We start from the raw sequence: 63,032 nt of genomic DNA on the forward strand, positions 1-63,032 counted from the left end.
GGGTGTGCGATGGGTGAACGACTGACATAGCTGTAACCCACATGTGGGCAGGTCCCACCCTTAGCACACACTAACCCACAGCCGTGAAGAGCACTCCAACAGTGCCCTCCCACGGCCCCATCTCCCGTCCCGGGCCGGTGCTCCTGGAGCGGGGGCGGGCCGGCGCAGGGGCTGCGCTGCGAGGAGGGCGGGAAGGAGGGGAGGAGGGCGGAGGCCGTCCCGGGACAGCGGGCGGGGAGCACGGGCCGGGGCGGTGGCACTCCCCGCCGTTGTCCAGGGCTGCGCCGCGGCCCCACCGCCGCCCACGCTGGGGGAGCCCGGCCGGGCCGCGGCTCCGGCATGGCCGGCGTGCCTGCCGCGCTGCTGCGGCCGGCGCTGCTGGTGCTGCTGCTGGCCTCCGGCCGGCCCGCTCTCGCAGGTAGGGCCGCGGCGGGGGCCGGAAGGCACCTGCGCCCGCGGGGGAAGGGGCGGCCCGACCGCAGCCCCGGCGCCAGAGTTACTTGGAGCGCTAGAGCGACTTGTCGCCGGTGTTCCTGGGAAAGCAGCAGCCCGACGGGGAATTCCCTAACCCAGCGGGGGCGGCGTGGGCCCCGTGCTCGGAACGGCAGCCGCAGCAGCCCCTTGGTCGGGAGCGGGGGCGGGCGGGCGGCGCAGGCGGTCGCACAGGTGGCGAGACAGCGGGCATTTTGTGAAGGCGTGGTGTCCTCTGCCTCTTATCGTAACTGTAGTATGTCATGAGGAAAAGTGTTGAGGCATAAGCAAGAATATTCCCTGCAATTCCTTCCCCTTCTCTGGCATGTGTGTGAACGAGTAGTCCCGATGATAAGTATCAGCCAGCAGCTGTAGGTATCTGGGTTTCAGCTCTCTTGTGCCTGGCTTTGCAAGACATGCCAGTCACCTCACCAGTGGGGATGCTCGTTAAGGTGCAGCTCTTGGGTAGTCATCAAAACCATTGAAACAGCCAAAAACTTGAGCTGCAAATTCTGTTTCTTCTTGAGATGTAACTTGAAGTACATTGCAATTTGAGTTTAAAAGACTGGTAATAAAGTTTATTACTTTAATATATTTTAAAAACTATTAGATCAGCATGCAGTTGAAGAAGTGTAGTTTTTCAACCACCTTCACCCACCTTCTATCCCACACTGCAATCCCATGTGAGACAAACCAATCGCTATAACATTCTTTACAAACATTGGGTAGTCAGTCTCTCTGGTTGTGTGGCATCTGTTTCACTAGCTGAGAAGACTGGTTAGAAATGAACTCATATCTAATTGTAACCTTAAAAAAGTAGTTTTTACTTTGGAAGCTAATGAAGACATTAATAAAAGGATTAAATTAAGATACTGTAAATTAAGTACACCAATCATTCTATGAGAATTTTGGTGTGTGGAGCTCTAAGTGATACTTTCATCAGCTTTGTGAGTGAAGACCCTGAAGCCAGAGTGGATGGAGGAATTTTTTTATTCCTCATAGAGATGTCTCAGACATGTCAGAGATGTAAGAAGATCTGAGTGCCACTGAAATGAGCAATCTCTAGTGATAGCAACATTGTTTTAAATGACATGACAAAGGGTTTTATGGATATTACTGTTAATGGTGTTAGACCAAACAGTGCTTTAAGGCTGTCAGAGTAGTGTCCTCTGTCCTTGGCACTGCAGGCAGTGCAAGGCAAAGCCAACGATGCATTTCCAGACTACCTGGTAGGGACACACCTGCTGCTTTTAGGTGCACCAACCTGTGATGCTCTGCTTGAGCTGCCACCAAGCTGAGATTTGCTAGGCCATGTGGACTGATGTCACCACCAGGAGAACTTGTTAAAATTCAGCTGTCTTCATTTACTCTGGGTGCTGTTACAGCTATAGTCTCACCCAGAGGAATCTAGCAAAAGGGAAGAAAACAGTTGAAGTTTGGGAAGGAAGGTCTTGTAGGCAGTGCACTGAAATTAGGTTTTAAGTGGCTCTCTCAATTCTTCAGTTTTCAGTGAGTATCTGTGAAAGAACCAAAAAACCCAATAATTATAAATTATTGTATATAATATTGTATATTATAGGTATGTTATTATTAAGTAATAGCAGCATTGTTCATTTCATGCTCAGTGCTTTAACTACAGAACTGTCTTTTATCTGGAAGTCAGAGAATGCTTTGGTTTGGAAGGACCTTTAAACATTTTTCCTGGTGTGTAAAGCATTTGTATATGCAACACAGGGATATTCTTCACTGTGTACATTTTAGGTGAGTGTAAGAGGCTTACACACTCTGGTAGTGTTTGATTTACTCTCAAAATCTCACTAAATTTTACACTGAGAAAGTGTGAATCAACCCTGAGAACTCCCTTTAGAATAATTGTTATCCTTAAAGGGCATTCCCAATGAATCTGGCTGCTTCCTTTTCCAGTTCCATTTCTCCTGTGTCTCTTATGTGCTGTTGATACCGTCTGCTAGCAGCTTAAATAAGCTGAAAGAAGTGGAGGAATATTTTTTCATTATGAAGTGTCCTATTTTGCTTATTTGGAGTTTTTTTTCACCTCTCATTCTGCTGCATTACTTCTGCTATTTGTCCTTGTAGCAAAGCTTCACTAACCCAGCTCCTGTTTTTGAAAATATCAGCACCATATTTTGGAGAGCATAAGATTTGTAAGCAAGCCATATTATATATTCTGGTAGTGGTGATGTTTTTCAATCTCAACAGCCGAATTTGATATTATCTGTGATACAGCAAGTAATGTGTCAAAAAAAAGAGTATTAAATATATTGTTCTGTCTAGCTGTAAAAGAAATCAGGTTAAGGCACTGTAGGTGTTCCAAAATCTTGTTTACTGATCAGTGCTTACCTGCCCCACCTTCAGTGATGGATTCTGACTGAATAGTTTTATAGAAGGCAGAAGGTGTAACTTAGGTTTCTTTTTTTCTTTCTTTTCAGAAAATTCATATATAGTAAAAATATCAAAGTGTTGCCCAGTGGTACTCCGCAAAAGATTGACTTTACAATTTCATTCTAGTTATTCTAGAATGCACTGAGTAATCTGTAATCTCTCTGCTTAATTTATTCCCCCAAAATCCAATGTATGAATTTAGCATACTAGAAAAAATTGTAATTATTTAATCTATTTCCTGTCTTATTAGTTAGTCCTTGCTTATACTGGGGATTCACCTCTAGTTATGTTATTTCAATACTTGCTTTAAAGAGGATGTCTTTCTTTATTTATCCCACAGAATAACATTTTTATGTGCAACAAAGGGCATAGGTCCTCTCAGTGTATAATTTTAATGTAAAGCCTGCAAGGTGTATTTGAGCTATTTGATGAAAGCTCCTTTTGAACTGGAAGCAAACTGCTGGGGAAGAATTACTTTTTGTTCCACTTGGGATCAATTTTTCTAGGCACAGTGGTGACTCTTTTTGGAAGAAATATGTGTGTTTCAGTAATGTAAAGATCTTTCCTGGGTTTCTCTGGGTAGTTGATTAACTTGCTATTACATAGTTATTGGCTATGGGGTTTGCTGAAATCTTGTTCTTGTGAAAGCTGTCTAGAACTCTTTTATGTCCTATAGCAAATATTTAGATACTGTTACTGATTGCTCTTTCATGAATGAGCTGCTAAATGAGGTCTTTGATTTGCTACTCTGCACAGAATCCAGATCAGAGTCAGACTTAAAGCCACACTTTATAAGAGTTGTCGGAGTGTATTAGATTAAGCAAGGGGACAGCTAATGTAGGAACTGGAACATTTAAACCTCAAAAGTCCTCTGCAGTAATGCTTGATTTTAAAATGAGAAAATTTTTTCAAAATGAAGCTAAAAACTGCAAAATAAATGTTTAACTGGTGTTGTTCTTACAAGCTGTATCCAAACACAGCTGAAAGCATCATAAACTTTGCCAGATGGAATTTGAAAATAGACATGTCTGGAAAAAAAAAAAGGTCAAGGATCAGCTTGAAGGAATCAAAGCTTTTACTAAATCCTCTTTAAGTACATCAAGAACAAAAGCCCTGCAGAGGGTCTGTGCAGCCAGTTGATTAAGTGACTGGCATAAAAGAAGCACTCAGAAAGGGCATGGCTACTGCAGAGAAGCTAAACTAAATGTCGTTTACTGCTAATTGGGAAGATTCCCAAACTGAAATTCATTTTTTGAGGTGGTGGCAGGGGAGGAGAGGGGTTGACCTTAAAAAAACTTGGTGGTGAAATAACTTGCTTGCTAAGGGTAATATCTGATCTTATGTTTAAACTCCCTGGTACCTGGATGGTGGCGGATTTTATGCCAATATTTAAAACAAGAATTACCAGAGGATGTAAGCCTGACATCCATAACTGAAATTTACAATGGATAAAAGATGCGTGGGAAGGATCAATTTTGGAGGAGTCTATATGATTTCTTTAAAGAGTTCTTTACAAACCTCATTGAGTTTTCTTGGTGGGGGGTGGGCAAGGTCTCTAAGATTTAGACATTCAAAAGAATTTTTATAAAGTTTGCTGCCAAAGGCTTTCTAGCATTCATTAGAGTGCAGGGCTTTGTATATTAAGTAATTGATTAAATAGGAGGAGTGGTAGATGATTGCGTTTTTTTGTTTTTTTTTTTTTTAATGTGTCAGAGGGAAGTTACCAACAGAATTTTAGAGGATTTGGTCTTAGGATCTGTGCTGTTCAGAATATAATAATGAGGATGGTAAAAGCAGTGAGCAGTTAAATGAGAGCTCTTACTGGTGTTACTATTCCTCAGAGCAGAAAGAGGGGAGGAGACAATGAAGGAGGCTTGTACAGATCTGAGTGACTGGCCAACAGGATGGCAGGGCTGCTTGGAGGTTGTATACAGGAAACAAGAGGGCTGTTGTTCCTGAAATAGAAGGATGAAAACATCTGAAAATGACACAGGCAGGAGATTTGTGGGTCTTCTCTGCAGAGATGGCATAGATTGTGTCTGATGAAGATGTAACAGCATGTTGTAGATCAAAATGTTTCCGAAGAGAAACTAGAATACTTCAGAGAAAAATTCTGTGGCAGCTACAAAATAGACTGTGTGTTACAAGCTCAGGAAAACATCTGAAACAAACAAACAAACGAAAATGAAGGAGTATTTGGAAGAAATTATTTAGTGTGACTGTCTGATTCTTACCATTCTCAGTCATCACTGTTGGAGATAAGAAAACTGGACTGTATCATTTGTCCATTCTGGTATGGCCATTGGGTTCTTATTAAATTGCTTGGACTAGTGAATTTGATAGTTGAGATTTATTTTCATTTGTACACGAATAAGTATATAGAAAATAATATAAATTGTTTACATATATTTAGGTATGAATAAGAAAAAAATATTTGTGTGTGTGATTCAATTTCCTATTTATTTTCCTTTATTTCTTTCAGTATCATTTTATGGTGATAGCTTTGTGGAGCTGAACATGGCAGAAGCATCCCCTCAGACATCCTTACAGCTGCAGTTTCGAACAAGCAGGCCACAGGGACTGCTTCTTCTTGCAGCTGGAAAGACAGATTATTGTTTAATGGAGCTGCGCTCAGGATATGTACAAGTATGCTTTATAACTGTAGTTAAAAAATATGTGTAACCTGTATTGCTCAGAGTTTTTCTTAAGACTGTTATCTATATAAGATATCTAAACCAGTTTCTGTTTAAAGAAATGGAAAAGTCACTTAATGTAATCGATAATTTCAAGTTATGGCTTTTATTTACAATTATATCTCTATAGCCTTTGAGATCTCTAGATCTTAAAATCAACATCATTGTGTTCAAAGCGTGAGATTCAGTAAAGGCAAAATTTCAGACTTGATGATGTTAGCATTGCAGAAAGTGCTTCAATCTGAGTAATTGTTTTTCTGCAAGGTAACTTCTTGAAAGATCACTTTCAGTTGGGCTCTCAGGAGTTGTTGTTCATAGCAGAACTGCAGAGGAGTCCATTTCTGCTTCTGCAGTTATTTAAATGTTTGTGATGGCAAGTAAACCCACACAGAATTTTAGTAGGATTTTATTTTTTGAATATATTCTGTAAATTATATGTTTAGTATGAAAATATATGGAAATTAATGTATTAACTATATATTAATGTATGATTGTGAAAATATCACTTTAGTTTTGATAGTTAAAATTCTATCTCTTGCAGTTGAGAATTAACTTTGGTGTGGGAGAACGAGTACTGCATTCTCAGCAAAGATCTCAGCTGAATGATTTGGCTTGGCACCTGGTTGAACTACATCATGAACAAGATAATGTCACATTGGTAATTGATAAACATGATAAAATGAGTGCAAAAATGCCTGGAGTTCTTTATGAATTAAACATTGATTATGGATTCTACATAGGTGGTACTGGTAAACTTGATGTTCCCTACCTTTTTGGAGCACTACCCAGTTTCCGAGGATGTATTGATGGTGTGTCATTCAATCAGTTAGACATTCTGATGCCTCTGAGACCTTCTCCTGGCTTCAAAAACATCCATGAAGTTTCAGTGGGGTGCAGTGATGAATTCTTTGCTGGTGAAGAAGAACCCATTAGTTTCTTCAGTTCCAGGTCCTATATTTCTTTCCCATCATGGAATGTGGGCGACGTGGGAATCTTTGAGTATTCTTTACAAACCTCAGCTGCACGTGGCTTGCTGCTTTACCATCCTGGGCAAGCAGGAGATTTCATTGCAATGGAAATGGAAGATGGTTTAATTAAAGCTTATGTTGGAAAACATAAAAGTAGAACCCATATTTCTTCTCGTAGGTCAGTCAGTGATAGTCGTTGGCATTACATCAAATTGAAATTTACTGCAGAATATTTGCAGCTAACATTGGATGAAGAAACTGTGAAAAAGTCATTACCTCCCCAGAGTAAGCTGCCCCTTCTGAAGGGATCCTTCTTTGTAGGTGGTGTAGATGACAGCATACGATCAGAAGTGATTAAATTAATCTCAGTACCTGGGAAGTATGCCAGAGGTGGATCCTTTAAAGGCTGCTTAAGTAACCTGAAAACCAATTCAGAAAAGAAATCACTGAGGAATGTTCTAGTAACTAAGGACATTTCAGCTGGATGTGAAATGCAGAATTCTTTTAAAACAAGTCTTTCTTTAGAGAGTGTTGTAAAGAAACCTCCTGTGAAAGCAGCTCCTGCATTTGCCATTTCCCATGAAAGCTCAATTTCTCTGGGCAAGGAAGACAAAAACCACTTTTTAGTTCTGAGTGACTTGTTTGTGTTGGAGGGTGAGCAAGCTTCACTTGAATCTAAGCATATTAAAGTTATCTTAGACTTTCAGAAATTAGGAATTAATCAGTCACAAGTTATTTTTGATATAAAGGAACCACCCTCTCATGGACACTTGAAACTGAATGTTGAACCATTGCAGGAGGTAAATATATTTACTCTGCAGGATGTGTGGCAAGGGAAGGTTCTATATGTCCATGATGGCTCTGAGGACACTTATGATTATTTTAATTTTTCCATTTCTACCAGCAGTGAGAAGATTGTGTCTCCGTATTTGCAAGGAAATGAGCAGCATATGTTTGCCATTACTGTTACTCCAATAAATGATGCACCTGAGATCATACTTCCGGAGGGAAACTTGCTTCTTCTCCTAGAGAACTCAAAGAAACGTTTGACTAATGACCTGATAAAAGTTCTAGATAACGATACGGATTCTGTGGGTCTCATACTTTCAGTGCTTGGAAGTCTGAATGCAGATGCAGGATTTTTAGAAAACTCAAGGCACCCTGGAAAAGCTATCACTACTTTTTCTAATGAGGATTTAAACAAAGGCACTGTTTTCTTTGTTCACACAGGTGTCAAGAACTCAAGGATTGTTCTCAGGGCAAGTGATGGTGAGAAGGTGAGCAACACTGTTGTGCTACGTGTCATGGCAGTTCCTTTGGATTACAGAGTTGTCAATAACTCAGGAATAAATCTCCTCCAAGGTGTTACAGCTCTTATAAGACCTAGGCATCTGGCAGTTGAAACAAATGCTGTCCTCCAGGAGCTGGAGATATGGTATGAGATCACAGAGCCACCGCACTTTGGTCAGATCCAAAGGCAGCATTCAAGGGGGGTATGGAAGCAAGTCAACTCTTTTTCTCAACGCTCTCTGCAGCGCAGCCGGGTGAGATACCGTAGCACTTTTAAAGATACTCAGCTTGAAAACGTTGAGGACCAGTTTAAGTTCAAAGTTAGCATAGGAAACAGAATCAGTGAAGAGCACACATTTCCAATCAAAGTGAAATGGTTAAGGTACAGTCTAGTGAAATATGCTCCTCTAGAAATTGAAAACTCAAAAAAGAAGTACTTGAATTCTGATAATCTTTTTGCTATGATTGCAGACCTAGAAATACCTCAAGATGAGCTTAATTTCAAACTTCTGTCCCTACCAAAGAATGGACAGATACTGCTTAATGACCAGCCTTTGAAAAAATATTCATTCTTTAGCCAAAAAGATATTACTGATCGAAAAGTGGCATATGAATTAATCAACCAGTACCATGAAGACAATGATTCATTTAGATTTCTCATTTCTACAAAGTATCTGGATTCAAATTTCTATGACTTTGAAGTCTACATCAAATCAAATTTCAGAAACATTATTTTGACTAACAATGGCCTTAATGTTACTGAAGGGGAAGGAGAATTAATAACAAGCATGAAATTGTTTCTGCAAACGCCAGATAATAAAACTTTCCGATATGAAGTTATACAGTTTCCTAAGCATGGGAAATTAAAACTTAGCAATTTTTCTGGTTCATTCGAGAATAATGGCAATCTTACAACTTTCACAAATAAAGATATAACTGATAAGTACCTTATGTATGTGCATGACGATTCTGAGACTATGTTTGATGAATTTCTTGTCAGAGCTTCCAGCAAGGAGTTGGGAAAGGGAGCAAACTTTAATCCAGAAGTAGAACCTTTGTCAGTAGAAATCAGATTCTGTATTTCTATCCAGCTGAAGAATGATGAGAAACCAGTTCGCATAATAGACAAGATTTTTGACATAGTGAGGAATGGGCAGCGATTATTAACTTTGGCAGATCTTTGCTATCATGATCCTGATTCTGATTTTGATGATGGACAGTTGCTGTATACTAGACGTGGTATTTCCAATGGGGACTTGGTGCTAACAAATGATACTTTGCATAGACTCTACCAATTCAAACAAGTGGACCTGGAGCAGAAGCAAGTCCTGTTTATACACCATGGTGCAGATTTTGGGCGTTTTGTGCTGTTTGTGACAGATGGAAAGCACTATACTTCCTTGCTTCTGGAAGTTAATGCCACCGATCCTTACGTTAGGTTAGCAAATAATACAGGATTGTTGATTCAAAAAGGAAGAGAAGAAACTGTTTCAACAGCTAACCTAAGTGCTATTACAAACCAAGACATAAGAAATGATCATGAGCTTACATATGAGATACTGTCTTTCCCAAAATATGGAAGAATATATGTGAATAATGTACTAATGGATTCCTTTACTCAGCTTGATCTGATAAAGGGGCATGTAACCTACAGACATGATGACAGCAGCAACCTTATTGACACATTTAACTTTACAGTCCGTGCTGGAGATGTCCATCTGGATGCTGGACTACAGGTTCGGATATATTTGGAAAGTCATCAGCAGCCACCAAGGATTGTGAACAAAAACAATCTTTTGGTTGAAGAAGGAAAACCAGTTAAAATCAGTAAAGGAAAACTGCAAGTAGGTTAACCATGTTGTCCATTCCTCCTTGTAGCAAGTTTTCCTCACTTATTTTAGTCATTGCAGTGTCTTTAGTTTGTGTCTTCTTTAACTCCTTTTGATTACCACTAATATGACTGTATTCTGGGTGCTAAGTTCAGGAGAGACTGACACTAGCAAGCTTCCATTTTTAGGAAATAAAAAATGATTATGTTAAAGAAAATTACTTCCTATAGTCTTTGACTCTTACATATTGGTGCTTAAGAAAATTATCATTTAGGGATTCTGCATGTATATATTTGTTTTAGAGTAACGATTATTGTATTCCATGTAATATTCTTAATAGAACTAGTGAGAAGTGCCAAGGAAGAAAGGGTTTTGTTTGGTTTAATTTGGAGCTAGCCCAGTTAAAATTGTTTGAGAGTTACATCCAGAATTTTCAAGTCACAAACCTGAGGCCATTTCTATTTGAGTAATTCTTCCCTACTCAGGTTTTGTGCATAGCCTTCCAGTAACCACCATGAGAGGGCTCTGGCTGCACGTTGCTGAAATCCTGACTTTCTTGTTTCAGGCAGGGATCTATAGCTGCGAGGCCAGTAGTTAATTATGCAATGAAAAGTTCTTTTTCAAAACTTACAAAACATATTTGGGGTTACAAAATGGCTCCCATGCCACTATTATTTAACGTGTGTCTGTTTAAAGTATTGTATTGTTTTGGGAACTGTGTGACCCATCTAAGAAGTGCCAGTTTAGTTAGATACACAATCCCAGAATTAAACGTGAAAAATGCAGAAGAGAATTATAGAATTTCTCCCCCTTCCATTTGAATAATTTTGGGATATGTTCTTAAATTTAAGGTTGTTCATGAAAATAGTTCTCCATCTGAGATTGTGTTCACAGTAAGACAGCTTCCAGTACATGGATACATTCGGAAGTTTTCCTCAGAAGAAGGTTATCTCGGTTCTGACCAAAGGCCAGCTTTGAGCTTCACACAGCAAGATGTCAACGAGGGCAAAGTTCAGTATGTGCAGACAGTTTCTCACCAACTAGATGACCATTTTTTTCTGGATGTGACCAATGGTTTCAGAACAATGAGTGGAATAGAGATCTCTGTAGACATCATCCCCAGAATGATTCCGCTGGAAGTACAGAACTTTACAGTGCTTGAAGGGGGCTCAAAAGCCCTGGTGGAAGACTACCTAAAAATTTCTAGTAGACACTTTGCAGGACTCAGCTGTGAATTCATTTTAACTGAGCAGCCAAAACATGGGTATGTTGAAAACTCTCGTGTTCCTGGAATAAAATTAGCCACATTTACCACAAAACAGGTAATGCCTTTAGATCTTCTTGGATGTAGTCTTAATCAATTACTTGCTTTGCTGAAAGCTGTGGAATTTTGTGGGAGGTGGTGAGATACATGAGTTTGAGCTTTATTCTGGCCTTGATTTGAAGATCTTTGTGCTGTTTCTAGCTGGTCATTTGAAGTGGGGAGGGAGGTTGCCTTGTTATAGTGAACCGCACTACTTCCTTGGTGGCACTATTGGTACAGACTAACGTAGCTATAGACACAGTAGACTGATGGGCCACTCACATTCAGGCAGAGTTGTAGATATTCTGGAAATGTGAGACTGTGGTTGCATTTTGAAAAGACCAGAGGAAAAGGTATGTACAACAAGCAGAATAGTGGAAAAGAAGTAATTTTTTAGGTAATTTCTTTGCCCACAGCCAGCCTGTGTATTGCACAATGTGCTAATTTTCAGTCATTTAGCTCCAAGAAGCAAAATAGTATTGTAGGTCACCATCTACTAGCACTGTGTTCAGTTTATAGATTCCAGGAAATGTTGTTAAATATAGTGGGGTTGGATTTCCATTTTTCCTTCAGGAGGAAGGGAGAATGCCAAGACTGGCAAGATATACTGGCTAGAGGAATGGACAGATGAGCAATAAAATTTACTGTTGTGAATGGAGTGAAGATAGAGGTACAATTTGATATTATAGCATAAATAAAGTTTTAGAAGTCATAGAATGTTCGTGCAATAAATACAGAGCCATGACTAGGATATTTTTCAATGTGACATTAATTTTCTTCTAGCCTCTTTAGTTCTTCAGCTTGTTATATTTTTCAGGTGGAACAAGAATTAATCTACTATGTTCATGATGACAGTGAAGAACTGATGGACAGTTTTACTGTTATAGTAAATAACACGGAATTGTGGAAACAAAGTTTACCCCAAACTCTGTTTGTAACTGTTACTGCAGTAAATGATGAAGCTCCTGTTGTAAAATTAAACAGAATTCTTCAGGTATGTTTGTCAACATTTTGAAGTGTTAAAATTAATTCCATTAATTCTGATGCTATTTAATGCACCTTCATTAACTGACTATTAGGTTTGCATCTGGTAGTAGAGTCAGTATAATATGTAGTAGTCCTTGGATTTAGAGAATTAATGCTAATGAAAGGAGGCAGTACATAGATTATTTGTATTTAGGAAGATTTTAGGCATGGAGAGCTCTTTTGGCTGTTGTAAGGTTTATCTAGAAGGCTGAATGGGCATTCTTTTAATCTTAAAGTTACATAAAGTTTTTTTGACTGATGTAGGGCTTGTGAGGGTGGATCACTTGCACCTGGATGGTTGTTACGTTTTTGTATTGTATGCTGTGATGTCTTGAGGGCTGCTACTGAACATGTAACTTAGAAAAGTACCAAGATGAGAATGCCAGTTTTTCACTATTGTGTTTGCACAGCCTTCCAACACTATGCCTTTTTCCGTGAAGTGCACTAAAGGGTCAGACCTCCTAACTACTTTCTACTGCCTGCTCCTGCCCAGATGTGCAAGTGGGATGTGACAAGAGAAAATTTATTATGTGTTGGGTATTTCTTACAGAAAACAAGAGTGTTGCCCTTTTCAAAAGTTGAAAATAATATAATGCAATCTGTGAAAATCTAGAGTCATCAAAATATTAGTCCAATCACTGAAGCTATTACTGTGTGATACTGTGAGCTAGGAAAAAACATGTTGACTTTTTTCTAACTGCCTTCCCACCAGAAAATCCTGAAGAAAATATTAAACTTGTTGACTGATACTACCTTTAGCTCTTAATAACCATAGCTCACTTTTTAATCTACTGATCTTTGAAAAGCTATCTACCGCTACAGAAGTGACTACTGTCACTTTAGTTCCAGTGCATTTTCAGATTGATTAATTAATTAATTTGTTTATTTATACTATTTAAACCAGGACATATCTGTATAGTACTTGTTTGTGTTATGATAGCACTCAATAACCAGAACCATTTTATTAAAGACACTGTGCCCAAAAAGCCCCTACGTGTAAAAACTTCCAGTCTGAGATCTGATGAGTAAAAACAAATTAAGTGACTCCAAAAATCAAGATGAAATATGGGTCAGCTAATGAACCTGTGGTCACAGTAAACCAGCTGGAAGACATTAAGTCAGAGAAGGTATTTGGGAATTGGCTTGAAAGAAGCTGAGCAGGGTATTTTGAGGCTGCAGTGCTCTGTGATGCAGTTTATAAGTGGGTGGAAGCAAAACATGCATTTAATTTTATGTAGGTAGTTGTGTGTTGGAGAGGGAGAGTGTTTTACTCTAAAGATGATTGTAACCTTGTGTTGTGTAATAGCCTTTTCACTTGAGAAAATACATAATTTTTTAACTAGCTGTAGTGGTAGTATTGTGCAGCTTCACAGTGGCAGCAGATAATCTGCAGATGCCCACAACAGAAGATATCCTGCCCTGTGCAGAGACTGGTGGCAGAAGGACAGACTGCCTTCACAAACATTTGGGTGGTATGGAGCAAAATCTTCCCTGGTTGAAGTAATTACAGTGGTACTCTACAGACATCAGCACAGCATGCAGTCATTTTTGCATAGTCACAGAGAAGAGAGCACAGTGTTTAGTCAAGTTTTTCTGGGTCTCTGTTCTGGTACATTGCTGGCATTAAAATGTTGGCTTTGAGCTGCTGAACTTATTAGCAGAACTAAGGCTTTGCAGTGTGCTGCAATGCAGCTTATGGATTTTTCTAAAAATATTTGAATCTGGTTTTCCCAAGAGCAGAGATAGCTAAAGCATTATCTACCCACAGTTTGTCCTCTCTACTGGGGAGGCAGTCTGTGTACTAGAACCAGGATGCTGCCTTTGTGCCTGTGGTTTTGCTAGTCATGTACAATCTATTGTTGAAAAGTCAAGTTTGTGTTTGTTGAGAGTAGCTATGAACATGTACACATATGGTGGATTCATGTACATCCTAAAACAAATCTGGCAGTCAAGTTATGTGCTGTGAGGAATACAGTGAGATGATTCTTCCTCAAATCAAACATGCACATCCTCAGTAGAAATGGTTTTTCTTAGTCCTGATAAATATTGAGATGAGATGGGCATTTCTGTGTAGGGTGTTTTCTGTGTAGGCCCCATGCTGTAGCCGAACAGCCAGTGCTCCTCAAGAATGTTGCTAATGCTATTGAATAACAGCCAATGTTGCTTTAAAAACTGAGTAACTCTTTTATCTATTTTGTAAGGTAAAATATACAAAAGTATAAAATGACCAGTACTATGAAAACTGAAGTCCAGTAGAACTGTTTGAGTTGACTGAAGTTTGGGACCTCAGAAATTTTGCAGATCACAATATAAAGAGCCAGAAACAAATGCTGAATGATTAAAAAAAATTAAGGTAGGATATGGTTGCTAAGAAGTAGTTTATGTGAAGAGGTGCTTTATGTGGCGAATGGTGATGCTATGGGCATATGGAAGTTAATTTTGGCCTTTGTCATGGGCCCCTGTCCAAATGCAAGAAACTATTGGGCATGTGCACAAATGCTGAATGAGTCTAACTCTAGCTTCCTCACTTCAGAGACATCCATAACATCCCTTCTTCAAACAGCCTTGTCTGTTGCTATCAATGTTATGAGTACCATAGGGGACTTTGATGGTGACAGACAGCCATTTTGGGAGTTTTTCTCTGCTTTTTCTCTAGGAGGTGGAAGTAAATGAGGGTTTAAGGGGTGTTGGTTTTTTGGTTTGTTTTTTTTTTTTTTTTTCTTTCCCCCGGCTTAGAATTTATAACATAACATCTGAGATACAAATAGTTTTACCATCCTGAGAACTTCTGTAATGCATATAACTTTAATCCTTTCCATTGCAACAAATTAATGAGATGTATTTTTATTTAGAAACTTAAATTATCAGCATTTTATGTAAAATTTTTTAAAATGTCCATGGGTTCAATGGACATTTGTTTTTTCTGGAATGGGAATGGGTAAAGGAAATAGGATGTTTTGAAGAAAATCACTATACTGGCATTATATGCTGCAATTATATGTACTTAAATACATGGGTAGCAATGCTATGAAATGACTGTATTCTCCTGTTGCCACAAGAGGGCTATATTTTCCTGGACTTAGGTTTTTTATAAAACCACAAATTTAAACTGATTATTTTTGTTGTTTTCTCTAAATTGCTCTCTAAAGTATGAAAATGTGAATACAGAGTGTCTGATAGGATATGTGGCATGCTTAGCTGATACTGATGAGATGAATCCTGTAAGTAGAGCAGAATAAATTATTTTGCATCAGCAAGGTCATGAACCTTTTTTTGGACTATGCCTGTGGAATATGTTAGACACATGAAAAATCAGTGTCATGCTGCATCCGGGAAGTTCAAATACAGTTTTCATGGTACTCTTCAAGGAGATTTTGATCTCAGATATGAAAAATAAGGTGCTTGTACAATTCTAGCTGTGTTTGCTTTCCAATGGTTCTTTTCAGCTCTTAGATCTCTCTTCATGCCTTGAGGATCATGTTGCAGGCCATGTATAGTGCTTAAAAAGCATTAAGTGGTAGTGTGCTGGGATAGCAGAATTAAATACTGACATTATAGAAAAAACACTTTTTTCTATAATTAGAAATTTTAATTCTTCTTTCCTTTAGTAAAGAAAATAATCTGAAATTTAGTAATTTGTAATCACATATGTCCATTATAATTTCTTATATTTTTGCATACTCTGTATGTGACCTTTTATTTTCTTCATAGAATAATCTATGCATCTACTGAGATGAATTAAAAGGTCTCAGTACAATACACATTACAGTGATGTGCTTATTTGGTGCCACTCACTAAGTAATTCTGTGCACAAGTTAGTTGTTGTTCTGTGTCATAAGTTAAAAAAACCTCAAACCTCTTCTGATTAGAAAAAAAAATTGAGCATCATTTCCATAGCACATATTTTGTGACACAATGTAGAATGAAATCTTTGCCCTGTTGAAGTGCGGTGGCAAAATTTCAGTTTCTTAAAAGGCCTTCTTTCATGGTTCATGTTAAAAAGAAGAATTAATACTTAGTGAATTGTGATTGCTGATTTTAGGCTTTGACAGAGTTGAAATGCCCTTCATTAAAGATCATTTGTCCTCTTCAACCACTTGGTGTGATGTTACTACCAGATATTTATTAAGTGTACTAAGACCGTAGGAAGACAGGAAGGAATGATGCAGTGTGTGTTTTGAAGCTCAAGCTGAGATATTTAAAGGTTTAGACTCTTAAGATTTTACTCTACATTATAAATTGTGCATGGAAATAATTGATATTGATATAATGAAGATTTTAAGAATTGCACTTCATGTTGAGATAAATATGTATTGATCTTTGTTAGCACTTTTGTCTCTACTTCCAAGTATATGTAGCAGAGATGAAGAACAAAATGGGCCATTGCTTATCCTTTCTGAACAAGAAATTATCCAGTAGGATAGGGATGAAACCCAGAGAGCAGTCCTTTCTGCTTGAAATAAGGGACCTTAAAGATCATCTAAAGGACCTTCAAAATCATCCCATGGGCAGGGACACACCTCCCACTAGACCAGGCTGCTCAAACCTGGCTTTGAACACTGCCAGGATAGGGCAATCCATAACTTCCCTGGGCAGCCTGTTCCAGTATCTCAGCATCCTCAAAGTAATTTCCCCTCTTTCAGTGTGTGCCCATTCCTCCTTGCCCTGTCATTCCAGTTCCTGTCAGAGAATCCCTCTCCCTGTGGGCCCTTTCAGATACTGGAAGGTGTCTTTGAGGTCCCCACACAGTCTTCTCTTCTCCAGGCTGAACAACCTCCATTTTCTCAGCCTGACTTCACAGAAGAGGTGCTCCAGGCCTTTGATCAATCTCGTGGCCCTCCTCTGGAACTGGACTTAGAATGTGCTTCAGATTCAGATTTACTAGAAAGAAATAATGGTTTTTATACCATCTTTCTAAAAACTAGTTAACTATTTTTCTGGGATTGTAACCTTGCAAAATGGTAGGCAGATTTTGGAGGCATTGGTTGTTTAATCTTCCACTGGACTGAGCATCTCTGGGTTTTTTAGTGCTCTAAAAAAGGGTCTTTAGTGCATTTTTCTAGCTTCTTCAAGAAGTGTTCAATTTGTGTTAGAGTTTGTGCTGTCCCCAGGCTGTTTTTCTTTTATCTCTTCTGCTGGTGAAAGTAGAGCATAATCAATGCCTTATCTGGTGTGAAATACATGACACTAATATTCATGTGTATGTGCTGGAAAGCAGCTCCTTGACTCAGTGATCATAATACAATTTTTGTTTTAAGAGTTTGTATACTGCTTGACAAATAGAGCACTTGTGCTCCAACTGTCTGAAACTCTTAACTGGTGTAGGGTGTGTTTGCTTGTATTATTTCAAGGTCTTGTATTTTGCAAAAAAATTGCCAGAATGAGCTATGCCAGTTTGTGATCAGATGTTTGGATGGACAGTAAGGAAACATGTTGCAACTGCTAGTGTTGCACAGCACAAATCCTTATTCTTCCTTTTTCTTGGAGTCATGTGTCATCTGCCCCCATCCCCCATCTCCTGCTATCCCAATTGTCTTTTGTGTATATTTTATTTATTTGTTTATATATTTATTTATTTATTTATTTATTTACTTATTTATAATTGTTTATTTTCTAGGTCTGGGTGGACTCAGTCACAGAAATAACTACTGATGACCTCTGTGCAGAAGACAAGGACTCCTTACCATCAGAACTGGTGTACTCCATTACTCCACCTAGCAATGGGCACTTGTCTCTGAAGTCTTCTCCGAACAAGAGCATCCTTACTTTTACCCAGGCTCATATAATTAAGGGGCAGCTGGTTTTTGTACACAATGGTATGTGAATTCAAAAATACCACATCTGATACCATAATGCTGCTCCTATTCAGTATATCTGTGTTTGTAATCCATTTAAGATCCCATTGTAACATCACAAAAATCCTGGAACGCTGGTTATGTGAAGTGTCATACATGGGTTATATGTTATCTCAAAAACTAAACAAGAAAGGGTCTAACATCTACTTAAATGTGTGCTTGCTTGGAAACCTTGGTGTTCTTGAGTTCATTAGATAGCAGCCTTCTTTCTGAAAGCAGTTTTGCAGTAGGGAAGCATTTCCATGCACCTTTCAGATATAGGAAATCCATTCTTTTATTACTGTGGTTGAAAATTTCCTGAAGTCTTTCTGTCTTGTTACAGTGCAGAGCTGTTTATGGACCAACAGTCTCTGCCATAGACCAAACAGATATCTGCTGTAGTGCAGTGATGGATGATGAAGTTATGGTTCATCTGTGTGATGTCAGTGTCCCTTTGAGACTGTGAAAGAATTAAGCTTTAAACATTGACGCATTCTCCTAGTGTCCAGAGCTAGAGATTAGGGTTTTTGTGCCTTTGAGAGAATGTGGAGGGAGTAGAAGAAGTCAGGGCAGCTTTGTGCATCCTTGAGTGGCAGTGGTGGGAAGCCACAGGAATGAACTTCTTAGTGGAGTTCCAGCCAGAAGAGGTAGGGCTTTTACAGGGTACCTGTTTTCACAGCTACTTGTTTCCTGCTCCAGCTGTATTACTATGTTACCTCAGTTGAAAGAAGAAAGGAGTTGCTACAGAAGGAATAAGTAATTGTTTTGGGATGGAGATAGAAGAGATAAATTGCTCTCCTGCCAGCCCTGAGGCAAACTGGAGTTCCAGTACTCCCTTGGGTGCAGCAGCCAATCCAGATTTGTGCTGTGTCTTCATGAGGCTGAAGTACTCTGCCTTGCGATGCACTGTCTTGCAGGGTGCGTATGTATTGCTGAAATTGCTTTACGAGCAGCTTCTGGTGAGCTGTAAATATTCTGCTCAAATAATTTGGTCAGGAAATGGAAGGTCAAGAGCATGACAAAAGTGAGCCAAGCTATTTAAATTGTTCCAAGGGAGACTTTGACATGTAAAAAGCCCTATGATGGTAGGGCAGTGGTAAGTTTCAGTCTGAGGAAGTTAATCTACTCTGTGTTCCAGAAAGGGCAAATGCACATCTGTAGCCTTAGAGTGAATCTTGATTAATAAAAGTGAAAAAAACAGAAAATTGCATTTTCTAGTGAGTAGGACTGTAGAGTAAATTTGTAACATAAAATTACCCAGGTTTTGTGTCAGGTCTTGCAGCCACTCTCGTTCTCCCATCTGCACAACCTTATGGTCTCCAGTGCTTCACAAAGTACTCTGGTCATTTTGCTTCTTTGCATTTCTTGGTCAGTGATTTTCTTCTCTCCTTCATCTTGACCTGTTTCTGGAAATGTAACTATTACTCCCATCTTATTGCCCCAGCCTTGACCTGGGGCCTTTTCTTACGTTGCTGCTGTCATTCAGCTTTTTATCCCTTTTCTCTGTCTTTCCCCTGTTCCTTGTCATCATTCTTGAGTGTTTGCTGGCTTCTTCGTCTCCTCTTGGAAGTACTCCCGTCTACTCTTCCTACTACTTGAGCCCTTTCAAAAGGGAACAGCAGCATTTTCTTGGCTGAGGCAGCTCTTTGAGCCTCATGGCACTCATTTTTTTCACTTGCACATGGCAATGGCTCTCCATCCTCAGTGTCTTTTTTACTGCCAATGAAAGTACTACCATACTTTGCTTTTATACCTCTAAATTAGACCTCAGAATTTTCCCTTCACATTGCTCAGCCTTACGAGTTACATTATGCTGCTTATTCTGTGCTGAGTTGCAAATCTTCCTCTTTGCTCTCATGTTTTCCCCTTGAATTTTTTGTTTCCTCCATAATCCCTAATTGTTCTATCACCATTGTAAATGCAAAATTAGAACACACCTTTCTTTTTCTGTACCCCTCTTTCAGTGTAATAATTCCTTCTCTTTTTACACTCTTGCTTCACTCTAGGGTGCTCTGCTCTTGCTTTTGCAGTATGGGCCCTTAAATGCTGACAGTGTTTTTCCTAGGGCAGTAATGAATTGAACTCTTCGTTCTGAAGTCTTTGTGTCTTCTCAATGCAGCTTTTACAAACCCTCTTTCTGGAGTCCTTTTAATCACCTGTGATCAGATACATCTAAAAAAATTAATTGTGATAAAATGATAAATGCTCCACCCAAGCAGAACTTCAAGATGCTGTTCTGTTCCCGACTGCTGATGACGAAATGTCTGTGTCAATCAAGCAGTTGACCTGCCTTAGCCAAAAAAGCAGGTAATGCTGTTTAAGCAGGTTTGTTTGGGATTTTTTCAGCTTAGTACAAATAGTAAACATCCAGGTACTTTTTTGACTATGCAACTGTTCTTTTTCATCAGTAGAACACATCAGAAAATAAAAACTTTAAAAACAAAAACAATATGATGAGATCTTCCAGAGCTGCTTCAGCTGCCTAGCTAATACAAGAGCATGTCTTAGGTGTATTGTTAACTATAATCTCAGAACCTACATTTGATTCTTCTGATATGTTAATTTATAGCTAGGCAAGGATGATGATCTTTACGTGAAAGTCCGTGGCACTCTCTGGCTTTAAGTATGTATATTCTTGTAGCAATATCTGCTTGTGGCTAAATTGTGCAAAGCAAATAGAAGAGGATGGTAATTCTTTGCAACAGTTAAAGTTTCACTTCTTTGTTTTGTCTTTTTACCTAATTGAACAACACAGGGAGCCTCTGCTTAAAAGCAGCCTGTCAGTTCTGAGACATGTATTTTTATAGGAATCCACTCAGACTCCTGGAGGCATTTTGCTATTTGCTTGTGCCAAAGTACATACAGGTCTTAAGATTAAAGGGAAAAATGTGCATTTATTATGAGTACACATAACCTCTGAAATACTTTAAGCTGTGACAACATACCTTCTTCAGCAAAGCTGAAGTGCAGCAAAGAGGCTAAGGAAACAACCTGAGAGTTTATTCAGACCTTTAAATATAAAACAAAATGAAATAACATTCTAGTTACTTCTCTCCCCAAATTCCTTCTTTGCCAAAATGAAACTGTCCAAGTGCTTTGGACCCTCCTAAGACATAAATGGAGTTTGAAATCTGGGAGTCATTTTCTCCCAAAGTTTAACTTGATTTCAGCTCCACTGAGTCAGTGAAGAAAGAGGAGAAGGGGGCACTCTTACTGATTTACATCTAAGGGGTGTCTGACCTTCAATGAAAACAACAGCTGGTAGTTCTTCCTGGGGAATGTGTTAATTGCATTATCAATTTATTTAATTCTAATTAAGGTATGAGGGCTCTGATCAAAAATTGCTTTCAGGATTATTTTGTATATATTGCTAAGGAAACTTTCCTGTCTGCCCATCCAGGAGTCACTTTGGCAGTCACACTGACACCACCCAAGATTTTGATTGTTGAGACAGAACCCCCTTCACATCCAGTGGCTCTAGTGAGCCCTGCTTGACTCTCTACATACCCAAAACACAGTCAGACAAGGTTTTCTCAGGTTTTCCTTAGCAGAATTTCAAGTGCCTGTATCCTTAAAATAGTTTAATGTGCAGCAACAGAATAACAGCTCTGGCTGGGAGCTCTTGACTGGAGACCCTGACTGAAAGACTTTGCAATCTAAGCCATGGAAGTCTGGAGTCCTCAACTCCTGCTGTGTCACTGAGAGTTGGTTCCCTGGCTCCAGGTCCCTGTGCCCTTTGTTAAGCAAAGGCTCAGCAGTTCAGGGCCTCTTGCCTCAGGCTCCTGCCACCCAGAGCTCAACCTGCAGCTCCACTGCAGCTGCACCCAGAGCTACCTGAACCGAATTTCACACTGAATTTCACTGAATTACCTGCACAATATTTCACTGTATCTGAGATTGAAAGGTGTCCAGTGTATTTTTGTGTTTTTTGTGACAGAGTAATACAAGAATAAATTTATGATTTTGATTTCCACAGGAGCAATGTCTGGAGGCTTCAACTTTCAGGTGACAGATGGTTTGAACTTTGCACCCCAACAGATTTTTAGCATCACAGCTCAGATGCTGGTCATTAGCCTTGAAGTGAACAAAAGGCTCAGAGTCTTCCCAGGTCTGTTTTTTGAGGTGATCATGATTTTATCCACTTTAAAATATTGCCTAATATAGAGTTATTTTTCAGATACTTAACTGACTAAACTACAGAAAACTGTAGCTGGGAACATTTATGTGTGTTTTTAAAAAACGGGTCAATGTTTTCTCAAACAGTGTACTGCTGATTGTGCTTTGGAATCTTTAACTTTCTTATATGTGCATGCTTGAAATCATAGAAACTGGCAGTGAAATGTTCAAGTACAGTGTGATAATAACTCTGTCTGCCTAAGCTCTGGAGATTGCCTATTCAGGTTTGTTTAAAATCTCTGTAGTCCATTCAAATATTTAGAGATGTCTTAGGTGGTTGTGAAAGTGCCCTGTAAAAGCAATGAAAGAGTGAAGCTTGTGTCCCTGAGATTCTGAACAGCACATGTAAATTTTCCAGATTACTAGTTGACTTTTCTTTTGTTTAAAATGAGATATAGACAGCAGGACAGACTCACTGAGGAATCAGAAAGACTGAAAACTTTGATTCATATTTGTGCATTTGTAGCTAGTTGGTTCATCAGCTGAGGATTTTTTTTAATGAAATCGTACTATTGAAGGAATGTTGATGTGCTAAGAGGTCTCACCAGAGCCATTTGCTCCTTCGCTCTGGCAAGAGTAATCTCTCTTTAATTTAGGAATATAACATGTATTGCAGGATTATAGGAGAAGTAAAGATTAGTTTTCTCTCAGCAATATCTTGCATCACACTTTTGTTTGTGCTTCCTTCTTTCTTTTTTTTTCTCTGAGTGTGATCTGTAGAATCAGAGAGATACTAAGAATTTGCAGAGTTCTAGAGGTTGTAATCTGTACCTTGATTTATTAATTGGATATGTAAGAGGAGCACTTTATCTTCCTAAACTTCCGGAATATGTGTTGCATAAACAAAGGTTTGCAACAAAAGCCACTTAAATACAAGCAAAAAAAAATGAGATTGTAGCAGCTTCTAATGATCTAATGATCTTCTAATTCAGTCAATATAAATGGGATTCACATAAATCCACTTACAAAGCTTATTAACCTACAATTTTGGTGTGTGAGGTTGCCTTGGGAACAAGGGGTTTGCTTTTATCTTAAGCCAATGATAATTGTAAGAAAAATATGTCCAATACTTCCATAGAAGGCAAAGTCTCTAGGCTGTCAATCAGTTCTTCAGTTTACAAAATACAGTATTTCTTTCAGCACTGCAAACTGTATTCATCCAGGATTGCAGTTTTTTTCCTGAATTCTCACTTTGGGTTAGCAAAATTTCTTTTAGATTTTACAAAGTGTTACTAACTTCCTTACATGTTCTCTTTATGGTATTTTTTAGAGACATTTTGAAGCTGTATGGCTTTCAGCTGTACTTTGTCATCATGAAATGACTATTACAACAGCAAGGGTGCCAAATGATTGATATATGTATATAAAATCAGCCGGTGTCCTGCTAAATTTTATAGCACTACTGAAAAAGGTTAATTTTGAGCCAGCCTGAGAAATCTTCTCTCTGGGTTAGTAAAAATTGAATTTATTGCGAAGAGTTTACCATGTCTTCATGACTGGGTATAAACTATTCTCCCAAATATATTGTTCTGCAATTTTATAAGAGTGTGAACTGCTGTTTTTTTGTGTTGGGTATACCAGATCTGTTTATATAATTCATAGATTTTTTTCTGTTTTAACAGAAGCTTGTTTTATTCATATACGCAGAAAATTGACTGCTAGATATATTAGCTTTTTCTGCTGTATGCTAGGTATATGCTATGGGAGGATTTGCTTCTTCAAGAAGGCAATTTCTCAACCAAGGAAGGAGCTGAGTTGATTTGAGGAAAGTAAGCCTGACTTGTAGTTCACTGGAAGCAGAGCTGTCTAATCAGTCTATAGATGAGATGATTTATAACTCTTTAGCAGTGATAGGAAGAATGCTCATGCCAAAGCATTTTCCAAATCTTAAATGTGGGCCATAAAAATGTGTAACAAGATTAATAGGCACATTATGCTGTTGCACTCTACTTGAATTGATTAGCTTGGCCCTACTCTGTCACCTGTGCTTGTTGTATGTCTTCTTCCTCTCTGTTCCTGTCTCCTGTGGGTGGGGTGGAGTTTTTGTGACCTCTCCTTCTGTGATTGGGAACACACAGGCAGTGTTCTCACTTCATTTTCCTTCACCCAGTGTGCTGGCTGGAAAATAACCTTCCCCTCCCTGTTGAGGTGTCAGACCAGAGAACTGCTGTGGGTGCCAGGGAATGTTCTCAACTCTTAGAAGTGGGTGAAGGAGAAGGTTATGTTTGGGGGAAATGCTGTTTTACAGAAGAGCATGATAGACTTTGTTGTCTGTGTCTCTAGACTATTTCAGCCTGTGGTGTTCCGTGAGTAAGGTCAGGTCTGTTAGGAATCAAGGGGGCTCTGTGATACCAGGTGTGATACCCTGGTATGGTCATGAAAAATTGGAGCAGTAACTTCCATCACTTCCGTGTGACCATGTTACTCTGTCCTACTCTGTTAAGACAATAAGGCCTGATTTACATTACTAGCAGGTTATTGATAAACAACTGCATTTGCAGATTTATGTGGTCTGATTAACTGTTATGCTAAGCTGTACATTCTTGACCACACCTGCTGTACGCACAAGGTCATGGTTCCCTCCCTCCCTGTCACAGAAAAAAATGAAAAGAAGGGAGAGGAAGAGGAGGGAGACTTCTTCAATTAAATATTGTCTGGGAGAATTTTTCTTGACCTGGGAGACTCCTTCACTTTTCAAAACAGTATGGACACAGAGAGACGTGGAAAGATAAAATTAGGAAAACAGCCAGAGACAGAAGATCTTATAACAATTCTGTTTGAAAGTAGTTGTTTGAACCAGAGCACAAGCAGACTCCTGGTATTAATGGCTTTCAAAGCATTCCTATTCACTGCCCTTACCATATTTTTTTTTCTTCTGAATACTGTAGCATCATCTATCTATCTATCTATCTATCTATCTATCTATCTATCTATCTATCTATCTGTATCATATGTGTTATTTTGTCTTATTCTTGTAGCATAGTGCTTTAGTTAAGATGGACTGATATTTCAGATTTCAAGTATATTTACTACCATAAAGTATTTGAAATTATGTATTGAAACCTATATAAGCTTGTTATCCAAGGAGAAGAGAAAATCTGAAAATGGAGACAAAATTGGGGATACAGGGGCAATAGGGTGATGGTAATCTTGCTCCTGTAAAATTATCATTGAACATAAATTTTAGTTTGCTGATTTTGTACCTTAAAACTGCATCAAAAAGAAGCCAGATTTTTTTTTATTTTTTCTTTAAGGAAGTAGCTAGCTTTTAGAAAATTACTGCCCCAGCTGTGTCAAGAATTGTCTTGTTTGACTAATGCCAGAGAGCTCTTCATAATCTTTAAGCCAGAAGGTAGTAACCTTAGTAAGGTGTGTTGCTATGTATTAAAAGGATTTTGTTAAACTCAGTCTCCATCTATCTTAATAAATTATGCATTATTTCAGTTTAGGCTGTTATTTCTGTTACATGGTGTTCGTCCTAGTTTGTTTAATTCAGTACTTACATTTTAATTTTATGTAATGAAAATCCTATTTCATACTGATAAAGCGTATTTTTGTTAATAATTGATTTTGGTTTATGTGTTCACTAGAAGCTTTGCAGTGTTGAGGCTTCTCTCAGTTGCATCATGTATGTCTTCTGTCACAACTGGGAGTACCAAAAACATTGCAGTGTGAATTCGGTTCTAGACATGTGATGTAGAAACAGAACTTCTTATATAATCTCTATTCTATACTTCAGGTAGTTTTTGCAGAAACCAGTATTTAGCAACTACATGTGCTGAAGAGAAGTGCATTTTTTACATTTTTAAAACAAGGGTACATCCTACTAATGGGCTTTTCAATTGAAAAAGCTGTGGAAGGGTTGTAACCAGAAGGTAACTAGAAAAACCCTGCTGATCTTATAAAATGTATAAAATACCTGGGTTAGAGTGTGAGCTGTGCATTCAAAACTTAGACTTCTGGAAAAAAATGCTGTTTTAAATCTTCTTCCTATACTTGATATTTTTCAGGTTCCAGGAAACGTATTTCACAACATGATCTGAAAGCTGTAACCAATGATGTGACCAATGCAGGAAACAGAACTATAACTTTTGTGATTGTAAGTTCCCCAAAACTTGGAAGGCTGATCAGAGTAAATTCTGATACCACTCAGGAAATCTTCAGTTTTACGCAATCTATGGTAAGCATTTACGTTATAACAACTAGTTGAGGGATAGATTGTTACTTCAGAGGACTTCTCAGTTGCTCATTCTTAATGTGATCCCTTTATATCTGTTAAGTAACCAGGCATATGTGACCCATCAGTGCAATCACCCAGATTTGCTATGTCATTAAGTATCTGGCATCTAGTAATGAACACAAGAGGAGCCTTTGTTCCCTTCTGCCTGGATACTAGCAGGGTCTTGGCAATTCCCACTGTTTTGCTTGTAACACTATTTGTCAAGAAGAGCTGTTCTGGTGCCATTAACCAGCAGTCAGAGGTTGGAAGCTTTTAGTTTTTGGCAGAAGGAGCAGCCTTTTTCTCTATGAAAAGTCCAAGTATCAGATTCATTTCAGCTGTACACAGTCCTCATGGGTGTCTCCAAGATGACTTTTATTGACTGGATTGGCTGTGGTACTAAGTGTTTAAAGTGTCTTAACTGTGATACAGGTTCTCTTATTGAATGACTAAAACGTGGCAGCTTATGTAACTTGATGGAAAAATTCTTCTGCAAAAGGAATTACTTGTCTGTGTGCAGAATCTAGGTATAAGTATCTTCAGCATGCATTAAGCTATTCTCAGAAAACTGAAGTAAGGGAGATAAAATGGGGTCAGTCTTCTGACTTTGCTCATGGGAAAACATATGTTTACAGATTTTAATGTAGCTATTAGATTTAGTATATGAAGGAATAAGAAAATATATTGGCCAGAATTTGAAACTTGGGCAGTAACACCTGGAAAAAGGATTTTTTTTTAATTTGTTGTCATCAGACTTTGAAATAACCTGACCAGGGACGGTTGTAGAATGGGTCTCCACGTGGACTTTATAAATCAAGATGAACACAGAATTGTTCTCATAAAAAACATGTAATCTCACTATGTTACTGGTCTTGTCTCAAAAGTTGCTGAGTTTTGTCTAGTTTTATGAAAGAGATGAATTGTATAATGACACTATACCCTTCTCATCCCAAAATGTATGATTTTTATGGGAATTATATGAAACAGGTAGCATTTCAGCTAAGGTTTTGAAGTGTAACTCTTTTTTCCTATGGATATGACCATTATGTGTCTTTATCAGACAGTACCATGTCAGAACATGTCACTTATTCTCTGTAGCTTTAGTTTTTACTAATGTATAGCTAACTTTCCCTTTAACTTTGTAAATTGTATAAGGTTTTGGGCTGAAATAATGTGTATGCTTTTCTTGTCTGTTGGAGATATTTCTATTGGCCATTTTAATTTTGAACTAGTAGAGCTAAATGACTTCTTGCAGGTGGAATTCAAGTATCCAAACAAGCGTGCTATTTATTCTGGTAGAGAATGAGATATAAGGGAGAGAAAGAGGATCCTAAGTAAACTTTCAGTCCAGTGTGTTGTAATCACAGGAAGTTGAATGTGAGTGAAGAAAATTGCATTTATGTTACAAACGCTGTATATTTTCCGTGTAATGGAGAGTAAAGTATTTGGTAATAAGCTTGTAAAACTGAAAATTGAAAAAAATTTTGCATTAGTGTAGGTCTGTGGGTTTTCATTGACTTAATTCTGTGTTGAGGAGCTTGAAATTTCACTTTGGAAAAGTAGTTACTCCTTTTGCTAAGGGACTGGACTCTTTTGTATGCCCTGTGGTTTATTGCTTTGTTGCCAAAGGAAAGAAAAATCTAACTTACATTCCAAGGCATTTTTCTTGAACAGATGTTGTTCAGCTAATATAAGAAAATTATTTGCACATTTAACAATTTGAGTAACACAGGAGTTTTTCAATATAATGTTTGCTTTTTGTTTTTCTCTGCAGTAGAGAAAAACTGTGATATCTTGGAAATATTTTCATCTTGCAGCAAGCCACAGCTTTTTCATTATATAGAGTCGTTGCAGAGGTAAACACAGAAATCCTTACCAATTCCATTCTGTTCTAAGCCCAGACATAAGAATGGATTTGCAGTCAAAAAACCCCAAACAAGCAACCGGTTAAGATTATACTAAATACCACTCAATGTAAAGGATATGTATTGTGCCTGTATTTGTTACAAAAATTTGCTGGTCTCAGCTTGAGGTCCTAGAGAATTTTTGGAAAGTTAACCCTGACCTAACATACCCTTTTGCAATTAAATTTTTTTTGTTTGTCCTGTAATGGCCATTAAGAATTAATCAGTATAGGGAAAGCAGAAACCTGGAGATATGCATAAAGAATTTTATCACATCAGTCTAAATGTTTTAGAGAAAAATTGGGATAGTTGTGAGGCTGCTATGAAAACCTTGAAAGCCCAGTTAGCCTAGTGATCTCAGTGGGGGCTGTTGCAGTAATTTCAGGATTCAGTCTCTCTGTATTCACACCTCAGAATCTGTACTGCTAAAATGCTTCATCTGTGATAACAGCAAGGGGGCTTTGTTTTCTTTTTTCACATCTTTCAAGCATATGTGACAGAAATGTGTACTAATGAGTCACTTCAAGGTGTTTGCAGAGTATGAGGCGTGTGTTAAAATAGTGAATTTAAAACCAGCACCATCTCAGTCAGGGATCTCTTTGGCACAAACTAACACATGCAGGCCTGGTCAGCTGTTGCTGTGCCAAAGATTTAATAGTTGTAACTGTCATCCCTCCAGGCCAGTGAGTGAATTATCAAGCAGACCAGATGCTGAATCTACTGAATAAGATTCAGTAAGTGTTCCAGTCTTGCTGTCATTAGGAATTCTATTACAGTTCCAGTGTATTATAGTATTGATCTTAAAATTCAGTTAAAATTCAATTAAAATGATGAGAAATAATATGAAAATACTGCCTTTTGCTTTGGCGTCTAAAGAGATAAATGGTTTTCTCTTGTATGTGCATTTGTTTCTCTGGAGGTTTACTTCAGTATCTTGCAATACTTTGAAACTTTATTACTCAGAATGGACTGATTAAGTTCCTTGAGTACGATGACCTGCAAGGTCCATGCAGGCAGGGATAGGACAAACCTGATTGTTTCCTGTCTTTTAGGAATCCCCATCTTCCTGTGACGTAGAAATTTTACACTACGTAGTTCCATCAAATTTTGCTTATAAGTGACTGTAAATAACAGTGGTCATTACACTTTCTTCTGGTTTTCCTAGTCTCTTTTGTTAATGATTGATTTTGAACTGTTCAGTCTTGAAGTCATACCAATTGCTCTTGTCCTAGTCAACCTTACCAATAGTGCAACAACCAAGTATCTTTTGCTATTTGCAGGAAATAACTGCATTAAAGTCCTTCTCCAGCCTTCAGCTTTTCATATGCTTTTTCAAGACAAGTAAGCCAGCCCTAACAGTGTTCTTACAAAAAAAACACTAGGTGTATGATACTCTGATTTACTAAAAGTACAGTCTATCTGAGCTCATGATCACCATATCCACTGCTAGTTTGAGATAGTTTCTCAGTATTATATGTATTTCTGCTCTTCATATAAGGCTTTTACTAAGCACTCATGCCCAGTAACATTTCACTTAATTTCAGGAGTTTTTCTGGCAACACAGAATCCATCTTTCTCTTAAGAGAAATGCAGGATAATTTCAGTGTACATACAGGCTGGATTGATGGGCCAAGACCAGTGCTTTGAGGTTCAACAGGGCCAAGTGCTGGGTCCTGCCCTTGGGTCACACCAACCCCAGGCAGTGCCACAGGCTGGGGCAGAGTGGCTGGAAAGGAGCTGGGGGTGCTGGTGACGGCAGCTGAACATGAGCCAGGCTGTGCCCAGGTGGCCAAGAAGGCCAATGGCATCCTGGCCTGGCTCAGCAATAGTGTGGCCAGCAGGAGCAGGGCAGGGATTGTCCCCCTGTCCTGGGCACTGGTGAGGCCACACCTGGAGTGCTGTGTCCAGTTCTGGGCCCTGACTGCAGGAAAGACACTGAGGGGCTGGAGTGAGTCCAGAGATGGGCAGGGGAGCTGGGGCAGGGTCTGGAGCACAAGTGCTGTGAGGAGCAGCTGAGGGAGCTGGGGGTGTTTAGCCTGGAGAAAAGGAGGCTTAGGAGAGATCTTATCACTCTTTACAGCTACCTGAAAGAAGGTTGTGCCCGGGTGAGTGTTGGCCTCTTTGCCCAAAGTAACAAGCAGTAGGATGAGAGGACATGGCCTCAATCTGTGCCAGGGGAGGTTTAAATGGAATAGTAGGATACCTTTCCTCATGCAAAACATGGCTGAGTATTGAACCAGAAAAGTTGTTGAATCATCAACCTGGGTATTTTAAAAGATGTGTAGATGTGGCTATTTGGGACATGGTTTAGTGGTGAACTTGGCAGCCCTGGGTTAACAGTTGGGTTTGATCTTACAGGTCTTCTACAGCCTAAACAATTCTATGATTCTATATACACTGTACATGGACTAAGGTACAAAGGTCTCTTTGAACAATGTTCTCAAGATATTTTTTTCTGTCCTTAACACTCCTCTATTTATAATCACCTTCCTCTTAAACACATGTCTTCTCTTTACCTGGAATAGGTTGATGAAGGTGTGATCATGTATGAACATTTACATGCTGAGTCAGCTGACTGGAGTGCAGAAGATTTCTTTACATTTACAGTCTCCTCTCCACCATCAGCTCTGGATATCCAGATGTTCCATGTTGTCATTTCATATGAAATTGACAGGCATGATCAGAATAGTTGTCTTCTAGCAAATACAGGTAAAATACTTGGTTGTTTGGGCTCAAAATTGTTTTGGATCTGCCAGAGGTCCATTGAAGAATGAACAAAAAAAAAGTTTCTTTCTTTTCAGTAAGCTGTGACCAGAATACTGAAGGGTACTAGCTTGTAAAGCTGCATTCACTGCACCCTTAGAAATGAGGTAGCTGCATATGTTTGATGCTTCCTACAGCTGTATAAAATAGTTAGTTTTCTATAATGGTAGGTGAAAAACACTATCAGAAGCTTTGAGATACTGGTATTTCTTTATTCTTAGTGTATGCATCAGTCAAAGATCTTGTCTCTTATATCTGATTGTATTTTAAAAATAGTGGTAATATATTTTTAGCCATGACATGTGGAAATAAGGATACCACAAAGGAGAAAATTTTTTGAGCATCATCAGTGTTTGATATGTAGTTTCTGAAATAGTGCAACTATAAACTATTCAGTTTCTAATATTCTCTTTTCATTTCTGCCAGGTGCCACAGTCCAGGAAGGAGGTAGAGTATTAATCAACAAAACAAATTTAGATGCTTCAAACCTATTGATAAAGCTACCTGATGTACAGCGCTCCATGTATGAAGTCTGGTATCAGGTTCTATCTTTACCCCAACATGGCATGATTGTTGTTGGAGAGCAAAACATTACCAAAGAAAAGCCTAACTTCTCCCAATATGTACTTGACAAATTTGGAATTATATACATACATGATAATTCTGAATCTCTAAATGACAATTTCACTTTTGCTGTTTGGTTAAACCTAAAGAGCAAGCCTGCTACAAAGCCCCATAGCGAAGTTTTAGAGGAAATGTTTAATATCACTGTTTTCCCAGTGAATGATCAATCTCCAGAGCTGAAGACTAAAAGATTGCACTTGAAAGTCCTGCAGGGAGATGTGTCAGTGCTGGGGCCAGAGAATCTGAAAGTTGAAGACTTAGATAATGCCCCAGCTGAGCTGAAATACACCATTGTTAGTAACCCCAATAACGGTTACTTAGCAATGAAAAGCAATCTCAATGTCTCTATAAAAGATTTCACACAAGCTGATGTTGACAGTGGTAAAGTCTGGTTTGTCCAGGATGGAAGTTCATCTTCTGGGGTGTTTTATTTCAGTGTGACTGATGGTAAACATCGCCCTTTATACAAACTGTTCAGTCTTGAAGTCACACCAATTACTCCTGTCCTAGTCAACCTTACCAATGTTGTGCTGCCGCAGGGCCAGACATCTGTCACTATTACTGACGTTCAGCTTTCAGCTGTCACAAATGGAAAAAGCACTAATATTATGTATGAAATAACTCAGCCACTCAAGTATGGGCACCTCATGATTGGAAATGAGCAGGTTACTAAATTTGAGCAGTCAGATTTGTACTTGGGAAGGCTCTCTTACCACCTGACAAATCTCACTGCTTCCAGTGAAGTACTGGAGTTTATGCTTTTTACTGCAGAAGGCAATCTAACAGGACAAGTGCTGAACATCACAGCAAAGCCTTTAGTACAAATTGTATCTGACCTGCAGATTTCAAATCAAGCAGTTTATAAATTTGGAAGCAGTGACCTGGATGCTTCTGAGCTAGCCAATTTGACACACAGTAATCCTAGATTTGAAGTGATAGTGCCTCCCTCTCATGGAAGGATTGTAAAGAAAAGGTTTGTAAATGATGATATGTTTGAAGACATCCAGACGTTCACCCAGGCTGACATTGATAGTGGTGTTTTGCTTCTGGACATAGACACAAATATGACGGGCATTGATCTATTGAATGACTCATTTACATTTATACTCAGGGCAGATGCTGTGCAGCCTGCTATTGGCTGTTTTCAGTATTCCATTGTGCCAAACAGTCCTCCACTTGGGCAGGGTTTTACAACAGAAGTGCCTTTTGTAACCAGCACAACCACTTTCAAGGCTCACTCAACCCCAAAGGATGAGGCACCAGCCTTCTCACAGAATGAAGAGCCTGCAATAGCACCACAGAAGACTGAACCAACTATGTGGCATGGGCAGAATCACTGGGGAAACCTGCATGAGAAAGGTCCACTGCTAAATCAGGCAGTGGGAACAAGTGTATCTGTGGAGTTGAAGACTACAAACCAGGTTAATGCTGGGAGTCCCAGAGTGCAGGCAGGTGAAAACAACCCTTGGTACATCATTATCTCCCTGGTCCTGGTGTCTGTGCTACTCATTGTTGCTGTTACTTCTGTGTGCATTTTGTTAATGTGTCAGAAGAAAGAGAAGACAAAACCTTTAGTCAAAAGTCAAACAGATGCAATCCTGAGTAGTGCAGATCAATGTCTGGAACGGAGCTTGACTGTGCCCACTGTCACAGTGACTCCTCTCCTGAAGGGGGCTGAGAGAAGTACAGCCTCAACATTCATGGCAATAAAACATGAGCAGCTGCTTCCTACAGTGGTTTCTCCAACTACAGAAAGGTATCTGAAAAACAGCTTTTTAAATCTTGATCCTGAAATGATCCAATATTGTCGAAAAACAAACCCAGCTTTGAAGCACAATCAGTACTGGGTATAGCTACACCAATTTTGGTGATGCTAATTGATGTAGTATGGAAAAGTGAATATATATTGTTGACATGTAATTTGTTCTTTATTACACTCATTTATTATAGGCCAAATGATACACTGTGTGTTAGATGAAATCTAAATACCTGTGAAATAATAATAATAGTAATAATAATCCTACTGATTACAGTGGCTGTAGTAGAAGATTTGCAGTTGGTATGTCAGCAAAATTCTCAATTCAGTTGGGAATTTGGTCTCATGGATTTTGAGTGCGCCCCATGTATGCAGTATTTTTTATTTCCCATGACAGGTAAAATAGAATGTTCTATCATGGATTATATACTTTTAATAGAATTGTTGCATTTTTTTAAAGAAAAAAACTAATTTTGCAATAAAGGTCTTCTATTCCTTCTGAATCACTACTTCTCTTTGAAGAACTTAAAATTGTTTCAGTAAGTAATTTTTCCATGGTGCTAATTTCAATAATGTAATTTTGACCTGAAGGCTGTTCAGAGGCCAATATTAAAGAAACAAAACTGAATATTTTGATAGGTGTCTGGACTGGATATCCAGAATTTAATTCAGCAAGAACAATGCAGCAGTGAATAAGAATTCTGAATAAGGGTGGAATACTGTGAGATATTGTTTGTTCCTTTGGTTTCTTTTTTCCTTATTTGATACTGGACTCTAGCCTTTAGTGTCTGAAAACTGGTAAAATCCATCCACCTCTACTCCACATGGTAAAAACTGAGTATCTGTCAAGTCAGCCTGTTTGCTTAATTACCTTTAGGCTTAGATTATGTCCAGATGTGCATAAAATTTCCAGCTCCTGAAAAAAGGAGTGAATTCTGCTTTCAGTGAAGCAAGCAAAATTTTCTCTGGAGCCTATGTACTCAAGCAGATGGCAGTAGAATCAAGTCCTGTGCTGCATACTGTTATGTGTCCTGGAGCTACTGACAGAAGCAATCCTGCAAATGTAGTATGTAGCCTCTTCTGGAGATTCACAGTTTACCCTTCATCTTCCAGAACACTGAAAAAATATGTCTTCTACACTACTGTGAAGTACTACATACTCCAACTTTGCTCTGGTGATAAAATGTGCAATGATTTCTGTGCAAAGGGAGTATTTTACTGTTTTTGGAAATACAAGATCAGTAATGATATGCAGTCTCCAGTTAAGGCACAATTTTATTTCCACTGAGAACAAATAATAAAATTCCCGTTGACTGCAAAGAATGAACTGTCTTCAAGGAGATGGCACTGTGATCATAACCAGTCTCTTATTGACAGTGAACTTCTCATCTACTTTTCACCTTTAAATTGCTACTCCTTTCATCTAGCCTCTTTGTAAAAACACTGTTCTCAGCAATCTGAGCACTGCACCGTCTCAGTAAACGCTGGAATACCATTTTTATTTAGGCCTAATTTTATTTAGGTACTGCTGTTTTATAGAATGAATTTACTGACCTCAAGATCCTTGGTGTTATTCATTTAACACTACTTTGTTTTGGACGGTTTTTTTAAATTGTTGATGATTAAGTGTATTTCTGTCATTTATAGATTGCAGTTATGGGAATTTTTGACCCACAAGGAGGGCCAGATGTAAACTGTGCTTGCTGCTGTATTTTGGGAGCTGAACACAGGAGCAGTGGAGGTAGTCCTCATCTTTTCCACCTCTGCTATGGGCAGACATGATTGTAGTGCATTTTTTAGAGCCCACTTTAAGAAGTGCAGTCCACGTCAGTGGAAAATATACAAGCCACATCTTCAGAGGGTCAACTTATTAGAGCACTAGAAACTGAAGAGATGAACCTTTTGAACTTTGAAGAGATGCCAGTGTGTGAGTTCAAGTATGCGATCAGCGTAAAGTGCTCTGGGTGTTCAGGTGTCTCGGGTGGGTCACTGTAGAGCTGTGTGGTGGGACCTTTTCTGCTTTCCCAAAGGAGGTCTCTGGGTCTGTTCTGAGTGACTCTCAGCCTGAGAGCTGGTGTTGGCAGCCGCCACAGGGACAGCCCTTCACTCTTCGTGGAAGCTGTATGTCTCGTGCTATTTCCTGGGACCCTTTCTACCAACACCAAGCAGACACCAACTTCCTCCAGATCCCAGCTGTCAGCTGCAGCCTGCCTCCAATGCCTTCTAGACAGTAGCAGCAGCCTGATCCCTTTATACCTTCTCCAGCCCACACTCTAAGAAGGAGTAAAGAATTTTAATCTCAGCACTTTCCTGACACATGAAGAAGCCTGCCTCGCATTTTTCTAGTTCTGAGACCTTCTTGTCAACAGCAAAAGACTCCTCATGCTCCAAATCCTACCAAGCAGTGTGCCTACAGTTTGATACCAAAAATAGTGCACTGCTGAAATGACTCCTGGAGTCTGGTGACAAAATCCACACTGTCAGCTTATGACAGGGTGAACAAATATACAGAAATGAAATGTGTTCTTTATGAGATTTTGTTGAGTGTATTGGTGTAAAGACAGGTGTGCCTGAACTTGTGGTGTTCAGTGTGCGGTGGATATGGAACATAGAGCTAATGTAGTGCTGGTAATGTAGAAAATGAGACCATGACATAATAGTAAAAAAAACTGCAGTGCAATTATAACTGTACAATTGAATGGCCGTTCTGGAGTTTGAGCATTTATGTGGTAAGAAAAAAAAATTACTAAATAAGAGCGTCAAAAAAGTTGGTAGAATTTGTGCTGGTTCTTTTGGCTTTAGCATAAGGGACTTATGCTGAAATCTTGCTCTGTTTCCAGAATGGTTTTTGTTGACAATAGATGTTCAGTTCAAGTAGATTGGCCATGATGGGATTGTATCTTGTGCATTTTGCTCAATTTTTAAAGCATTGTGGGTTGGGGGTATTTTTCAATTTTGTTTTTTTGTTTCTATAGTTAAAATCAGCCTTAAGACCTAATTAATCAGGGAAGTGTGCCAGCATTCAGTTTTCTTCCTCAGTTTTTGCTGCTGTGAGACAGCTGTGCCAGAGTACCTGCCATATTATTTAATGTTTTGATGAAAACTTTACATGAATGTAAGTTTATTGTTGATCAGTGATCACTTGGTTTAATGCAAAATGCAGAGGCAATATTGTAATTGATAACTATATACGAATTTAGCTTTAAAATTCCACCCTGAATCCCTAGGAAAAAAAACCCCAAAATTAAAAACTCTGTTTATGTTAAACTTTCCCTTTGGGCAGTACAGAATCGCCTTTGGCAGAGGATGGTTTATCTTGTTCATACATAGATATTTAATATAGCTGAGATCAGTCTGCTCTGGCTTAGTTAGTCCAGATTTGAGATGATAAAAACTAGCTAGAATGAATCTCATACTGGGTTTCCTAAATTACAACCAAATTAGAAAATGTGAAAAACCCCACCCCATTTCATGCTTATGGATTCTTTTGAGATTCTAGGAATGCACATATTTTATGGTCAGAATCTGGCTTGAATATTTTGGTTGTTTCCCTTGGCCTTGAAGTTGTGTGTTTTAAGTAGTGAAGATGAGGTTTCTGAAGGATCCCCCTTTATACCAAATGGAGTTCTAAACTGTAATATGAAAGTGCCTTGAAAACATATAAAATCAATAAACTTTTTGTTTATAATCCATGCACTTAATGTTTTTGTGCTTTCTTTGAAGATCTGTGAAGTGCATAGACACAAGAGAATCCCAGTGCCAGTAACAGCATTTTTCAGAGTTTTCTAATGTTGTATTTTTTAAATTGCACATGTGCTGGAGTGGCTGCTGTGCTGTGCCCAGTGCAGCTCAGTGTGTGTGGCTGGAAAAGTAGGGACATCTCATTGTGCACCTAACCTGGCCATATCCAGCACTTGTAGGAATGTAATATCAAAATAAATGTATTGATTTGAACTTGCTCAAACAGGACTGCATTGGGTTTATTTCAGAAGGATTTTCTGTTATTTAACTGCACCTGATTTTAAAATATCAAGTTCTTAATTACATTAATGTTAATATATTAGTGCTGTTTCTTCTTTGATTTTCATCTTGATCAAAAGTACCCCCTCACTCCAGCCTCACACCAAATGCACTGTTCAACCCAATATTTTTTTCTCAAACAGAACTTAGCTGGTTTGTAGTTGTTCCTGTAAACTGAGGTAAGAAACTTCCTCTTGAGACATCAGAAATGCTGGTTGCCCTGGGGAGCAGCTTCCGGTACGCCATGAATCAGTGCCCTGTGCACAGAAATCTGTCAGCAGTGGTGAGTTGTGTCCCCCTCCTACACCTCAGAAAACACTGGTTTGTAAAGAAGAGAAAATAGTTCAGAAATAGTCATAAACTTTTTACATTTTCCTTTTATTAAAATATGGGTGAGGACAAGCTGCAAGTTTTACTGCAGTAGCCTTTGCTATCTTCTACAATTCTAGATTCAGCAGAGGGTCTACTTATGAGGCCTCCAATCTGTTTTGCACCACTTTTGTCAAGTCAGTCCTTGTGATGCTATGTTGAAGTACATTCTGTGAATATTTTTAAACAGGCTGAAAATAATTGTCCTGGCATATTCAATGGAAACTGTATTAATTTATCTTCACTCATTTCAAGCTAAATAATTCCTGCCAGAGCTTGCATATCCCAAATGCAGTCCCAGAACAAAATGTTCTTTCATTGCTGGTGAAATCTATATTTTTACATCTGTTTGTAGGGAGATTCTGCATGGTAAAATGCTTGCTTTACGTGATCATTTCCTCATTTCCAGTCTTGCTGCTTGGTTATTTCTGTGGGAATGCTTTATACACGCTGGTAGGCACTGCTAGACATGAAGTTATTTGCAGACTGAGGTTTAAGCTGCAAAACATTTGCATGGCTTCACAGTGAGAGGGGCATTAGTTTACATAAATTTGTAGGGAAAAAACAAAGGAGGAACAGATTGAGCATTGGGATGGGAGAGTCAGAACTCCTTGCAAGAACACAGGCAATAGATCAGAATAAATTTATGCAATGTAAAACATGTGACTGATCACAGTGATTTGCTCCAGCTCATACACTTTATCTTGAATAGGTAGAAGATATGGTGCATGGAAGCACATTGGTGAGGAACTTCTAGAGAGAATAAAAAACGAGTAACCAAGAGCTTGCATGTCATATTCAAGTACATATCAATGAAATTGCATCTGTAAGGGAGAGGTAGGAAGTTGCTTTGAGACATGCAAAGCCCCTGGGAAGGTGCTTTGCTGGCAGTGAATGCTGAGGAAGGGGTTGGTTGGAGAGGCGGGGGGAGATAGGAGGATTACAGAGGCAAGGTTTCTGGGATTAGATGGAGTTTCTAAAAATGGGAAGGTCATTTGGAAGCAGATCCATAGGTTTGTTTGAAGGGCAAAGGTGATGTGCTGGGCTGTGTCCTAGACAAGCAGGCTATGATCTGCCACACTGCCTGGGAAAAGTGTCAAGGTAAGTTTTGCTCCTAGAAGGAGAGTCCTGCTGAGAGAAAGGTGTCAAGACCCAGAAGCTCAGTTTGCCTTTTCTTTTGTTTCCCTCTGCAGCTGGTAAGAGCTATTATTTGTATTAGAAATAAATTGTCTATGGCATGAACATTTTGAATTTTGACTTAAGAAGATCCTTTCAAAAGCCCAGTTGTGAAGTTTATCAGATCAGATCACTAAAGTCCTTTATATAACCACCACCCAGACTGGCTGAGTTAAGTTGCCTAGGGTGTTATTCAGATGTTAGGTCTGTTGGCATGAATTTTACCTTAAAAATAGAATTGTAGTGACCCTAGTGTCTTGGGCAAAATGTAGAAAGGAACAGTATGAACTTGCTTTGCATTTTGATAATTGTATTGGAAGCAATTAATGGTAAATCTAGCAATCTGCAGATACTGAAAGGTATTTATAAGTAAGGCAACAGAGGTCTTGATTTTGAGCACTGAGATAACTACACAGACAAAAATGGACCTGAGCTTAATCCTTGAAAGAAATTAATGTGTCTGGAGAGCTGATCTCATTTACACGTGACTACACAAAATACTGTTGAAAAGCACCACTAGGATAAGATTAGATCAGGTGTAGAAGTAAGCAGAAGTGGGATGAATCAACTAGAACAACTGCCTTCTTCATTGACTGTCTGAATGAGACATTGATTGTCTCACTGAATCTGTATTAGCCATTTAAAGTCCTGTACACTTCTAGGAATGCTGCAAAATAATCATCAATGAGTGCCCATTTTCCTTCCCAAAATCACCTTGTTCCTCGTTGCAGCACTTAGGTTCATTTAGTTTTTGCTATGGTACAGATTTCTGGGATTCTGAGACATCTCCCTTGGTTATGAGCATGGGACCAAGTACTTCTGTGCATGCCATTCAAGAGCAAGGAGAAAGGTTAATGGTTGGTCACCACTGATCTCTGTCATGGCCTATTCTAATCTGAACCCACAATTTAAACATAAAAGCCCTTGAAACCCATTTCCATTTCATTGGTTCCCCAGAAAGTCTGAAAGGTTGTAAAATGGTGGGTTCATGGTTCAGCTCAGGAAGCAGAAGCTTGTTCCCTCAACACCAAGCTCAGCCTGTGCTGTGCTTGGCAGACCTTGGACATTTAGCAGCCTATTTCATGTCCCACTAGGCTGTTGCACAGACAGAGGGCGAGAGTCTTTGCTGCCTGGCCTCTCTGCACTCCTCCTGCTGTCACAGAGAGGTCCTCTTCTGCATCCTCAGTGCAGTGGAAGAAGGAGTTTCTCTTTGGGGCTGCCAGGCAGTGGAGCCCTGATCTAGTTTCACAAGTGCCCTTCTGCCACCCTGCTGGAGGTCTCAGGCTGGCAGCTGTGAGCAGAGGGAAACTAAGAAACACGTAAGCACATGTTCTGCTTTGGTTTTAACTTCCTTATAAAAAAACCTTTTTTAAGAAACACAGAAGAAGAACATATAAGCACATACGTAAATCAGACCCTCTGTCAGATACTGGAATAATTGTAAACAGTGCATCTACTCCCAGGCACTAGACCTACAGTCTGTATATGATGGATGTACATATTGAATGCAGTTTTCCCCATTACTTCAGTGATAGTTTAAGTCATTCTCCATTGTTGGTGCTGTAATTTTTCTTTAACAAGTCTGAATGCCTAGGAATTCACTTGTCTCTGTTAAGGAGCTGTTATGTGGTTTAATTGCCCATTGGCCAGAAGTCACCAATATGTGTTTATTTTATGGGAAAGTTCAATAAAAATATGTTCATGTGCATAGAATTTGGAACAGAAAATTCCTAGTTCTTCAAATGTTTTAAGTCTTTGTAGCTCCAAACCTCTTGGAGCTGATAAGTGTATTTCAAGGAATAGCATGGCTGCAATTGGCAACTTGTCCAAACTTTACTGCTTTGGAAAAAACACCAACCTGCTACACATGGATAACTGTAGAATAATTTGAAATAAATAGCAAAATTTATTTAGTCTTCACACTCTTTTCTGGTATGCAAGACATGAACCTGTTTATTTCTTAACTATTGATGTAATAAACAAAATAAAGCAAAAACGATAAAGCCAGTTGTTTGTAAAGCCAATGCAGAGTCCACTGAGATTGAGTGCCTTTCTTTAGGCAGTGCAGAGCAGCTGTAACTGGAAATGTGTTTGGATGCTGTGTGGGTAGATCATCCAGCTGGTTATACTGACAGCATGTGCTTAAGTAATACCAAAGATGGATCCAGCAAGTATCTCAAAAAGGTGTTTTATTTTCTTGTTTGAAATTTCCATAGAGGCATGGAAATTGTTGTTTTCCTGTTTGGAGATATTTATATTTACAAAGTATTTCACTGAGCACAGCTTTTTGACCCATGCTAGAATACATGACACAAGTGACTAATAGCTTCCGCACAAGCATGTGATACGGAGAGAGGGAGATGCCTGACTCAAAGTTTCTGCAAACTGCCTTTGAAGATTCCACAGACACAGGAAATGGCATGGCCTCTCTTGCTTTTAGGGCAGACAAACAGGACTCCTACATTCTTTGAAAATTAAATGGATGCTGGAAACGTGGATAGTTACACGGCAAATCTGTAGCCTCTCTGGTTGAAAGGGACTTCTCTGTGTTAATTTGCTCCTTCAAACCTGACTCAAGGTGTCTCACACTGGGGTGTAATGGGACCAAGCACTGTTGGCACTAGGGTGTTGCTTAGCCTGTGAAATCCCATGGGTTGGTCATAGCCACTGATAAAAAGGAAGATCAAGTGAATTCTTTCACTCTGAGGTTAAAGAACAACAGGGACCTGAAATCACCATACCTGCATATTGATGATATACACCAGCATTCACCAAACCTTCAACACTCCTGTAGGAGTCCTGACAGTGCCTGGTTTTACTGGAATGCTTGAAATCAGAGTGGCCTTTCTTTGGGCCTGCCTTGGATTTGCACTCTGCTGAGTGATGGAGTAGAGAGCCCAGACTGCCAGTTCATGGTCTCAAGTGATCCAGCTCTAGCCTACATCTTGCCACTAGGTTTGCAAACCCCATATACTCTGAGAAAGGCTTGGTGTACTTAGGTAAGGGTGATGATTGGGACATTCATGTAATAGTGCGGAAATCCAGATTTAAACCTTCTGTCTCTGACTGAGAAAATGTCCCCTTCCACTCCCAAAAGAGAGTCCAAACCTGTGAGCCATACAGGCTCTTTGCAAAAATACTGAAGGAGCAAGAGGACACATAGGGTGCTCTTCAGAGAACTAGGGTCAAGACTTCAGTAAGCCAGGTGAGTGTTCTTCTTTTTCCATTAGTATGTGCAAAAAACAAGGGAAAATATGGGGGGGCGGTCCTCCAGGGCCTTCTGGGGAGAACTGTTGAGCTGGCTTAGCTGTTACCTGAGTCACTGACTGGTGAGTGCTGGCAGTCCATGGAGAATGGAGACTGGCCCTGTCCTGCAGCCCACAGCTGGGAGCCAGCCCCTCTTTCATGACACAGACCTTGTTCCTTTTGTTTGGCACAGGCAGCTCCAGGCCTGTATCAGTAGCTACTATGAAAACTTTTTTTCAGATATCTGATGCTTTGTGTATAACACAAGACATTGCTGGTCTTACTTGTAATTTTTTTTTTTTTTTCATGTAAAGCCACTAACTCCCAGCATGTTTTTGTCTAAGTATTCAGGTATTCTACAACAAAGGCATTGCATTGATTTTCTTCTCCAGACAACCACCTGTAGATGCTAATACCAAGGGTTTTTCTTTTCCAGTTGTTTTACCACTTCTTTTTTGTTGTTATTTCCATTTCTCACATAAATCATATCATCACACTTTCCTGCAGCCCCAGGCAGAGCAAATTTTTTACATTTTACTGCCACACAGCAGTTACCCAACAGATATTTTCCCATTGCTTTTGCAACAATGCTTACTTGGTTTTCAAGTTTTGATGGGATATGCTCAACTGTCTTCTTCATCTTGACAGATTGTTTTCCAGTTGCTGCTCCATCTTCTACTGTTTTCTCTAACATCCAGTCAATGGGCCCAGCTGGCAGCAGATGTGATTTCACCATGGTAGAGTCTCTTTCTCAGATGAGTACAACACAAAATCACACTTACTGCTGTTTTGTTCAATCACCCCTGCTGTTTTGGAACCACTTTGCAAGAGGTTATTTTGACTTGCTTTTAAAGATGCAGGAGCCCTCAGAGAACACTGCCCAAACTTGGTGCAATATGAACTTTTATTAAATGCTGCTTTTTGAGTGTGGGAATAATAACATAAGGGTGCAGAATCCCTTGTGACATTGTATCAGGTTTCTTAGGTCAGTGCATTTCAAAACCTGGTTCTGTACTTATTATCTGAAGGCAATACAAAGAGCTACACATGTCTAAGCTACAAATAGGTTAGGGGAAATATTGGAACAAAGAAAGGCCCCATATCAAGTGTAAATAAAAATGTTTTTTTTATTTGAAGCTGATATAAAATTTAATCAGCTTAAATATTTAATTCTGCACAGTGATCTTTTACATATATTAAGGATGGTGTGAGGTGATGACAATGCATGGGGAAAAGTTGGCATAACAGGTGTGTTTGTGTAATGGTGTTATCTCTTCATTGACTTTTCTGGATTTAATGGAATTTCCCAGTGTCTTGTCTGTGCTGGTACTCTTTATAGTGAGATAACTAGCTAAAGCCACTGATGATCTTGTACTAAGTCCAAAATATACCAGTGATTTTTCTTTCCTTGTTCTTATTAACAAGGTGGTCATTTTTTTAATATTAATTGGTGGAAGATGAGGCAAGACAAATTTAGGCCCTGGTTCTGCCCTTCCTCAGGTTCACTTTCAGCTCCTTCCCCCCAGTCTTAACACAGAAAAATTCAGTGTTTCCTGTAGCTGATTCAGAGCTACATGTGTAGGGGAGGGCTCAGGACAGGCTGGGCTGATCAATGGGCTGAGGCCAATGGTGTGAGGTTCAACAAGGCCCAGTGCTGGGTCCTGCCCTTGGGTCACACCAACCCCAGGCAGTGCCACAGGCTGGGGCAGAGTGGCTGGAAAGGACCTGGGGGTGCTGGTGACGGCAGCTGAACATGAGCCAGGCTGTGCCCAGGTGGCCAAGAAGGCCAATGGCATCCTGGCCTGGCTCAGCAATAGTGTGGCCAGCAGGAGCAGGGCAGGGATTGTCCCCCTGTCCTGGGCACTGGTGAGGCCACACCTGGAGTGCTGTGTCCAGTTCTGGGCCCTGACTGCAGGAAAGACACTGAGGGGCTGGAGTGAGTCCAGAGAAGGGCAGGGGAGCTGGGGCAGGGTCTGGAGCACAAGTGCTGTGAGGAGCAGCTGAGGGAGCTGGGGGTGTTTAGTCTGGAGAAAAGGAGGCTCAGGGGTGACCTTATCACTCTCCACAACTGCCTGAAAGGAGAATGTGGCCAGGTGGGGTTGGCCTTTTCTCCCAGACAACCTGTGACAGGATGAGAGGTCAACCTCAAACTGTGACAAAGGAGTTTCAGGTTGAACATCAGGGAAAATATCTTCATGGATTTGTTTGTTAAACATTGGAATGGGCTGTCTAGGAAGGTGGTGGAATCAATGTCCTCGGAAGGGTTCAACAAATAACTGGACGCGGTGTTAAGTACCACTGTCTAGTTGCCAAGGTGTAATCAGTCAAAGGTGCACTTGGAGATTTTTTCCACACTTAATAATTCTGTGATTTTGTGATTCTGTGTCTTGACAAACCAGCCAAAATGTGCCTACACACTGGCCAGATGGCTGCTGCCTGTTCAAAAAGAAACATTGAGTTGGATCTGTCTTTAACTCACCATGAGACACTAAATTTGGCTTCTTTCCTCTTTTAGCCTGCTAATTTTCCAATGAACTTGTAATAACTTAGCATCTTTGAGAATGTGGCACCTCTCTCAATCTTGGCTGAAGTTGGATGTTGTGCTGAAGTTGGAGCTGGGAGGCAGACAGGCAGATGGCATGGTTGTACAGGGGTGGTTCCTATGGAAAAACAAGCTAGAAGGCAAGAAATACAATTCAGAGTTCAATGACTTACAGTGCTTCATATATTGAAAGACTGAAATGTAAAACAGCTACACAGAAGGAACCTGGTAACATGGTATTTTTCTAGGTAATTGAAGAGTGAGGAAATGTTTTAAGACCTGTTCTGTGATTGTCAAAGATAGATGTTACTAACACACTGCTACACGCTGCTCCCTCCCTTTCTTCTTCTTGTGGTACTCTTAGTTATTTTGTTTTTGTTTTTTTCTCCCCCTTCTGACTCCATTTTTTTTCTTTTCTGTTCTTCAGTTGCAAGAGGAGAGTGGACTTTGGGAAGACTTCCAACTGCATTCACACATAACCATGTCTGAGGAAAAGGACAAAATGGAGTTTTTCCTCTTCCTAGAACACTGAACAAGAACTGCACATGAATGCAGATGACAGTAGAAAACCTGATCAGTTTAACCTGATCTACAGCCCAGTGTGTTAGATCAAAGAGGATAATCCTTGGCTCTAGTAGCTTAAGAAAGAAGTATTATCTCCATGCAGCATTGATGGGAGCAAAATGAACAGGTTTTTGATGCTGATGTCTATGTTTGAAAAGGTAGTTGAAGTAGGAAAGGAGCCTAAAACAGAGTGTTATAGTGAGAGGAGATATCTGAGGAAATCAGATTTCTCCCTCTTGTGAGAAGATTAATAAGTCACAAATGTTTTGCTTTACAAGAAAATGGCCAAGATCTGCCTTGATGATGGCTTGTGGTAGGTTAACAAGTAACCAAGGTAACAAAAAAAAGGCAGAGTGAATAGAAAACATTTCTGGTGCACAGCTTAAGTATTGCAAAAACATACATGGGAACATCATTGTACTGTTGTTTATTTGGAAGTTTTCAAATTGAATCTTCAGATTAAGCCTTTCTTAAATATCAAGACCCAAAGACATTCACATGCTTAACCAGACTTAAAGTCTGAAAAAGTATGAACTCAAGGACAGAGTAAAGTGTTGTCAAGCTGAAGTTCCATGCTGAAAGAATGAAGTAAAAATAAATACCAGCAGCCAAGCAATCTACTCACCTCATGTCCTTGAGGAAGGGAGAAATGAATGGCTGGCCTATGGTGATGCCTGAGTACATCCTCATGAGCACAGCACATGAATCTTCACACCTTTCACCCTTCCTTGCTTTCCACTTTCCATTTTGCACTTTTCCTCCACTTTCTCCCATCCCTATAATCTCCAGTTTCTGAGTCTGGTGAGGGTAGGTAGCCTGCCTGAACACGTGGACTTCCACAGTGGTGGTACGATCATTTGGGTCTTGACTATTTCACTTTGCTCTGACAAATAGGCTGATGTTGAAGGTTCTCCTAAAATAACAGAGCCATAGTATGATATTTACCTCTTTGAATCAGTTTATGGTATAAGTATTCTGCTAGGCATTTTGGACTCTAGTCAAAGCCACATTAAATTTAAATGTTGGCCCCAGTGCACTCAGTCTCTGTCATAGCACATGTTTTTCTCAAAGACTAGTGAAGTTTTGATTTGGGAAGGAAGGTAAAGGCTTGGAAGAAAAGGCCAAAGCTGGAAAGGTTGCCCTGTACTTCCTTAGGCTTTTGTTAACTAATACTCTTTTTTGGAAGAGTTAAGTAACTGTCTGGCTGCAGCTGGGTTTGCAGCCTGCACAAAGCCCAGCAAATGCAGTCCTCACAGTGCTCTCTGAGCACTGCAGGTCTCCTACTGGCCCATGCAGAGACCTGTGGATCATTCCCCATGCTGGAACAGAATAAATCACTATTCCTTTTCATAAGGAAATGACAATAGCATGAAAATGAACCCATCTACCTCAATGAGCAGGGCAAGGAAGCGTCTATGATACTGAAGAAAAATACTTGACATGTTTTGTCCTGCATTTTCACACTGTGTATACAGCTCACATTCTTGGAAAAATGAAGAAAAGATGTTTTGAACTCTGTTTTTAAATTCCTAAAAGGCTTTTATATTATATAACACCTAGCTGCAGTTTAGTGTCCTCAATGAAATAAGGACAGTAGTCTGAACAGGCATGCAAAGAACAGGTTTCCATATCAGTGGAAATTACCAAAGTAATTGATAAAAAGGCCAGAATCTCCGGGGATATGCAGGGTAAGTAATATTTCCTTATTGAATTTTTTAGACTGTTAAACTGTGTAAGGTTTTTGTTTGGGGTTGTGGGTTTTTTGCTTTGATTTTTCTCAGACAAAAATGCTGTAAAACACGCTGATGCCCAGTTTTTGGTATTGCTGTAGTTCTAATCATAGAAGTCTAGAAGGAGCCTTAAAGTTTCCTGGTTCCACTTCCCCTGCCATGGGCTGGGACACCTTTCACTAGGCCCAGCTGCTCAGAGCCCCACATGGTGGGTGTCCTGAGCATCTTAATCAGGAAATAAATGTTTGTGTTAAATGATATTAAATGATGAAAAATACAAATAAGCCCAAGATGATTTATTTATAAAAAGCTCATTTGCTTATTTGTCTTTCAACACTACTATTTTGAATGATAATAGCTAAATTGTTAGGGTGAAAACAATGAAAATTATTGCAATACAAGAAATAAAAAATATACTATTAATTGCAGCTCAAGAAATAAATGACATTTCCCATTATAAAAATATGCAGTATCTTATAAGCCTGATATATCATCAAAATAAATAAAATCAGGTTTCAGAAAATTCTTTCAACATTTAAACTGCAAATTAACAAAAAATTATTTTGAGCAAGAACAGATTTGTTGTGGGTTTTCTGCCTCTGAGTAGAATTTAAATTAGGTTCAATAATTCAGTAGTTTTATGCTTTTTAAGGCCATTAAATGATAATACCATCCCAGCATAAACCTGTTTACCAATCAATTAGAAAGACTCTCAATGAGTTGTTTTAAAAAGTACCAAATTATTTGGATTACATTAGTGATGGCAAGAACTATATATTTGAGGTACATATTCAGAGCAGGGTATTTATATATTTGGAGAATTATAGCAGGTGTAAGGACCTTAATTTTACTAATAACTTGAAGATATTTTGAGTGTGACTTTTAGCCTTCAAATGTTAAAGGCAGACTAGCTTTCCTCTCTCAACTTCACCATAAATAAAGAATGACACATACTTGTGGTTAGCTCTGCCTGAGATCTCTCATGAAACAAACCCCTTTCATTACCCAGAATTTACTGCTGGTCACTCACTTTTGCAGGAAAACATAAGCTTTTCATTTCTGCTTACTTCAGTTGAAGCTGATGTACTAGTGACTTCCTAAACAAAAGGCACATTTTGTATTCCTGTATTGATTAAAAGAACAGAGGATTCAAGGGTTCAAACTTAGCAGCAGGCAGGAGCATTAAGACAAGCAGTTAAAATTTGTCTATATGCTCCTCATATTCCTGTTCAATTATTTCCACAATTTTTACATCATGTGCAAAATGTAGATCTGTGATTTATCTGTGATCATTTGCTCTGAATAAGAGGATGTAGATAATAAGAGGTAGCTAAATATGTCTATTAAGATTTTAGAAATCCTGGCTTCTCATTTTAATTCACACTGATTTAGTCAATGTCTTTAGCTGAAGTTCATTCCTATGGAGACCATTTGCACACATCTTCAGGGCCTAAAAAAAAAAATGAAGATCATCAGAAAACTGGCTAAATAAACACCTACACCTTATCTCTTGTTTGTCCCCCCCAAAATTTCTTGACTCTGAATGATAATCATTATTTTCACTGACTTGACACTAAGATTAACATATTAATGTTTTTAAAATAATTTTTTATGTTTATTTTGATTCAATTGATGCAATTCAGCCGTATTACAGTCTCAGAAAAGGAGGAGAGCGTGGAAAGTGAATTGCTGCTAATGGGAGAACACAGGAGTGGGAGATCTGAAAGTGGTCTGAAAGCAAAGGTCCCTGCAAGGACTTAGCAGTGGTCTGGGGTGCCACGATGGGCACAGGCTCAGCTGTACTGCCTTTTACAACTCATGTTCTTCCTCTCATGCAAATTGCCCCAGTGGGCAGTAGGCAGAGGGTCCATGCCTGCAGTGGCATCCACCCCCTCCTTTCCCACCACAGTGGGAATAACCCACCTGTAATACAACAAGGGCATGAGGTCCCACACCTGCTCATGTGTTTTTCCATCCCTCTCCTAGCCTTGCTCAACTTGCTCAAATCACACAGCTAACTCTGCCTTTCTCCTGCTTGCTTTATGTCGTAGAGTCCTTGCCAGCAATTGTAAATCCCTTTAGTTGAATTTAACTGGCTTGATCTTCTGTATATCCAGCTACTGCTACTTCCACTAGTGACTCTTTCAGTGTGTGGTGGTGGAGTTCTGTAGTCTGACAGCCGCTCATTGTCCAGGATTTTCAATACTGACAGAATTCCTGAATACAGAATTAACGTCTCCTCAAGGGCATTAAAAGTGCAATAATGATAGCAACTGGAGGCAGAGATACCCATGTGTCTGAATCTGTCCTAGTGGCAGTTCTCAGCAGTCCCCCTTCCTTGCAAGGAAGCTGTTCACAGGATAACCGTGCTACAGACTCAACATGTTCTTTTTCATGTGTTTGTGGAAAACACTGTTTTATTTTGTGTGCTGACAACAAAAATCATTTTGCCTGACTATCATAAGGCCTTTCAAGGCAAAACCAAAAAAAGGGAGGTGGTACTAATGTACATAAAACTTGAGTGACTTTGCTTGCAGTGTGTCTAAGATGGAGAATGACTAAGATTCAGGTTTTCTTAGTAACTCCATTATGTCAGCATTTCCTGGTTGCAATGGTCATGGGTTTCTCTTTCATTGTAACATGATGAGTTGAGTAACTGCCCTCTTGCTGGTTAGCCTGGAAAGATGAGGCTACAGACTACACTAAATCCACTATTGCAGATTACCTCTGTCCTCCACTCCCTCAGTGCTTTGTTTTCCTTTTTTCAATGGGCATCTATGCTTTCCAATTTTATTTTTCACTGGTCTGATGAAGAAGCTAAAAATGAAGGAGAAATACAGGGGGAAAAAAGTATAGTGGAAAAAGTAATTGTTCCAGAGCTAAAATAATAAGGCAGCCTCAAAGGGCATAAAGAATAAGGTATCCTATTTTTAAGTTATTTATTTTTATAGGACTCTTGCTGGCTTAGAGGGATGATACAATGATTAAAGATGACTGTCTGCATGATACTCACTTTTTCTGAAACTTGTACTCTTTTGCTTTATTCTGACATAACATGTTGATAACACGAAAGTTTGCAGAGCTGTTGCTGCAATTATATCTGAAGAGCAAAACAGAAAAAAAACAGCCAGTTTTTTATGAGTGGTTATTTTCATATGTGATGTGTTTATAAAAATACCAACAATAAAACTTCTATTGGCTTCTTTAGACTGAGTTCCTATTGCTGGTATTTGTTCTCTCTTCCCATCCAAGAAAAATGACGTTTAAATTTCATTCCGAATGCACAAGAACTTGTCAATGCTGCTTCTTTTTTTTACTTTTTTTTTATTTTTCCAAAGACAATTTCCATTTTCCTGTGTTAGCTGTCCAGAAGGATGTGTACTGGGGCTACCAAGTCCCGCCTGTGCAGTTATCAGTTCTACTGGAAGGTGCTCATGGAGACACAAGGTCTCAGATCATCTCTGTCAGCCTCGGAGGGAAGAGAGAAAAGTTTGATCTAATCCAAGGTTAATCTTGCAGACAGCGAGGCATTGCTCTTACAGGTTTTACCCTGCTGCATCCTCTGGGGCAGATTTAAGGGCCATAGTATGATTTGTAGATACCAGCTATTGTAATAATAAAATCCAAAGATCACAATTAGTGAATCAATGAACTAAGAGTTCCGTTTGTTGATTACATCTGTGCTTGTATAGCAATCATAACAGATTTTTAAATGCCAATTTTTAATGGCAAAGAGGCCAATCCTCTTAGAATTCTGAGTTCACAGGTTGTTAACCTCACATTTCTAAACATGATGGCCACAACTGGAAATTACCGTATCTAGGAGGTTTTGGGAGTCTCTTTGTTTTGTTGGAACAAAACCACACTGAGGGTGATCCTAATGATCGAACATCACTGAGTGTCACTGCCTAGGCAAATCCCACAGAATTATTCAACTCCTCAGCAGTGGCCTCCTTAGCATGACTATGTTCTGTGACAGAGCTTCAGTGCTAGCCCTCAGTACACAGTAGTGCAGCTTGTGGCAGCGCTGTGTTAGATCACTTTTTTGGGCAATTTTTTTCAGTTCCTGGACCTCATGTTGAAAGCAGTACATAAGCCCCAAGATATTAAGCCTCTGAAATAGAGATTTTACCCCTGAGCACTGGAAGACTCCACTGGAGGCGATGACAGCACAGGTACAGCAGTGCCCTGTGGCTTGCAGCTGTATATTCCACTGTTCTGGTACTGCCATGTGAAAAATAGCCCCACCTTCTGTGGGACTTCAAAGTCCCCAGAAGGATTGCCATATATAAAATCAGTCTGGGATCATCACCAAAATGTTTGTGCCAGCAAAATAATGCAGTGACAAAATGCTTAAACTGATAGTGGATGATAAGAGAATGTATAATCCCAGTGACTTCACTGTCATATATAGCTTCCGTCAATGAGTTGTGTTAGCCAATCTTTCAAAAACACATGTATTTGGCTTCCTGATTCTCTTTGCACTGAATTATTCTGCAGAACATGAAGGGAATGGCTTTTGTACTTATTATGTTCATGAAACAAACCATTAGTAGGCAGGTATGCTCTAGAAGATGTGTGTGAAAGGAAGCAGGAGAGAAAAGAGTGATCAGAGTGATTTTCATGACCTCAGCACTGAGGAAGACAAGAAGTGACTTACACCCTATTTGTGAAAAGTATGACATCTAGGGAAACTGAGTCCTGTGAAACTACTTGTTTTCATGGAAAAAAGAAAAAACAGCTGACTGAAAACAAACAGGAATTTAAGATTATGACCGCAGACATTCAGCATCTGACACAAAATGCTGAGTAAGTTTGAAAAGATTTCTTTGCCAGCAAACAGGAACTGTTAATTAATCTACTGCCTTAGCTCTGATATATTTTTAAAAGAAATGTCAAAATTCTTGGGGTCTGTCTCTTGAAAGAAAGGTCTGATCCTAAAATTACCACCCATCCCAAGTGCTGGTGAGGCTACCTACCCTAAATTCATTTTATGAGCAAGTTTCACTTTAACCTGGCAAAATGAGTATTAAAAACTGGGGGTTTTAGAGTAATTTTGCTCAGCTGGAGGAGAATAGACAGGGTGACTCCTGGAAGAAACAAGGAAAGGCTGATCTTTCAGTTGCACACAACTGAACTGAATGACTAAGTACATCTGTACTATGATCTAACAGTCCTGCTCATACAAATGAGAGCCCACATTTAAAAATGAAGAACTGAAGACAATCCTTCACTTCCTAGGGATTTCAGATTATTTCACCTCTGTGGAAGGAAACTGATTTATACACATTCAGTTCCTGTTTTTATACTGGCTACTCAGTTCTTAATTGGGGGTAGAATTTTAAAAGTATGTTTAAAATATTCAGAACTAGTATTGCAGATGATCACACCACTTTAGTGTGATTTGGAGCCTAGAAGAGGTATCTGGACAGCCTGATTCAATGATTTAAAATTATTTAATGGAAATGGATGAATTATTAATTATGAGTAATCTGATCAACATGGACATTTCTCTGCATAGAAATAATACATTAAAAAACCTATTGTTATTGTTATTGTTATTGTTATTGTTATCGTTATAATTATTGTTATTGTTATTGTTCGTCCTGCCTTCACTTTTAAAAAGGCTTAGAATTTGGGCCTGCATATATTAGGCATTTCAAAAAGTCTGAAAAAAAAAGATCTTTTGTATGAGATTGACTACCTAAATTGATTTTTCTTCCTTCTTTTTGTTATGACTATTTTAAGGTAGTGTGAACAAAAAAACCTCTGTGACGCCCTATATGAAAGAAAGAAGTGAGAGAACATGAAAGTTCCTCATGCAGACGTTAGGTCATGGGAGTTGTGCTGGTTTATACATTAACAGTTAAAACATAGGGAAGGCATCAGTTTCCCTGTGCAGTTGCATATGTTGAGCAATGTTTAACAAAAGCACCCTTTTCTGCTTGTCTGCAGAGTAGTATGGTAGTATCGAATTAACAGATAAATCCGTTCCTTGTTGCTTTTTAAAAAACTAGGGCTGCTTTTGTAAAAAGTTAGGTGTTTAAAAAGATCCATCTAAAATGGCTCAAATTGATTCTATTTTATTCTTTCATCTGCAGATATCACCAGTCTTTTCCACTGCATGGAAAAATATAGTTCATGTAGAGGGAATTTAAGCCTGCTGACAATTGGAGCCACTGTCTTGTTGGCTCTCAGGGCTGTCATTTATTGTGCTACCTCCAAAATGAGGTCTTGAGTGGAAGTGAATTTTCTAATTGAATTATCCATTGTCCCAGATGAAAAAGACCTTAAAAGCCCAGACTTTTACCTTTCTGTTGCTGCTTGTGAATCTCACAGTTGACAGATCATAAATTAAAAATGGTAAACCAGGAGAGAGCATTGTAAAATGCTTCTAAATTACTTCTGCCATTTCATCAACAGGATATAATGTTTGAGTGACTTAAAATGACAAGAAGAGTGCTCCTCCTCCTGTGTCATACTAGTCACCAGTAAAGCTACCATGCTAATCCAGAAAGACTGAAATATTCAAACTGAATGATACTGGGAGAGTTATGTATCTGCCTTGAATTCCAGAAAATAACCACCTGTGGTGATTATTCCTTCACAACTCCACTATAAACCATATGCTGGATCACTATGCTTAAAAGTCAGGTCATGATCTGCATGTCTAAAATAAAAGTATTTTCAGCTGTTGCTGGTATTCCACAATCTTGCTCATTACATCTGTGCTCTCCTGGGACTATTTTCATTACACTCAATAATCCAATTAATCCATTACCTGCACTTAACCTTTATAAAGACAAAGTAACATATCAATTTACAAGAATTAAACAAATTGACAAAGCAGAAGGTGCGCTTTGAACATTAGTATTCCTCTGAAGTCAGGTTAGTTCTAAAATTCACATCTTAGTGTTTTCTTCTGAATAAACAGGTTAATTTATAGAAAAATGTGTTGTATGTGACAGAGACATAGTATGTTCTAAATATTTCTCACTTTGGTAAGAGTTTTAAGATGTTTGGAGGTGTAGTTCCCACAGATAATTTAAAAAACAGTGCTGTTTCTTCCATGTTATCACCAATCAAGATACCCTGTGCACACCAAATCTAAGCAAGATTTACAAACCTATGAAGACTAGGATAATTCTATGGCAATTTTAGAAGGTAGATATGTAACAGGTGCCATACTGGTGCAAAGGTCCATCTATCCCATTATCTTGTGGGTACCCAATTACCAGTGGCCAATATTGGATAGCTACCCAAAATGTAAATCAAGAGAGGATGCATACATAATATTTGCTCACATGCTCCTAATACCTATGGTGGCTTTCTCTGCTGCTGTTTTGTTTAGTTGCCTCTTAAACATATGTGATTTTATTTTTGTGCATAAGTTCCTGTGGTTCACAACTAAACTAGCCCTTTGTTGAGATATTAAAAAAAAAAGAGTGTTATCCTAAATCTCTTCATGGTATTCACGAGCTTATCAATGTCTTTAATATCTCTTCTGATTTACCATTTTCCAGTCCCAGCCTATATGCTTCTTCTGTATTTTCAGTCATCTAAGCCTCATCAGGATCTTACTTATAGGATGGCACTATTTGTCTCTTTGCATATTGAAAGCATTTAGAGGGTGTGCCATCCTCAGAGCAGGTAATCTTGGTCATGGCTATGGACAACTAAGACATATCACAAACACATAAATTCAAGTGTTTTAGCCCTTGGGAAAAGCCTGTAAAAGAAAATATGTTTGCTGATAGAGATGCCTTACTGGCTAATCCAAATTATCTAACTTGCTTTGCAAAACAACCCCTCTGCTCCCCAAATGCAGGATGTGTAAAGAATGCTTTGCTTAATTGCTGAGCTCATATTAAAGTTGGCAGAAAACATGCATTGCTGTCATTTTTCAGCTGAGCTTGAATACTAAGCAAAGTTCCAGTGACACCACTGTTCAGTACAAGGCCACTGCCAGCTATAAACTCATATTAAGAATCATAGCTGAAATATTTATCCACAAACACAATTGCAGGCTACACATGATTGCTCTCTGCACATGCATTTCTAGTGGCATGGAAATTACTTGTTTCCTGCTTGGTGTTATTTCTGCTTCAGCTGCTTGGCTCTTGCTCACACTCCTGGAGCCAGGGGAACAGAGACCACCCCGGAGACAGATGTGCTCTTGTCAGTCTGATCAATGAGCAAGGTGGAAGGTGGAGCCACTGTCTTGTGCTGTGGCTCACAGGGCTGTCATTTACTGTGCTACCTCCAAAAAACAAATGAGGACTTGAGTGGAAGTGAATTTTCTAATTTAATTATCCAGTGTCCCAGATGGAAAAGACCTTAAAAGCCCAGACCATGCAAAGAAGATTGGAAAGGAAATCTGGTTCACATGGCACATTGCTCATGCATCTTTCTGAATTTTGCCCTATTTATGACCCAAAGCATGAAGTATTCACTATTTTTGATGTCTAAGATAAAGATTTATCTCTATTTCTGGTACTGAGTGGATGATACAGGAAGTCCTTCTGTTGGAACAAGAAAGCTGCCTCCTACGTTACTGGCATCTCTCAAGCATTTCACTTGGGATTCCCAGATAAGACTCAGTTGAGGCCATGCTGATCCCTTGGCTTTGGGAAGAAGCAATTCCAGGGATGCAGTGAGCCTGGGAATGCTTTGAGGCTGGAGATGTGGTGAGGCTGGGGAGGTGGTGTGTCCAGTGCTACAACCAGCACCATGCAACAAGAGTCTGGCTATGTCCTGGCAGCAATCCAGCCACCAGAGCAGCTCTAAACCCTGCCTGTGCTTTTTGCTTTTGAGAACTCCTCCAGGTCTTCCTCTTCAGTAATGTCTTCAGTAATCACTTGGCATCTTGCACCTCTGATTCTCTGTCTCATACTGGCATGAGAAATTCTATAGGGTCAAGATGAGAGGATGAATCCTTTGCAAATTCTGTGGCCCAGTCTTACAGAGCAAGGATCAGTGGCTGCCCTTATGGCTGTATGCTGGCATCAGGGCAGAGGCTGCCTGTGTGCCATCCCACTCAGGAGCTAGGAAGATCTTTCTGGTCATATAGGATGTGAAAGTAGATGACAAGTATTCCCATCTTACTGCAAGGAAACTGAGTCAGGGAACTGTCAGGACACATCATTTCATTTGATTGTATCACTTTTCCTGACAATTTCCTCCAGATATTTACCATCCGGAATGCTAAAAAAAATCCACCGTATTTCCTCATTTATCATCCATATTTGTTTGTTCCAGCTTCCTGACACGGAGACTTTTGCTGTCTGAATTTGCTTAGGTAATAATATTATGCACACTTTCTGCATGGCTTTTTTTTGGTTAATATTTTGGTTAATATTACTTGTTCTGTATTCATCCTTCACTTCCAGTGACACTAATAACAAACATGAATATAGTAACCCTTATAAAGTAATGTAAATAAAATTTCAAATTTTTGTGTGTTGGCAAACATTAGAATTACTCAAGTTGAAAGAAGAATAGCACAACAGAAAAAATGTATCAGACAACAGCCAGATAGGGGAAGGAGGATTATCCTGGGTTTATAATTGGACACTGCAAAGTAGGCTCACAGAAGGTCTCAAGTGTAAAGGAGAAATCTCAACCTAAAAAGGTAAACATTCTTTCTGTCTGGTGACTGAAAAGGTCTCTATAATCTGATAGGTAATTTAATCCTTCAATTTTTCCTTTTTTTCCAGAATGGTAGGAAAAGGGAAAAAAAAGTTTTCCCATTTAAAGACAAATTTTGAAGTGCTGTGTTTTGTGTGACTTTTGTTTATAAGAAATTAAATTAATATATTCAAAAATACTGCTGTTGCATGCAGGAACCAGCTAACAGTGGATGTATTGCAATACTTTACATGGGCTGTTTTCCATAGGAAAAAAAAATGGCATTACACTATAAAAAAGTTTTTAACATTCTGCTTCTAATTCTGAAATGCAGAATCGAATTACATAAAAGAACAATTTATCCTAAATTTAGGTGCACCTTTTTCATGTGGTTCTACATGCCATGCAGAGTACAAGAGAGCTTGGTAGAATGTTTGCTAATGTTGTGATTTGCCTTATGTGCACTCTGCGTTCTTTCATTTTTTTCACTCTGTTTTATCTAAAGTTTTGATATTTATAGTAAGGAACCAGGTAAGTATGGAAAATAGGTTCAAGATTATGTAGACACGTAGAGGAGAAATGCATTGATGTGGAGAAAGTAATGCATGCACTATATTGAGTCAGTCTACTTATAGAAAAGTCACTGTAAGTTTGACCTGGTTTGAAAGCTCCTTTCTCTAACTCCAGGCAGGTACAGCTTTGACAGGCTGGGACAAAAGTGGAAATGAAGTATTGAATATTCGAGCTTTAAGTTGAGAAGTCAGAGTTCTGGGCATGAGCTGTTTTATTATGTACCTACTGACAATGACAAGGCACAATCAGGTCACCATGAGCAGAGCCTTGGTTTCATCATCAGTTTAGGCTTGCCTCAGCTGTCCCTGCTGGCTTAGACCTGGTCAGAGAGGCACTGCCACCCCTCCTGGTGGATTTCCTTTCCTCTTGTCCCACTCCTTCTCATGTGCTGCACTTAGTCAGGGAACTGATTTTCTGTTCCAGGTAAAATATATGGTTGAAGTAGGGGCAAGTTTTGTGGTTGTCATAATCAAATAAGAATATTGTTTATGAGGCTGAAAATTTTTTTGTTTCTGAATGTTTCCAATGAATCAAATTCACATCACAATATCCAAATATGAGAGGTTTCTGAGGAGGCAATGCCCTAAAGTGAGGAAAAAAGCAAGGGATACATAGATGCACATAGGAAGTTGGTAGAAAAAGTAAGGGCAAGGGAAAGAAAACAGCTAAAATAAGCATGGAGTGAATAAGGAGGAAATGACATAAAGTTGAGTGTAGATAACCTAATGCCTCAAGAGAAAAAAGGGAGAATTAGACCAGGAGCAAAACGACAAAATAAGTAATAGAAAAAGGTCTGACAGACAGGCAGAATAGAAAAGACTCTGTTGAGTGTCTGTAAGCAAAACCAGAAAAACGTGAAATCTGGAGACAGTTGTAGAAGGATGTAATGTAATGATGTAATGGCTGATGTCTGTCAATCTGATTTAATTTGTATCCATATTTTCACAATGGAGGGAAATGGATACTGTTCCACCAGTAGCATCTATATCTGAACTTCAGAAAATTATAGTTAGCTTTTAACAGGATCAGCATTTCTCACACTGTGACATAATTTGAGCAACAAAACCACTTCGTAATCAACCATGAAGTCTGTAAGCTTCATGCCAAGCTGATGAGACCCTGGGACATTCCTGTGAGCCTGAGACTCATTTATGGTGTGCTAGAAGGATGTTAAGCCGCCTGTTTGGGCCTGGGGGCAGTTAATTGGTAGGATGTGGACTCAGCTCTATAATCTTTACATCCTTTAAATGCCTATATACTGAAGAAACCATCACAAGTGAGGAACATGAGAGAAAATATGCTTCTTTACTTGCAGACCATCTTACTCTGGCTCAACAGGGCCACTTCCAGCTCAGTGGCTTTGCAGCATCACACACTTACTAATCTCACCCTCTACTGACCTGCCAAATATTGTAATTCCCTTTATTTGCAACTGTGTCCCCTGCCTTTAAGGTTTGGCTACAGCAAGAACAATCACAATAAAATGTTCTAATAATCAGTGGTGCAGAAAGTTTTGCAGGAGGTGAACAAGATGAAGGCACCAGAGGGTATAATATGAGAGAAAGTTTTAAGAGAAGGTTTTATTTGTATTGAAGCTGTACTACTGCTGCAAGAATAAAAGTAGACTGCAATGTGAGTAGCTACTGTCATCCTCAGATACCATGAACACCTCTGAAGTGGTACTGAGCAAGTACTGCAAGTGTTCAGTTTGGGGGAAGCTGAAATGATGGAAAAAGATTCCAATCTCAAGAAAACTTTACATAAAGTAAAGCTGGCAGCATGTTGTCTAACTGGAAATTTGACCAGGAAAGAACAGAAAACAAAGCTATGGTTTCAAAAAGTACTATCAAAATTTAAGTCACCTTAGCTGTCAAGAGACTAATTTTTTCCCATCATAGATACTCTGGACGGAAGTTAATCGGGAACATCAAGACTGGAGGCAGGCTGGGCTGCAGTGATCATGCACTGGTGGAATCTGCAGTCTTGAGGGATATGGGTCAGGTAAGGAGCAAAGTTAGGATCCAGAACTTCACCTAAGAAAATTTCTAGCTCTTCAAGGAGATTGTGAAGAGGATCCCCTGGAGACTGCCCTCAGGGCCAAGGGAGTGGAACAACTCTTTAAGGAAATCTTCCACAGAGTGCCTAACAAACCCCAGGAGCAAGAATCTGGACAAGGAAGGTAACAGACCAGCATGGCTAAGCAGGGACCTGCTGGAAATACTAAAGGGAAAGAAGAAAATAAAGAGATAAAGCTCAGTTGTGTAGGGATGGGGTGAGAAAGGCCAAGATGAAGATGAAGCTGAAGCTGGCAAGTCATGTAAAGAACACCAGAAAGGGCTTCTATGGGTGTTTTCACCAGAAAAGGAAGGACAAAGAAAATGTACCACCCCTGATAAAGATGGGTGGGTAACTTTTAACAAAGATGAGAAGACTTCTTTTTGTTTCAGTCTTCATTCGTCTCTTCCCATACCTCTTGAATCAGTGGGAATTACTGACTTGTCAGTCTCATTTCTGTGCCTGAGAAGATCATGGAAGAGATCCTCCTAGAAGCTGTGCTATGGCACAGGGAGGTGATTTGAGACATCAGCATAGCTTCACCAAGGGCAAGTCCTGCCTGACCAATCCAGTGGCCTTCTCTAGTGGACTGACTGCATCAGTGAACAAGGGAAGGGGTGTGGATGTCCTGGACTTCCATAAATCCTTTGACATGGTCCCTCACATATTACTCTCTAAACTGTGATTCCATGCATGGAGTATTCTTCGGATAAGGAATTGGTTGTGCAGTCACATCCAGAGGGTCATGGTCAAGAACTCAGAGTCTCAGTCAGTTCCAAGTGGTGCCCTCAGGTGTCCGTACTGGGACTAGAGTTATTTAATATCTTTATCAATGACGTAGATAAAGGGTACCCTCAAGTAAGTTTGCAGGTGACCCCAAGCTGAGAGGTGCTATTGACACGCCTGAAGGATGGGATGCCAGCCAGAGGGAACTGGACAAGCTCAAGAAGTGGGTCTATGGGAGTATCATTTGGTATAAAAAACCAAATTCAAGGTGCTGCACCTGGGTCAGGGCAATCACAGACAAGAGCAGAACACAGAATGGCAGCACATGTAACACACAGATCTACTTCTGTAGCAAAACCAAACACTTAGAACTGTATCCTTATGAGGATCTGAAGGGCCTTCTTGCCTCTCAAGCAAAACTGAAGTGGCTGACGGACTTAACTATCTTCTTTTAATTTTTGGCTCTTTTTGTTGGTTTGTTTGTTTTTTTTTAATTCAGGCTTTACCATTCAGCCAGTTTCCTCCTGATCTGCCATCAACAATAAGCATAAATCAGCCACAGTAGAATGCTTCACACTCACCTTGCCTGAAGGTACAGACTCTTTCCTACTTGTTGGGGCCATGGCCTTCTCTGAGGAGCTGTCCTGGTAGCCAGTCTCTGGAAAAGAGGTGCACAGGCTGCAGCTGTGTTAGTTGTAGGCAAAGGATTTATCCCACTTCCTGTGGCGAGGTACAGAACAGATCACTCTCATAAAAAGGAAAATGAGGTGTGGGTAAGAGACAGGCACAAGTAGACTGGCATCTTGACACATGGGTGGAAACTGTAATGACATCAGCCTTTGTTCCCAAGAAGTCAATAGCTGACAGATGTTGCATGTGAATGTAGATTTCCCCATGGAAGAAAAAGAAATGGTGAAGTAAACTGAGTTCATGGCAAAGAAATTAAAATTATGAGGCCATATATCAACACTTCAGATTAAAATACATGTAGAAAGTAGCTGTTCCCATAGGGGATATGTGAGCTGGATGGAGCCTGGTAATGAAGCAAGAATCTAAGACAATGTCCTTAATATAGAATAGGGTCCAAAGAAGCTTGGATGTGGATATCATCCTCATGATGATATGCTCAGTGCTCTTTAAAATGTAAATTCTCAGCACAGACAATTAAATGTAATCACTTAGTCATATATCACCCTGAAAATACACCCTGTACCTGTTAACTTTTTGATGTTGGTTAGAAAAGCCCACGTCAGTGCTCAAATATAGTACCTATGTTAGAAAATATGGGGAATAAAAGACTTGCTAAAATTAATATATATTACATAAACATGAAAAAGTTGACTCATCTCTGTCTAGCTGCACAGCTCAATATCTGGTTATCTCAGCACCTTTGACAACATGTTTGTTACCCAAGAGTAGAGGTGATTGCTGACTGAAGATGGGATATATCACAATAGGCTTTACTGCCCTTTTCCTCCATTCCTAAATACTGGAGTTGGTGTGGACATTGTGATGCATATTCAATAGAACTATTACATTTTCCACATTAGAGATATTCTCCAATCTTTCCCATAATTTATTCATCTTCTGCCACTTCCATTGGCAGGGTGTTACTGCATAGCAGGATACAGACCGGGGTAACAGCAAAACTTTCAGAAAAAGCTTATGTTAAGCAGCTCAAGCTTTTATGAAAAGTCACAAGTCTCCGGACTGAGCAGACATTCACAGATTTTTTTTCATAGCTTATGATATGCTAAAGTTTGGTTCACAGTGTTTTGTTGGGTTTTTTTAGCCTTGGGATTAAAATTAAAGTAACTGGTGATTCCCAGTAACTATCCAAACTGCCTGCAAGTTTAAAGATAGCTTCACAGGATCTGGGAGTACTCATGTGTAAAAGAGGGGGCAAGAGCAAAGAGTGTATAAATAAACTCTGGAGTGCTTTTGACAGCTCAAAAATTTGAAGGATGCTGACTGTCACAGCAGTAGAAATTAAACCTGCAGTTGGGTTCCTACTTGCAATGATGGGATTCATCATTTTCCTATCCTATCCTATCCTATTCTACCTGAAGACCACAAAAAATAAAACAATAACACATCCAGCTCCTTCCACTGTGGCAGTTGTTCTACAGTGCTCCAACAGTACATATATGAAGCACTTTGTGATGACTGCGCACGGAGCAACAGCAGCTGGGCTACAGTCCTTGGGATGCTTTCATCCTTAGGCAGTGTGATATTGCCTATGCCAGCACCTGGGAGAAGAGTAGGATGCTACTGAATATGCCTCTTGCTGGTGTAAAGGCATAAGGACAGACAAATAGACATTGCATCTAAAGTTCTGTGACTATGGGTAGGTAATTAATGCACACTGGTACAGCTGGATGATTTATCACCCCGAAACAACATGAATTATTGCTTTTCCTGTAGCTGGTACCAGGGCTACAAACATAGTTAATGATGATGTATATGGTGTTCTCGATTCTGGTCAGTCAAATGGGTGACAGATACCCAGCCTGTGCAGGACAACCCAATATATCCCCTTTTACACTCAGCTTTTTGTGCCACCCTTTTCCTCACCAAAGAAATTGGGGCTATCTGATTGCAACCCTAGGCAAATACAAGGGAGTAAATGTAAGTAACTCAGACTTGCTGGTTCTTTACTCTAGTTTTATTCTACTTTGTACTTCTAAGATTACAAGTACATTTTCTTACTAATCAAAATAAATTTTTTTTTAAAAAAATGCAGCACTGTTAAAGTGACTCCTGAAGTTCATTTGGAAAGAATTCTAGGAAACGTTATTACAAAAGCCTCTAGTCAAAAAGCTTTATAGTCAAGCACTGACCACAAAGTCTGCTGTCCAAAGTCTGCTCTCAAAGTAGCATAAATCTAGTTTAATAACCATGGTTTGGTGGGGCTACTCCAGTTTTACACCAAAGTAACTGGGAATTGAACCTGGACCTTTGCCTTTAATTTTGTCCAAAAGATGGGAAAGCAGAAAAAAGTATGCTTTCCAACATGGATCTCAGAGGAATTCAGAGGGTAATCACATTGAATCATTTTCCCAACTGCCCACCATGACTTCCCAAAAATAAAAATAAAAATAAAAAAAAAAGCAGCTCAGTTGTTCAGTGTTGTGTGAGCTCATCTACC

General features: G+C 39.3%; 1 protein-coding gene across 1 annotated transcript; it reads left to right on the top strand.

Moving 5' to 3' along the window:
• The first annotated feature begins 339 nt into the window (after positions 1-339).
• LOC102108470 (chondroitin sulfate proteoglycan 4-like) lies at positions 340-33,620 on the top strand. Its single transcript, XM_014259873.2, has 10 exons — positions 340-418; positions 5,354-5,517; positions 6,106-9,666; positions 10,503-10,973; positions 11,772-11,948; positions 17,598-17,796; positions 21,791-21,922; positions 26,001-26,170; positions 30,639-30,822; positions 31,303-33,620. The coding sequence occupies exons 1-10, from the start codon at positions 340-342 to the stop codon at positions 33,351-33,353; spliced, it is 7,188 nt and encodes a 2,395-aa protein (XP_014115348.2). The 3' UTR covers positions 33,354-33,620.
• Positions 33,621-63,032: the final 29,412 nt, after the last annotated feature.

This window comes from Pseudopodoces humilis, chromosome 4 (genome assembly GCF_049639895.1).
Source record: "Pseudopodoces humilis isolate 2021_Gansu_Grassland_sample_001 chromosome 4, ASM4963989v1, whole genome shotgun sequence".
NCBI classification, from domain to species: Eukaryota; Metazoa; Chordata; class Aves; order Passeriformes; family Paridae; genus Pseudopodoces; species Pseudopodoces humilis.

Excerpts from the sequence above, each read along its gene's own strand:
- LOC102108470 (XM_014259873.2), top strand. The coding sequence starts at position 340 with ATGGCCGGCGTGCCTGCCGCGCTGCTGCGGCCGGCGCTGCTGGTGCTG. Across the intron at positions 11,949-17,597 it reads AATTAAACAGAATTCTTCAG|GTCTGGGTGGACTCAGTCAC; the intron begins GTATGTTTGTCA and ends TTTATTTTCTAG. Across the intron at positions 30,823-31,302 it reads TTGTCTTCTAGCAAATACAG|GTGCCACAGTCCAGGAAGGA; the intron begins GTAAAATACTTG and ends CATTTCTGCCAG.